This window comes from Arachis stenosperma, chromosome 9 (genome assembly GCF_014773155.1).
Source record: "Arachis stenosperma cultivar V10309 chromosome 9, arast.V10309.gnm1.PFL2, whole genome shotgun sequence".
NCBI lineage: Eukaryota > Viridiplantae > Streptophyta > Magnoliopsida > Fabales > Fabaceae > Arachis > Arachis stenosperma.
In genome coordinates, this window is record NC_080385.1 from 11036996 (window position 1) to 11109084 (window position 72089).

A 72089-nucleotide genomic window follows, 5' to 3' on the forward strand; every position below is an offset into this window, starting at 1 on the left:
AGAAAGTAGAGTTATGAAATAGTCGCTAATTTGTTAGGAAATAATATGTAGTCAATTAGTTGCAATACTATCGCAAAATGTCATCGCAAATTCCTTTTAAACTAGTAACAAATCTATAGGTATCTCACAAATATTTCAGTCACAATAGTCTTTAATTTGTCACCATCATCAACAGTGAGTATGTCGCTAATTTTTCTAGAATATCGGTTAGGATTCCAATTGTGTTGCTATACTAAAATAAACATCATACTATTTTTTTTTTAATTTTCGTAATTGAACTAAGATTATAATGCATACAAATAAAATTAGTTCATCAAAATTATACATGTTTAAAAAAAAAATCAAACCCAACATATTTATTAAAATAAAAGTCTAATGTAACATCTTCAACATAGACACTTCACAAATAAAATACCAAAACAAACTAAATCTAACAATATCGGTAACTATAAAAATCAATCCAAGTAATTATTTATCAACTAAGTAAGCTAACTTCTATAAAACCTGAAAATGAAACAAATTGCCCAATCAATTATCTATCAAACAAATAAACTACCTAAATAAGCTAAGCCTAACAAAATGCATTAACATAAGTCATCTAATCAATATTATTGCCAGCAAAATCACTCTAATGGTTCTTTTCTTGGAGAAATCCAGGAATCTTAAAAAGGAGAAATAGTAGATTACTCTGTATAGCTTTATTTATAACATTAGGCAACATTGCAGTTATAGCATTGGACAGTGCTTCTTTAATAGCTTTAGTGATGTCCGCTTGTAAAATCGGTTTGACTGTAAAAATATTTGTATCTTCTGGTAATGGCACATCTCTATGATCACGAATACCAATATCTAGATTGCGGTCTAACCCATGAACTTGTCCTTTTTTGTTGGTTTTTGCAACTTTTCTCCACATGTTAGGATCAACTTCAGGTTGATCTAATAAATCTTCTTCATATTTTTGTGATATTGCCTCTCCATATAAGTCCTATAACAAAAAAAATAAAGACATATTATTAAAAAAATTGAAAGTAAATTATATTACAAAATTAAAGACATTTACAATAATATTCTTGAATACTTCAGAAACATATTCTCCACTCTTTTTCTTATGAACATCATCATATATTTCAAAAAAAAATACACCACGCTTCAACTTAACTTTCTATAACAACATTTATTAAAATATAGTATCATAAATTATTTAAGATAGGCAATTTTTTTAATACCTTTTTTTCTCTTGTGTTTGTCAAAATTAATAGATCCTGCAGTGTATAGTTTATGAACAAATATAGCAGCCCTATTTTCTTTTATCAGCCATAGACTTTTTTTTTCACTTTGAATCTAATAAGTGATCACCTAAATCATTTCAAATATCAATTTTTATTATTTTAAATTCATAATCCTTAATATTAACAATACTAGTTGAGTTTGCCTTTTAAAAGCTCTTTCTCTTATTCTTTTTAAAATATGAGAATAACGGTCAATTTACATTAGTTATATCAGCACAAAATTTCACTGGCTAAATTAATTTATTCGTAATTTTTAGTAACTATATATGATAACTGATCATAAGCGTTAATCCATAAATTAAATTCACGTTTAATAAGATATATACTAATGCCTCCATTTGAGTGTGTGTAGTGGTTGGTTTTTTACTGTGTATTTTAATTTGGTAAGTTAGAAATTAATTTGTATATATATATAATAAAATTTAAATTTTTAATATTTATTTAAATAGATTAATAAATTAATTATGAAACTAACGCAATTTAATTTAAGTGTGTGTAATGTGAACCTTCAAAATAAAGTTGAGAAGGTAGACACGGGAAAGATGAGGGAACCAAAACAACTAAACAAGAGGTTCGGGCATTCTATGTTCCAAACTTCCAATCATAAAACCAGCCTCCACAGGCACACCATGTGTACCACATCACTCACAATAAGGCGTAAGCTAATAAAATACGAGTAATATCTTATATCTTTTAATATATAAGAAGCTTCTATGAACATTTCCAGCAAGAGATGAGGAAGCAAGTAATTTGTATGACACAACGAAAACTGATGAAATTAGAAAAATGAGTAAAATTTATTATTTTGGATCAGTACTTAATTCTTAATATTTAAAAATATAAATAAAAAATATATTTTTAAATTATTATATTAGAAAAATTAATTTAATAACTAAAAATGATAATAAAAAATAATAATGTTGCGAGTTCGAAAAAAATAATTATTTGCTAAGTTCTTTAAAGTTTAAACAGAAAATTACTTATTAGAAAAATTTCAACTTAAAAAAAATCAATTTTTCAACTAACATTAATTAATTTTTGAAACTACCCCTTTATTTTAAATTTTAATTCTTAAATTTCAATTCTAAATTTTAACTCTAAACATTAAATTATAAAAATTAAAAAATAATTTATAATAAAAAATAATTAATATTAATTAATTAAAAATTGGTTGATAAAAAAAGCTGCATGATTAGTTAAAAATATTCAAATACTTGTTAAAATCATAAAAAATGTTAAGAAAACAATATTTGAGATTTCAAAGTTTATATATGTTTTTTTTTTTTTGTATTATGAAGAAGGGGCTTGACAAAAACGTTTGATTATAAAGCCTCCATAGTTGATCCACGTTGAACATGACAAGCAATAGCAACAGTGTGCCTAAAAAGAAGGAGTGGTATATCCAAAACCAGTGGGCAAGTGAAATGGGGGGATCAAAGGCGCCCACAGTACTACACAAAACCACCGTACGGAACTCCCACAAAACCGGGAAACCACTTTCCATCTTTCATCTCAATCATCATCACCTCCTCTTCATCTACTACTATTCGGCTAATTTTTTTTGGTATGGAAAAAATATTGGTGTTTTTGTTGAAAATGGGAGTATTTGGTGTAATTACAGATGGGTGAATTTTTTGGGTGGGAAGCCAACACGTGGGGGGCGTGGTGGACACGTGGAGGGCGTGGTGGACACGTGGCAGCATTCTGGCCAACACGTGGGGGACGTGTTGGACACGTGGCAGCTTCTTAGCCAACACGTGGGGAGCGTGTTGAATGATTTCCATACTACCGTAATACACTTCAAATATCAATATTCAACCAAAACACCATCTCTCTTTCCATATTAAAAATAATTTCTGCTACTATTCATTTGAATCATTTCTACGTGCCCCCATCTCATTCTCCTTGATATTTTATTCAACACAAATTAAACTTAAATTTTACAATTATTATTATTATTATTATTCAATAGACAATATAATATGTTATATCATAAAAAAAATTAAAATTTAGAATTTGAAGGTTTATTTTTTTTACTTTTGTAACTAAAGGAACTGAAGTGAAAATTATTAATTTTAGTAATAAATCGACCTTAAAAGGCAATTGATCGGTGGATTATAAAATAAAACAAATATTATTTTATGCATTACTATGATAATTATATATATAATTATGAAATTAAATTATACAAATTGTCCCTCTTTATATTTTCTTAAATTTTAATTTTAATACAATAACATTATAAAACATTTTATTATCTAATGATATCAATTTTTGATAATTATTTATGTAATTAATTTAAAATATAGTTATTTTTACTAATATATTATTATATAAATAAACAAAATTGCATATATTTTTTAGATTATTTTGATCATTATTATTTTATTTTTATGATGATTATAAATTTTTTTATTGAAAATAAATTTAAAATAACATATAACTGGAAAATGATATTACAAATTAAGAAATAGCAATATCTGTTTTCATAATTACACAGTAATGTAAAATGTTACACAATATTAATGCATATTAATCTATATTTATATAAAATAAGTGGATTATAATTCAAATAACATAATTTTTTAAAAGGTTTTGAATTTTTAGTCTCACTCATAATTTTAATAAAATAAAAATCCAAAGTTCATTGTATTTATGGAAGCATAGCATGAGGGCATGACATCAGTTTTGATTAAAAATTTGATAAGAGTAGGACCGAACCCCAAAAACCAGGGATGTAGCAACAGCAAATCCAATCACCGAATCAAAAAACTACCATTTTCTTGGAAGCAAGCAAAGTGAAGAAGCATCATTCCACCACCAAAACCAACTGCGCCCTCTTTTCCCACTCTTCTCTCTTCCAAATCCACACGCCCCCCCTCTCACTATAAAACCCCCCACGCTCTCAACCCTCCATCTTCTCTCTCCTACAATTTTCTCTCTTCTCATTTCTCAAACACATACACCATGCGATTAAGCTGCAACGGTTGTCGTGTCCTTCGCAAGGGTTGCAACCTTGAATGCCCCATTAAACCCTGCCTCAATTGGATCAAATCGCCCGAATCACAGTCCAACGCCACCCTCTTCCTCGCCAAGTTCTACGGCCGCGCTGGCCTCCTCAACCTCCTCACCGCCGGCGACCCCAAGATCCGCCCAGGTAAAAAATAAAATTTCAAAACCTTTTCCACTTTCCTGAGAAAATGCAAGAAAATGATGGAATTCTTCTTGGCCTTTGTTTCTGATGTTCTTTTTCTCTTTTTTTTGTTCCAGCTATTTTTAAATCTTTGCTATACGAAGCTTGCGGCCGGATTGTGAACCCGGTTTTCGGTTCAACCGGGTTGCTATCGACGGGGAGCTGGCACTTGTGCGAAGCAGCTGTTGAAGCCGTTCTTAGCGGCGCGCCGATTAGACAACAGGATGCTTCAGATGGCGGTGGCCAGCTGATAAACCCGTCTGATATTCGCCACGTGGTGAAGAGGGGGAAATCTTGCAGCTCCGATCATGTCCTTAAGCCCCGGAAGAGCCAGTTCAAGAGGCGCGCTGAGAAGTCGAAGCCGGAGCCGGAGGTTGAGCTGGATCAGGGTGTAGCTGAGTTGGTGGTGGAGGCTTGCGTAGTGAATGAGTTAGATGACTCGGCGAGCCCTGACTCAGGGTCTGGGCTGAGTGAGCACGTAAGTGTTGTTGTTGGCGGCGGCGCAGAAGCTGATAGCGGCTCAATTGAGAGTGTCAATCCGGCTCGAGCCGATGACGGGGAGCTTGAGCTGGAGCTGACTTTGGGGTGTCAGTGGCTTTGATATTGACACGTATAGGGAGGGGGATGATTTCTTTGGCCAGTTCAATTTCTGTTTATCGTACAAGACAAGAGACATACTAGTTTTAGCCGCAGTTATAAAATATTTAATTAGATTTTAGTGGTAAATATATTAATATATGATATATGATATACTATGAGCTTAGGTTGGTGGTGATATATGTTTTTTGTTCACCCCAATTCACTTGCGACAAACTTGGGGTCTTTCAGATGTGTACATTGTGAAGAGAATTTATAGAATTAAATTTTCTCTTTTAGCAATTCAAAAATTGGTTCATATGATCATATTGTTGCAAATATGTGTTTTCAGTAAGCAACGGAACATTTTGGGTTTTGCAATATTGAATCTATAAACAATTATCATGACTAAACATTCAACCAGAAATCATGGAATATAGACTTGAAGTGGCGAATCAAATGCCCTTGACTCCTTGAGCCATCATTTCAGCAAACAAGTTGATGGCTTCCGGAATCAATTCATTTTCAAGACACCTATAAATCATTGAAGTTCATGTAAGGGAATCCTTGCCAAGCATGTTATTAAAGAGGTTACATGCCTTTAATACTTGCCCAGCACTAAGATAGCTAGCAATCATGAATGTGCATGCAATTGTGTTTTTGATGGATGATCTGTGAAACAAATTTTGAGCTTTTTCTAACTGGCCAGCATGAATGTAACCATTTATCATAGAATTAATTATTTATACTCTTCTATTTATTTTTAAAAAAAACACTACTTGTTAGTTGTTACTAACATATTACAATACACATTATAATATATGCATACTAAAACACTACTTGTTAGTTGCTACTAACATATTACAATACACATTATAATCTATGCATACTAAGTTATTGATATGTGAATTCTTTTAGTATCTAATATACTTAACGCATATTTAATCCATAATATATATTATATATGTTCATAGTTTGACCCAATTAGCAAACCTAAACCTAATAAAACAAAAATGTCTGCCAATAAAGATGGTATTCACGAACATACCTAATCTTTTTAAAGAGGTTGGATGCTGACAAAAGAGAGTCAGCTCTACTTACCTGAAAGCAAGTAACTGCCTCCCAAATCTCGCCTACAATCTCTATCTTCAATAAAAGATTACGTTCTAATCTACTAAAAACCTGTCTAAAACCCTTATAAACTTAAGCATCTGAATCTGAAGGCAAGCCCCAACCAGAGGGCAACGCCCTTGTGCTACCTTCGCCACACCAAACTCATGATCCCCACGGAAAAGGACCCTCGGAGAATCCCCAGCCAAGACAGATTCATTCAGAAATCCGTCACCCTGAGGAGGAAGAGCCCCCTTAGATAGCAGAGATACTAGGTCTAGTTTGTGGCTAGCAAGAACAGCTAGAACAACTCGAGTACGAGACAGAACAACAATGGGAAGCAGAGCAAAAACTGCGGAGAGAGGTAAGGCAACGAAGAGAGCTAGAAAAAAAACTCTTGAAGCTAGAAGCCGACCTTCGCAATCGAAATAACCGAACAGATCAGGAAGAAATTCCTCTAGACGGAGAAGACCCATTCATAGAAGAGATCATGCGGCCCAAAGTTTTCAGAAACTTTAAAACACCCGACATGGATCTCTATGATGGAATGACCAACCTAAGGCACCACCTCAGCAATTTTAAAAGTCGGATGTACCTAGTTGACGCATCTGACGCCACCCGCTGCAAAGCCTTCTCAACCACTCTGAGCAAAGTGGCCACGAAATGGTTTGATAACTTACCCCTCAGGTCGGTAACCTGCTTCGACGACATAGCAAAGAAGTTTCTAACCAGATTTTCCATTCAACAAGACAAGACAAAACACGTCCCGAACTTGCTAGGAGTCAAACAAGAGGTCGAAAAAACTCTTTGAGATTACATAAAAAAGATTCAATAAGGCATGCTTGAAAATCCAAAACCTGTCTATTGAAGCCGTAATCATGAGACTAGTCAATAGCCTCAAGGAGAGAACATTCTCCCAATCCATATTTAAGAGACACCCAACTTCTCTAAATGAAGTTCAAGAAAGGGCAGAGAAATACATCGACGTAGAGAAAATTCCCGACTTAGGGAACCTTTCCCACAACCAAGCCTGCCCTACCAATCCCGGAAAAAGGAAAAAGAGCCCAAAAAGAAGGAAGAGCAAAATACAAAGAAGTCTCAAAAGTACTACAATTATACTCCTCTTAGAGACTCTCTAGTAGATGTCTATAGAGAGATATGCCATATGAAGAAGCTCCCGCCTCCTCTTCCAATTAAACATAAGAAGGTGGAAAGTTAGACAAAATATTGTGAGTACCATAGGCTCTACGGACACTCCACTAACGAATATTATGACTTGAATAATGTCATTGAAAAACAGGTCAAAGAAGGCCGGTTAGATAGATACCTGACTGACAGATCGGACTACCTGAGGAAGAGAAGGAAGGAGGAAGAGGAAAGACGACAAGAACATCCACCTCAAGCCCTAGAACGTCACGTACACGTAATCAATGAGAGGTTTGCTGGAGGGGAAATGTCAAAGTCATCACGAAAATGGCATCTCAAAGAGGTATATCAAGTCGGGGAGAAAACCAGACTGCTTGACTTGTCCACTATCTCGTTCACTAAAGAAGACGCCCAAGGGATAATACCTGGGCATGATGACTCCGTGGTGATAACAATAGTCCTCACAAACGCTAACCTCCATAGAATCCTGATAGACTAGAGGAGCTCGACGGATATTCTATTCAAACCCGCCTTCGACAAGCTCGGGCTATCTATCTATTTCATACAGGGGGTAGAGTTGAACTATCAAAAGATAGAGAAGTTTGCTTATGCCCTTATCATCACATTTCGAAGATTCCAACCTTACTTCCAGACTCATACCATCAAAGTCCGCACTAATAAACCAATAAAACATACTTTACAAAAGACGGACTTAGCAGGACGGATGCTACAATGGGCTGTGGAACTGTCCGAGTTCGACCTAAAGTACAAAGCTCGGACACCAATTAAGTTGCAATACCTTACCAACTTTATGGCTGAATACATCGAAAGCCCAGGAGATCTAGCAACTTGGAGCCTATATGTAGATGGGTCATCAAACAAAGCTGAAAGTGGAGCAAGTGTCATTTTAGAAAGCGACCAAGGAACTCGGATAGAACTCTCCCTAAGGTTTGAGTTCCCTGCTTCTAACAACCAAGCAGAGTACGAGGCCTTACTTATTGACTTGAAGCTGGCCAAAGAAGTGGGAGCGGAAAGACTGATAGTGTTCAGTGATTCACAAGTAATAACTTCGCAAGTTATCCGCACTATCAAGCCAAAGACCCCTATGAAGAAATATTTGGATGAAGCCTGGGAACAACTGGCATACTTTTTGGAAGGAGAAGACATATAGCCCGGGAATCCAATGTTCGAGCTAATGCCCTCTCTAAATTAGCCAGCACTAAACTAGGAGGCAACAATAAAAGTCTCATTCAGGAGACACTGCAATCATCATCAATATCAAAAGAGGAGGAGGTATTAACCATACCCAATCAAAATTAGGATGGATGACTCCCATAATCAAATACCTCAAATTTGATATCCTCCCCAAGGATGAAAAGGAAGCCAGAAGGCTCGTAAAAGAGGCACAAAATTACACATTGGTCCACAATGTCTTATACGAAAGAGGGATCTCAACACTCCTCTTGAAATGTGTTCCGACCTCCAATACAAAGAAAGTCTTAGAGGACATACACAGTGGCATATGTGGAAATCACCTAAGAGCTTAGTCATTAGCCAGCTTCTTCTGACCAACCTTACAAAGGGAAGCGGCCAAGTTCGATAAGAAGTGCCCACCTTGTCATAAACATGCCAACTTTCACATTGTGCCACCTGAGGAGCTCATTAGTGTTACCTCACCATGGCCATTTGCAAAATGGGGTCTTGACCTACTCGGACCATTTCCACAAACACCAGGACAAGTCATAGTAGGGATTGCCTACTTTACTAAATGGATCGAGGCAGAACCTTTAGCAAGGATCATCGCCTAGAGAAGTCAAAAATTGTTGTACAAAAACATTATCACAAGGTTTGGAGTTCCTCACTCCATCACCACAGACAATAGGACTCAATTTACTGACTCAACCTTCAGGAACTTAGTGGCCGACCTTAAAATAAAACACTAGTTTACATCGGTGGAACACCCCCAAGCCAATGGACAGGCTGAAGATGCCAACAAATTCATACTGGCCGGGTTAAAACGCCGACTATAAGACGCAAAAGGGGATTGGGCTAACGAGCTCCCCCAAGTCTTATGGGCATATTGGACCACCCCACATTCTACAACAGGGGAGTCACCTTTTCGACTTGTCTACGGGATTGAGGCCATGATCCCCATAGAGGTAGCTGAAGAATCACCTAGGGTCATATTCTACAATGAAAGAGCTAACATCCAGGCACAGAAAGAAGAACTCGATCTTCTTCCTGAAGTATGAGAAAGAGCTCGGATTAAGGAGGAAGCCTTAAAACAAAGGACGACTCTAAGATACAACCAAAAGGTGATCAAGAGGAGCTTTGCCACCAACGACCTCATTCTGATCCGAAATGACATCGGGGTACAGAAATCGGGAGAAGAAAAGTTGGATGCTAATTGGAAGGTACCTTACAAAATAGTTGAGGTCTTAGGAAAAGATTATTACAAAGTGTCCGACCTCCAAAGGCGGGAGCTCCCGAGGTCGTTGCATGCATATAACCTCAGAAAGTACTATAACTAAGTAACAAATGTTATGCCTTGGTGCACTCTTTTTCCTGACTTTGAGGGTTTTTTAATGAGGCATTAACACGAGGGCTAAGAGTACCCAAGCACTTAGTACGAATTTATTAATTACTAATAAAAAAATTCCTATTTCTCTCTCCAAAAGTTTTCTATTTAGAACGCATTAATTTAAGCTCGACAAACTATAAAAATCATTGCCCGACCTAAAAATGGTCGATGAAGCAACGAGTTACAAGTTAATGTAAGAAGTTATGTAAACAAATCATACAAAGTGATCTCAGTGAGATCGGATAAGAAACGAGTTGTAAAAGTAACTTGATAAAGGCCGACTATTCAAAGTCGAAACTATGAAAGGAAACTCATAGTTTGACGAAGTTTCCAAAAGTTAAAAATCAGGCAAACTATATTCGACTAGAAAAACCTAGCACTATTCTAAAAGCAGAAGGGTTCTTTGAGATACAAGGAAAATAACTTGAAATACTATAAAAAGTTGTGAAAACAACTAATACAAAAGTAAAGTGTTTGAGAAGCTATCAACTATTACAAAAAATTAAAAGGTGTTGTAAGATCCACAAGCCAGATCCTCTCAAAACATTCAGAGCAGAAACAAACTAGGATTTTTCGCCAAAAAGCGGGCTAAGATCCTCGCCAGTTGTGACATCTTTTTTTTTAACAGAAGGAGGAGAAGGGAGTACATAAACCGACACTACTAGGATGTCGTAGGGGAGGCCTCCACAACGACGACCTCAGGTTGGACCTCGATGCTGTAAAAGTCGGCACGACATGGGGAACGGAAGCCTTTGGATCAAGAGGAGGCTCCTCATCTTCATCAGGGCCGGTACAATTTTTCCATTGACAACAATGTTGTCCTGACCCAGAGGGGAGAGGTCTAGGTCTTGGCAAGGACTTGGACTTGAGCTTTCAGATTCTCATATAGCACGTCCATTTCGACGACCACATTCTCATATAAGGCGGCGTACTCCTCTCAAGCTGTTCTCAACTCCTCCCTGAGGTCAATAAGCTCTTCGTAGGTCCGAGTGTATCTCTCCTCAGCCTTCTTCATCATCTCCTCTGACGTCAGTGTTGCAGCTTCAGCTTTTACTATTCGGGCTTGGGCTTTCTCCAGATCTAACCTCAGCTTGATGTTTTCCTCTTCCAGTTCCGTCTTCAAGCCACCGACTCTCTCCACCTGGGCCCGGGCAGAATCCAAAAAAGATTGGGTGACACAAATCAGAGTCTTTTTTAGCTCCTTGTCCCAGGCAGTACTCATCCCAGCCATACGGATACAATTACGCGCCATATGACTGAGGTGATTCTGAATAGCCACGTCGTCCATGGCTATCTGGCTGACGGGCAGAATATTCCTTTCGCTCCAAACAAACCCATCAAAGTCCTTATCATTGATACTAGGCTCCCCAGAGGTTTTCTATTTCTTTGGAGGAGGCCCTTGAGGTGACGGGGTATCCGAGCTCTCCAAAGCCGGGTAGGAAGGGATCAGGCGAACGGTTGGAGTCGGGATACCTTCTTCTGGGCAGTAGCACCAGAACCTGATTTCTGTGGGGAAGATCGAGGAGAGGTCCCCTCAACACCTTTCTCCTGAAGACTACGAGCTACCACAATCTTACGAGCCTTACGCAAATACTTCATAGAAGAAGTCTTAGGAGTCATACTCTCTGAAAAAAGAATACAAATTCACATTAACATGGTAAAAAATATATAACACGAAGATAACATGAAAAGCTAGAGGTCGAGAAAACTACCTAACTCGGACTGGAGCAGACCGGGGTCTCCTAAGTATCTCTTTGTGTCTAAGTGAGGAGCTCGGCCCCATCACTCTTGCAAAATATCCACAAAGGTTTTTTCAACCTCATCTAGGCTAGCTATAGTGTATTTGGTTACTACAGGATATTCTTGCTAGAAAAGAGGAAAGGAAGGTTCGTCCTTCTTGTCTAAGAAGAAAGGTCGGACACCCTCCACTGCTCAAATCTTAAAGAAGTGATTTTTAAAATCATGGAAGGATTCATCAAAAATGAAAAATACTTTTTTACCTTGGATGGCACGAAAGGAAAGCCAAGAGGACTTCCCTTATAGAGTCCCTGGTTTGGTCAAAACAAACAAGTACAAGAAATCTGAGTAGTAGATCGGACGTCGAGTTTCCGACAGAGAAGCTGAAAATTTTTCAGAAAGGCCCAAGAATTCGGGTAAAGTTGGGAAGGGGATGCATTGCAAGACCAGAGAATGTCCATTTCATAACCAGTAAAAGGAAGAGATATGCCTAGCCTAGTGAAAAAACAATCGTAGGCATAAAAGAAAGGACGTTTCGAGTTATCCAAAGGAGGGAAACAGACCCTCTCCTCAGGGTCGGACACTATCAACTCATAGTTTCTTTCATCCTCTCTACTCTAATAAATCTTATGATGTCTATGAAATACGTCACAATACTCCCTATCTACTACGGGAACACAGGATAGGACATTGGTATCTACCCAGGTTAAGAGATTAGAGGGAACCGTAGTCGACATGCTGAAAACAATAGAATGAGACATAAAGTCTATCCCTACAAATGCAAAGTAAAGAAGTCGTTACTAAAAAGAGCTTAGACATCGTCCCAAACAGGTCGGGTAAAAGCACACAAAGCTAGTCAACACGGTTAAGAAAAATACAAAAAATATATACCAAATGGTGTCTTCCCCTACAAGAGCGGCATAATGGCGACACCATCGGGGGCAATATGAGTACAAACAAACAGCAAAGCAGTTATATCAACAAGATTCAGAGAACCCAAAAATTCCCAAAATAGGAAAAGAAGGGTGTCAATCAACTATCAAAAGGAGAGTCTTTACACAACACACGCACTCAAGCATTTTTTACGCCAACCTCAATCGGTGAAAAGAAACAAAAAGACTCTCCGTCAAGAAAGTGACGTAACAACAATCAAAACAAACATAAAAAACCAACAAACAAAGCACATTTTTTAGAAAAACACTCAGTCAGTCTCATGAAAGGCAAAAACGCAAGAAACATTAGAAAAAGAAAAACACCAACCTTGAGGAAGGTTTGAATTGGAGAGGGACACGTCTAGCAGTAAAACATGGACGATCCTCTTCGAAGAATTCTTCCAAAAATGATGAGATTTCAGAAAGCTTGAGAAAAGAAGCCACAGAGTAAAATGAGTGAAGAAAAGAACCTCTTTTTCTTTTCTCACAATGATAGCAAATGAAAAGGATTTTCCCAGAAACGGAGAAAAGGAGAAGAAGAAAGGTCACGGTGCTTTTATAAGAAATAAAGGGTAACGGGCCTAATAACTTCCCTTTAAAGCGTGCGCACAATTCAAGAAACTGCCGCGCCAACTTAACCCCTTATTTAAAGGGAGGCAATGTTCAAATTTTCAAACACGTCGAGTGCCCAACTTCTGGGAAGAATGGGACACCCGACGTCTAAGTAGAAGCTACGAAATGTTTGAGCCCGACTTACAAAAAGCCTAGAACTTAAGCAGGAGCACTGTTCTTTCCTAGCCCAATTAGCAAAGGCAGGCCCAATAAAACAAAAAGGTCAATCAATAAAGATGGCCTCCACGAACATACCTGACCTCCTTAAAGAGGTCGGACGCCGACAAAAGGGGGCCAGCCCTACATGCCCAAAAGCAAGTAACTGCCTCCCAAAATGTTGCCTACAATTTCTATCTTCACTAAAAAAATAGATCCCAACAAACTCCCAAGATAAAGGGAACGATTATCCATCAGAAAAGATAAAACTACTCCAACAAAGATAGTTATCAACTCTATTATAAATATACTGACACTCCTTAAATATAATTTACGTTCTAATCTACTAAAAATATGCTTAAATCCCTTGCTAACTTAAGCATCAGAGTTCTTGTAGGTACCACCTCCAACCTTCTCACGAGGAACTCAGACAGGCGGCACCTCGGCATCGACAAGTCGGACGCTGCCACTCAAAAGGACCTATACCTCATATTCAGGCCCAAACCAACGTTTAAGGTAACCCTCGAAACAATATATAATAGAAAAATTTTAAGTGTATCTAGAACATCAATATTTCAGCAATTTTAACAATTAATTTTAATTAATATATATTATATATATTTTTTATAACTGAAATCAATTATTAAAACAATTGAAATACATATATTTCAAATACACTAAAAATTCTTTCTATATAATAATAATACTATTAGTTTTTTATAAAAAATTAAAACATTTAGGCTCCCATAAATCTATCACTGTATATATGTCATATTTCAATATCTTGTGTTGTTCTATTTACAGTAAGCGCTAAGCAAATTCTCAACAAGTATCCACAAAATGAATTTTCAAATCAACTTGTGTTTGATATAGGTGAAATAGCCTAATTCATTACCTGTACTGGGAGGCTCTTTTTTTTTCTTTGGCTCTTGTACTGGGAGGCTCATTTTGTCTATATAAGAAGAGAAATGGGTTCTGCCTATCAACCCATCTCATTGGCGCAGGAGCTGGTTTCGACCGGTCCATTTTGTAGGCCCCGGGTGAGACATGGCCCATTTTGCGGGCTTCGGCAGCAAAATGGTCCAATTTGCATCTGTCACTTCAACAACATCTTTTTTGTGGGCGTCTTGCATGAGTTGAAAGTGAATTTGGGCCAACTTTTCGGTCTTGTGTATTTACTATTTAGAGAATTAATCATGTTTTTAAAATCTACTCTACTTAATATATTAAAACTGGGTTTTTTTTCCCAACTACTAAAGGTGACATATCGATCTTTCATGTCTCGGTTTTTCTTTCAAAATGAATAAATTTTTTTCTATTCTAAATTATTTTATTGTAATTATATTATAATTAATACTAAATGAATAATATATAATTATACTAATTTAGCAACATATTTTCATTATAATTATATCAAATTAATATTTAATGTACTATTAAACTACTTATCAATTATCAATTAAAAATACTTTAAATAATTTTAATGATAATAATAATATCAATAATAGTAATAATAATAATAAAAAATCTTTGTTACCCGATTCACGTATATCAAATAATTTTTCTAAATTATTTTATAAAAAATATTTTTAATATAATTATTTTGTATTTAATATTTAATTAATAATATATAATTATACTAATTTAGAAACATATCTTCATTATAATTGTATCAAATCAAAATTTAATGCACTATTAAACTACTTATCAATTATCAATTAAAAATACTTTTATTCATTTTAATGATAATAATAATATCAATAATAGTAATACTAATAATAAAAAATCTTTGTTACCCGTGATATGATGAAATTAATATATAATTATACTAATTTAGGAACATATATTCATTATAATTGTATCAAATCAATATTTAATGCATTGTTAAAAAATTACCTTAATAATAGGTAATTTACATATTTATTTTTGTTTTACTAAAGTTTATATACAGTGTTTTCCTGTAGTACATGAATCTAAATTTGAGAGTCAATTCATAATTTTATATTTAGTGTTTTTTTTACTACTTTATAGAATAAGAATGTATTCTTCGTTTTTTTATTGAAGTTGATCCTTTTAAGGTACAATTTATAATTTTTTATAATATTTTTCATATACTCATTCTATTATATTATTCTTTTGATAATTTTTTATTTGTTGTTACTCTAAGTTATTCTTATTGTCTAATGTTCCAGTTCGATTGTCTTTTGCCACAATAATTTACAATGCATCATATCCATGAAATACCTCATCGAGTTGTCTTCACTGATTCGGGTTCCAACTACATGGATGTAAGCGTTCAAAGAAGAGGCAATAGTCTCTATTTTACCGAAGGATGGTTGGATCTACTCACCTATTATGACCAACCCAATGGAATGTGGTTAAAGTTAGATTTCTTAGGAGGAGCTCGATTTTTTATTGAGGAATTGCATCCACGGAACTTTATAGGGCAAGTTCAAGTTCCATCCCCTCCATGCTTTTTACGTCTGCCCGAAAATCTTCGAAGTGGAGCACATAATGAAATTGAATTCCCTTAGTTTCAGTTCAGTTTTATTTGCTAAATTCGTGACAAATTCAGATATGCAATTTCAACGATTGGTAATATATTTAAATTTTCTTAGTTTAAGCTGTTCATTATTAGAATAATTTTTTAACATATTTTTATTTTTTTCAGAAATTACCAGCTTTCTTTTGCATGCATGCAATTCCATTGAGGGGAATAAGAGTTAGTTTGGTTTCTCGGTGTGGCAATTCTATACCTTACTGCATTGCATGGATAGCGGATGATGAAACTTATCTAACAAGAGGATGGTCTGATTTTGCATGAATTCTAAATATTGAAACTTACGATATTATTTCAGTTGGTTGTCGTTACAAGAATGATTCTATACTATACGTGACTAAGGACTAGAATAGGTTCAATATTATTTAGGTAATTTGGTTTTACTATTAGTATTTGATTAAATTATAATTATAGAATTTTAAATTATTGCTTCAATTTATATATTACGATTATTTTTTGTGGATGTGCTATTTTTAAATAATTTAATAAAATGAAGTAGTGTCAGATATTATTAAGTTTATTTTTATCCTTTATTTCTTTATTTGTATTTTCATTATATTTGACAAAAAATGAACCTACACATATATTAAATCGTTGACCTAAAGACAATTTATTTGCCAATAAAAACATATTTTATTTATAATTGGAATAAAATATTTATTTGCAAATAATCGATGGATAAAATTGAAATTACACCCGTGTCATATAATTATAATTGATTAATTGGTATAAAATAAAATTATACCCGTGCTATGAGTAATAATCTAAATAATTATATCTTAACAAAATATAATTTGAAATAATTTATAAACAATTATCTTAACAAAAATAATTATTTAATATTTGATTTAAAAATTAATGCAAAAAATAATTATTAATAATAATATTATTAACTGGGTAAATAATATAATTTCAAATTATTATTTGATATATAAATAATATATGGAAATCTATTAAGTAAATGAATGATTTTGCACCTTAATAATTTGACAATTATTACTCAATTAACCAGTTAATTGAATTAGTAATAACAATTTTCAATTTCAAATTTTGTATATTAAGTAGTTATTAAAAATTGGGTAATAACGATTTACACGGAAAAATCATTGATAAATTCAATTAACCATATAGAAGATAATATACTAACAGTTTTAGTATATTATTTATGGCAAGCGAAATTATTTCCTCATATTTTCTATTAAAATTGAAATTAGTAATAGTTTAAAAAAATATTTATTAATAAAATTACTAATAGTCACATTTTTATACACAGGATATATGTTTTTTATATATTATTTAAAAAATATAATGAAACATGAATAATGAATGAGTATGTTATTTATTCGACTAGCTAATTAATGCAAAATCGAGTATCCTTTTTTATTCGATTGAGGTCATATTCTGTTTGGTGAAAGTTTCAATCACCTTAATTAAATTCTATCTTTGTGCCTTAACTTATACAGGTAGTAATATGTTACATATTATTTGGTATATCTAAGTAGTTATTTTCCATAGTGGAGATGTAAAAAATCATATTAAGGTTTATTGTCAAATAATTAGTGGATGAATAATAGTAGATTATATCATTTTGGGAAAGTATTTTTATTATAATTATATCAAATCAATATTTAATTATGATAAAATATCTTAATTATAATTATATCATAGAATTATAATAATTATGATATTTATGTTATATATTTTAATCATTTATGTACATAAATAAAATAGAAATCAATCAAATCAAATTATCACGGTAAATAATATGTTGTATATTATTACAGGAAATAATCCGTAGATAAAATTAAAATTACACCCATGTCATATAATTATAATTAATTAATTAGTATAAAATGAAATTATACCCGTATCATGAGTAATAATCTTGTTACGGTGGGTAACCGGAGATGGATTGAGCGGATGGCGTTGACTGGCCCAAACGTGTGAAGGAGGAAGTTTCCGTCTGAGTGTGCAGCTCGGGAGACTCCGTCCGACTTATGTTCACAAGTGAATGGGGGGTGGTACCTGCAAAGACACTCCGATGCCTAAGTTAGCAAGGGTGTGAGCAGGTCTAGAGAGTATTGGGCTTAGAGATACCTGAGGAGTGTCAGTGTACTTATAGTGGTGAGCCAATAACCACCGTTGGAGTAGTGCCGTATCTTTAGGATGTTAACCGTCCCATTATCTTAGGGAGGTTAAGATATGGCTTTATGAAGCGGTTAGAGAGATTTTAGGGGCGGTTACTCATTTGAATGAGTGCTTATCTGCCAGCTAATCTCATGTCCGACTTCTTCAGAGCAAGTCGTGGTGAACACCGACTTCTTATGTGAAGGTCGGTGCTTAGCAAGGCTTAATCTATTGGATTAGGCCTTTTAGTTGGACCTGGGCCCTTAACATTGGGCCAGGGTATGAACAAATCTAAATAATTATCTCTTAACAAAATATAATTTGAAATAATTTATAAACAATTACCTTAACAAAAATAATTACTTAATAATTGATTTAAAAATCAATGCAAAAAATAATTTTTAATAATAGTATTATTACCTGGGTAAATAATATAATTTCAAATTATTACTTGAAATATAAATAATATATGAAAATCTATTGAGTAAATTAATGATTTTGCACTTTAATAATTTGACAATTATTACTCAATTAACCAGTTAATTGAATTAGTAATAACAATTTTCAATTTCAAATTTTGTATATTAAGTCATTATTAAAAGCTGGGTAATAACGATTTACACGGGAAAATCATTGATAAATTCAATTAATCATAAAGAAGATAATATACTAACAGTTTTAGTATATTATTTATGGCAATGAAAATTATTTTCTCAAATTAAATTTTATATAATTATAGTAAGTCTCTATAATTAAAGTAATATAAAATTGCTTCATATATAACAATAATATTATACATATTTATATATCTCTTCTTTTATCTCTTTTTTAAAACATTAACATATAATTAATGTAGAAAATATATAATATTAAACTGTTTTGTTATGCATATATATAAATTTATATAATAACCCGTATAATTTATATCTATGGCATAATATATATGTCAAAAAAAGATTCCATAATTTTTAAAAATCACTGTTTTGTTATATAAAATTGAAATTAAAATTAAATAATTTTTATTTATATAATTTTTTTCTATTAGTATCCAGTATCTTCATTAAAAATTTATATTGTTTGTAATTAGTATATATATATATATATTTTTTGGTGACTAATTAGTATATATATATATATATATATATATATATATAAATAAGTCGTATAATTTTATTCTCTTGACAAACAATTTTATAATTACGGTAATCATATAATTTTATATACAAATATTGATACGGTGTTGTTTCATGTATATATTTTGCAGGTATCAAAGGATAGCATTAAATTGTTATTTAGTAAATTTAAATTATTTATTATTTATTACAAAACTTTTTGCATTATGATTCTTTATTAATTTATTTTTCATTTTGAGCTGATTTTGATATTTTCTTACTTTACAGTAAATTAACATATAAAACTTTGTTGGTAGATTTAAGTATTACTAGATTATTTATAGTCATATTGAGTATATATACCTGATTTATTAAAAAAAATAAATTAAATAACTAATTTATAGTTAATACAATTAACACTATATTAAAAAAGAAAAACAATACATACAAATTAATTTTTTATTAATTAAATTATTATAATTAAAATAAAATTTAACATAACGACTTAAAATTATAATTTTAATACGGATTAAACTTGTTTATTTGAATAAAAAGCACTTCTAATTCCATGTTTGGAAAGTGGTTACGTACTTACGTAGGTTTGGCGAACAGGGACCTGACTCAACTTAGTCTCAAACCTTATCTGATTTTTTTATTTTATTTATTTATTCTTTTGCTAAAAACAAGTAGCTAAAAGCCTAAAAATCATATATATCAAATTCGGTTCGACCGAAAATCTGATCACCTGATTAGACCGAGCCACCTTGCAGACTGTTCAAGTGAACTCGGTTCGACACATATGGTAGGGGTGCACAGACCCGGCCCGGCCCGGTCCCGAACACTTTAGGGACTAATTTGGTGTGATTTCATCGGGTCTAGGGTCGGGTACGGGTCTCAAAAATAGACCCGGTCATTATTTCGGGTCGGGTCCGGGCCATGGCTCGGGCCACCCGAAGTCGGCCCGGTGGCCCGGTCATCACACACAATTAATATTTTGTGTTATTAGTGATAGATCATGACTATTCTTAAGTGGAATTTAAGTATTGTAAACCTTAATATTTTGTGTTATTAGTCATTATAAGACTATAAATTAATGTTTTATGTTTAGAATGTATAAGACTTTAGACTAATACATAAGATTGTGTTATTTGTATTGATTTAAATATTTAGTATTATTAGACAATATTAGTATTGATTGTGGTTATGCTTTAATTTTGAACAAGGGTTGGTTCTTGTTATATTTTTCTAAGTGAATTTTACCATGTTAACTAATGGTTGGAGTCTTGTAAATTTAAATTTTTTTACATACTAGCTTACAAGAAGGTATCAACGTAATGTAATGTTAACGGCCCGGTTTTCACCCGATTTTCACCCGGTATAATTATGGCCCGAAAGTATCTTGGTTTCATCGGGTCTAGGGCCGGATTCGGGTCTAATAAATAGATCTGGTGAATATTTTGGGTCGGGTCTGGGTCACATCAAACCCGGCTTCACCCGGCCCATGTGCACCCCTAACGTATGGGTATAATAAACCGGTGATCCGGACGGTTTAAATTACCGGATCCGGGTCACTCTCTACAGTCTTTTTCCTTCTCCTCACCGTTATCCTCTTCTCTCCACCTCTTTCTCCTTACCGTCGCACTCACTGACGTCTCCGAGACTACGCCGGTCCGACTCTCCGGTCTCGCTCGCTCACTCACTGTGTCGCACTCAAGGTCGTCGTCGCGCGCTGTGTCGTCGCTGCGATCTCACTGTGTCGCCGTCGCCCTCCCTGCCATCGTCTTTGCCGGCGTCAGAAGAAAAGGGAACCAGTCAACCAGCGTCTGCGGTCGTCGTCATCTTCAGTTGGTCAGCTTCTTCCCTGTTCTTTCTTTTTTCAATTTCATTGAATCATTGCTGTAAATCATCAGGGCTGGTGGTTTGATATTATCAGGGCTGAATTCACTGATTTATTGTTACTGGTGGTTGAATTTGTTGCTCTGTTGCTGTTGCTGTTGCTGAAATAATAACTTCCTCAAATTTTTTGTTGCTGTATACCTGTATTGACTGATTTCATTTTTACATAGGTGCTATTGATTTGGTATAATTGGTTGAATTTAATTTTTAATTAGGGTTTTTTTGCTAGGATTTTAAAGATGCCTTCATCACAAACACCATGGGAAACACCACTTATCATTTTACAATGTATTATTAATATGATGGTAAAGACATGTATTTTAACTTTTGATTTTAATTTATTTTTTTATAATTTTATATTTTTATTTAATTAAGACGGGTCAATCGGGTGAATTGTCCGGTCGGTTCTGATAATTATGATAAAAACTACGGGTGTTCAAATTTAAAATGATCTAAATTAATCTGTTCATCAAATTCAATCCAAATAAAAAACAATTAAAATCACGCTAATTTGGATTTGATTGGATTCTATTTTTTACAAACTGCATGGATCAGATCGGATTTCTAATCTATTTAAAACTGATTCAATCCAATTCAATCCACACAATGCGCTATAATATTATTATTTTATTATTATATTTATATTTTTACTTATAATATATTCAATTTGTAATATATTTTTATATTATTCATATATTATTATTATTTAATAAATATTTTATGTTAAAAATGAGATTTATTTTATATTAATTAACCTATAATTTTATTCGATCCTTGTATTATTATTGGTTTTTTAAGATATTGTTAAGACTTATTATATTATTATTAGTTATTAAAAATTTGATGTTAGAGATTTGTTATATGTATTTAATTTTTTTTAATTTATAAAACCGTAAATCCAATTCAATCCAAACCGATTGAAATTGGATTAGATTGGATTGGATTTTCTTTAAAAAATTATCTAATCCAAACTGCACTACAAATAAAATTAATGTTTAGATCAAATGAGACCATAAGTCTCAACCAATCCAAACCGCAACTCAAACACCCTTACCAAAAACTGTGGTTTATCCTTTCTTCATTTGCCATTCTATATCCATCGTTGTCACTGTGTTTTCTCTAATCTCTACCTTCCCCACAAATGCACGCAACACCATCATATATATCTTTTTTTGAAACTCTGATATTGCATCACCTAAGCTTTTAATCCACAATTTCTGAGTTACCATCAACATACATAATTTAGGACAAACTTATCGTCTTTTTTAATTTTCTCCTTTTTTATATTTTTTTTTGCTAGTGTTAGGTAGCTTGTCAGAGCAAGTTTCTCTCGCAAAAAAAAAAAAAAATAGAGATGTCAAGAAGCTGTGTGCAAAGAATTGGAAGATGGATCCCTTGGGTTTCCAAGAGAGGTTTTTCTAGTTCACCTTCTTCTTCATGCATCCAAAAGAGCGGTTATGAGCAAGGTCTCAAATCGTTGAACCTTTATTCTGCAATTAACCAAGCTCTCCACATTGCTTTGGACACTGATCCACGGTATGTGTCATCATTGTTATTGTTACTATTGTTGTTTTTATTGTTATGATTGACTTTTTAGAGAAAGTACATGGAACTAACTTTTAGGTAGTCAGCATTATTCAATTCGAGTGTTTAGGTTTATAATTTAAGATTTAGGGTCAAAAGGATTATAATTTAGGGTGTAGAATTTAAGATAAACAAATTAATTTAAAAAAAAGTTGGCTGATGTTGGCTGAAAATAGTTAGTTATGTAGCATTACTCAAAAATGTCCTTCGATATTTTGCAATTTTTTTTTTTATGTGTATAATGTGCATTGAGTTGGGAGAGAGGGGAGTGGGAAGTAATAACATTGTGTTGTATTAACTGAAATCATATTGAGAATTGTTCCATTATATTGGAGAAGTGATTATTAGGTACTAATAGGCTAATCATATTGAATAGTTGAGATAACAAATAGTATTAGAAATTCTATGTTTCAACTCTCTTGTATAATAATACATTTATACATTATTTTGGGAATGAAATTTACTTATCTTAGTGTGTATTCAATGATGCTTAAGTTTTCCATAGAGAGAACTTTTTTATCAAGAACGTAGAAACTTTGTCCGCAACAACTTTGATTATAAGCTTTCTACGCTAATGTAAAGTGGTAGAGCGATAGTAAACAATCAAAACCAAGAAAAAGTAAGAGAGAATGAAGATGGTTTTTGAGCTTCAATTATTTAGACATTGGCTCTTACCTTTAGGTTTGACTAACTAAATCTAACCATTGCTAATATGAAGCTTTGTATTGTACTATCCTAGTATACATACATAAAGAACAAGTATTATTATTAACAAGAGAAGGATAATACTAATTATGGAGCATAATATATCCCTCATTATAAAGGATTAGGATATACAAGAATACACAAGCAGCAGCATAGAAATGGAGCGAATTTCTCCAATCTCAATGCATCTTTGGGAAAAGATACTCTTCTAAACATTTTATACTCCTTAAAGATGTGAGTGTTATGCTCTATCCAAATACCCTTACTAGTAGCAGAAATCACAAATTGCCATAAATTTTTTATTTTCTTCCTTCTCCCGAAACTGTTTAAACAAGAACTGATTTAAGTCTCTATGTTGTACCCAACACCCATCAAAGATGCTAAACAATGCATTCCATGAAAATGTAGCCTCTGGACAGTTTAAAAGCAAATATGATACTGATTAAGAATTCAATCCACTCATATCGCACATGTCTAGGAAATAACATGTGGCTTCCGACAGGCAATTGTTTTAAAAAAAATCATATGATTTTATTTCTTCTAGGATTAATTTGATCCCATTGTTGAATGAAATTGATATAAGTGTATGTATTTCTTGTACACCTTTAACTTCCTGTTTACATATTCTTAACTCTCACTGTGTGAAACGAAATTATTTTTTCGTATAGAATCAATATTATGTTCAACCTCATCTTCTCTTGCATTTGATTTCAGTTCTTATGTTTTCGGAGAAGATGTGAGTTTTGGTGGGGTCTTTCGTTGTACAACAGGATTAGCAGACAAATTTGGGAAGAAAAGGGTTTTCAATACTCCTTTATGTGAACAAGTATTTCTTTACTTCTTTGTTGCCTTTCCGTTTTCTCTCTTCTTGTTCTATTCCCATTCTCCCTCTAAATTTTTATGATTGGTTATGATTCTAAAATCTCACTAGACAGTTCTAGGAAGATGTGTTCAATTGAAGATCCAAAAATGATTCAGTGAACTTCTTTACTTCTTTCTTGCTACGTATGTTTCTAATTATTTGTAATTAGTATTCCTTTAGCATTGATTTAAAACAATTGTGCTGAAATGCTATTCATAGGGTATCGTTGGCTTTGGCATTGGTCTAGCAGCAATGGTGAGTCTCAGAGCTTAAAATGGTTTTACTTCCTAGTTTTTAACCAACGAATTTAGTTTTCCTTCTCCTTCTCTTTTTTGATGTAACAATTGTTTAAACTCCTTTTATATTTTACATGGCAGGGCAATCGAGCCATAGCAGAAATTCAGTTTGCAGATTACATTTTTCCTGCTTTTGATCAGGCATTCTCCCCTCTCACGGCTAGTTTTAGTCAAAGCTACATTCGATAGGTAGTTGATCAATTTTTGTTTCCAGATTGTCAACGAAGCTGCTAAATTCAGATACCGAAGTGGGAATCAATTTAATTGTGGTGGTAAATTTCTTTTCCTGCTTTAACGTTGGAAGTTCTGGCTTATTTTTATTTTCACCTGTTGCATGAAAATCGTTTTACTCACTCCTATAGGTTTAACGATTAGAGCCCCTTATGGAGCTGTGGGCCATGGTGGGCATTACCACTCTCAATCCCCTGAGGGTTTTTTCTGTCATGTTCCTGGTATCAAAGTACGGTGCTTTCATACATTCATTTTTTGCTGATTAAACTTTTCTTCATTTTTGTTTAAAGGCCCTCTTCATGTGTAAGATGATCATCGGTTTAGACCAAGTGATAGTGAACATGCATGCCTAAATCTAGTCATCAAATTAAGACAGCTAAAAATAATGGAATTAATAGAAAGCACCTGCATCTTACCTCCCAGATGAAGCGTGGCAGGATATCTCAAATTTTTTTGAAGTACCATTAATTTATTCAATGATATGCTTGGTGTTGTTTAGGCCTTGAGCATAAAACTGATTTCATTCAGGAGCATCTTAACCCCTGTGGTTGATAATATAAATCAGAGATGGTTTAAAATCCATTGACCAGTCACGAATGGTAATATGATTTATACTTGTTCCTTGTTTATGACATGTATTCTTACATCTTTGAAGCAAGGTTACAATGGAATTTCTGCTACCATCAATATGAAACCCGTAAAATCCATTATCACCGATTTTGAACCTAAGTTACATACCTATTGCATGCAGTTTACTTCCAAGAGTATACACAGATTTCATATAATTAATGATCTTATTGTAGAATACTGTTGTTTTATGGTTGGTATTTTTACAAAATGTCTCGAGTGTTTCTTTTAAAGGTGGTCATCCCTCGAAGTCCCCGAGAAGCAAAAGGGTTATTGCTGTCTTGCATTCGAGATCCAAATCCTATCGTATTTTTTGAACCGAAGGTTGTGTTTTATCATGAGAATTATGTCTTCAGCTTCTTTATGGCATTTGACTTGTGAAAATTAAATCATTTGAATCTTGGTTTCAGTGGCTATATCGTTTGGCTGTCGAAGAAGTACCAGAGGATGATTACATGTTGCCACTATCCGAGGCAGAGGTACAACACAAGTCGCATTAAATTCATGAAATGAAGTTAGAAGTTTGTCATAACAACAGAATGATAATTCTGTGAAACATTTAGTCTGATAAATTTTTTTAACATATACTCAGGTGGTTCGGCAGGGAAGTGATATTACACTTGTTGGATGGGGAGCTCAATTATCTGTAATGGAACAAGCCTGTCTAGATGCTGAAAAAGTAAGTTGCATTGGCGCAAAAATAGGTTACAACATACATTCTGCATCACACAATAATTCTCCATGGTTTACAGTATGTTGGGCAAGTTGTTGTTGAAGAATTATATTTGGTTTTTGGAATCAATCTTTTTTTTCCAGAAAGGGAAAACAAATTGAATTTGGGGTTGGGATATTTTATCATACGCTTGGTTGAGTTACATGTGGAAGGAAACATTTTTTTTTTTAGAATTCTAATGTCAGAGGGAAGCTGATTCTGTTTCCATGATTGACAAAAGAAATAACAGAGACTAGAATTGGAAACCGCGGTCAAATAGTACAGACATGAAACTAATATATCACATCTATTTTATGTCAAAAATGCTATGTTCACACCAAAAATCAGTTACCAAATTAGCCATTATGTATTTGTGTATAAATACAGGTGTAGTTTAACTAGTGTATTTTGTATTTTAATATATATTCTATAAAAATAGTTCAAATAGTTCATTTAGTGGCTGATTTTTTGTCTAGACCTAGTATGGTTGATTTTATATGTGCTAGTATATCAATTGGCAGTACTTTTTTTATTTATTATGTGTAATAGTAATAAAAATGGAATTACCCAATATGACAAGTTGTTTATAACTTAATTAAGAAGCTTACAGATGCAGAACAATATGCCATGCAAGTGCTACATAACTTATTTAGTTTTAAATAAAGAATATTGTTGGTATTTAATTCATATATAATAGGAAAAAATAGGCAACAAAATGATAAGCACATCTTTTCATGTCGTGTCAATGTACATATGTCTAAGTGAAACTGTAGTTGAGCAGTATGTCAATTTGGGTTGTTGGTATTTAATTTTCATATATAAAACTATTTAGAGCATCCCATTTGTAGATTCTTCTTTTTATTTTCCAGTGGAAAATTTGGTAGTTGAAACTCTCTTAAATTACTTACCGTTGGGGAAAAAATAATCATAATATGAGAAAAATACTGAAAATCACAATTTGCTTGTCTATCATAAAATATAATCATAATATGAGAAAAATACTGAAAATCACAATTTGCTTGTCTATGATAAAATATTACTTGTTTCTTAAAATTTTCAAGTAATTGTGACATTTTACAGGAAGGAATTTCTTGTGAACTGATAGATCTAAAGACATTAATACCTTGGGATAAGGAGACAGTGGAGACCTCAGTTAACAAGACAGGAAGGCTACTTGTGAGTAAATTAATTTCAACGGTCAAAAAACGGGTGTATCCGGATTTATAAACGTGTCCAAATACATTGATTAATTATATTTAGATGCATTGATTTATAACTTTATCAAAAAAAGTCAAAATGACCATCAATGTGGAATGGAGGGAGTGTCTTACATGATGCTTTCAATGGGATGTATAGATTAGTCATGAAGCTCCGGTAACCGGAGGTTTTGGTGCTGAAATCTCGGCTTCTATTGTTGAACGCTGCTTCTCGAGGGTATGCTTCAGCCAAATTATTGTTGTAGAGTATATGAAATTGCATTCATACTTAACCATATTCAACAGTATCGGTACGAATTTCTAACCGTCTCTTTCGTTATTTGTGGTATAGTTAGAAGCCCCTGTAGCGAGAATCTGCGGTCTAGACACCCCTTTTCCTTTGGTGTTTGAGCCCTTCTACATGCCAACCAAGAATAAGGTAACTTGTCTGTTCGCCTTAATTTTCTTTACAATCATAATAGGTGTACACAAAAAATCAGTTATCAATATATAATACATATTGAAATATAAAATACAAATTAAAAATGAGTTAAACAAATATGTATTTATATACAAATACATGAGGACTGATTTAATAGTTGATTTTTGGTGTACACATAATATTTTTATTTTCCTTATAGGGTAAATTACACTAAGCATCCTTGAGATTCCGTAACAAGTTCTGCCACTTATTTTATGCAGATATTGGATGCTATTAAATCAACCGTTGGCTACTGAAGAGCTTAATCACAATCTTTCAACCATCTATGTGATTTTGAATTCACATGATCATCATAATGATCATGTTTGGGACGAGATGGATTAGTATAATGCATTGCAGACCATGGAATCTGCAGATTAAATTAATCATGCCTTCTCCAAATGTAAAACATTTTTAAAAAATAATAATAATAAAGGAGAGAATGAATGAAACTTGAAAATAACCATACATTCGCATATTAGGCCCATCCTTGTAATTCTATATATAATAGGAATATGTCACATGAAATATCTAAATGAGAATGTAAGAATGAGTTGATAGTCAAAATCGTCCCTGAAAGATACTTCGATCTCTATATCAGTTTTCGAAAGATAAAGTTAATCAAAATCGTTACCGAAAGATGACGGACATGACCATGTTCGTCTTTCTGTCATCTCCTTTACTGAGCTGGCAAACGTTGGATGACGTGTTTTGTTAATTGCCTGGGTGGACGACGCCTACGTGTACGCTGGGGTTGTTGACAAGGTAAGTACGTTAAAACAATTCAAATCAGTCCCTTGGATGATGAACCCTAATCCTAAATTCGTTGATAAATAAGTCGCGGTCAAGAATTATATGGCCCCATAGTTGGGTAGAACTTGGAATTGTTGGGTCGTCGGGAGGATGGAGACGGAAAATGGAGGTCGTAGTGGTGGTGTGTTTTTTCGGTCGCACGACAGTAACGGTTCCAGTGCTTCAATGCGAATGAGGAGGAAGACTCATGAGGAATAATGTTTCTGCGGGTTGAAGGCTGTGATAAAAAAAATCTGGGGCAGCAGAGAACCCAGATAGATTATTCTATGCATTTCCAAGATACCGGGTGAGTGGTGTTGAAAAAGTTGAAGGTTTTTCATCTTGTTCTGTGTTATTGGATGTTTTTCATTGTTTTTGTCTCTGATTTATCAATTTGCAGAAGGGCAGTCACTGTAATTACTTTAAGTGAGTTGATGATAATGACTATCAAGCAGTGGTTGAAGGTGGTGTAAAGGAAGATTCTAGAACTGAATTGCAGGTTAAAAGTGATTATGATGAATGGAGGGTGAAGGTGGCATGAAAATTAGGTAGTTTGGAAGCTGAAGTTAGATCTTTGAAATTGCTAATAATTTTTATATTTGTGATAGTTGTAATTAATGTGATCCTTTGTTGTTTGATATGTACTTCCAAGTAAACACAATTCTGTTGAAATGTAATGTTGTATCGAGTTGGATGGATTGAATGAGAATAGATGTTTGATTAGTGCTATTTAAGATTAACTCCAAACTCTCAATTACTGCATTCTAGAATATTGCAAATTAATCAATATCACTGTTGCTATAAGATTAAGCCATAAACAGGATAAGTAATCAAAGTAAGTAGTCATAACATTGTGCTGCCATTCAAGACTAATTGTCTCATTGTCTGAAAGATAAGTACCACAACAAATTCATAAGGTATCCAATCCTAAAAATGAAGGCTACACCAAAAGAAAATGACAGATACAACTTTCAGATTACACATAACCACAATGTTTAATATGGTACTTCATTTGTCCTATACAAAAAAACTAAAGCAGCCCTATACATTGCTTTCTAATCAATGTTGTTTATCATTCTTCCTTGAGTGCTTGAAGTTTGGAGTAGGCAAAAAAGTCATAAAGTTGGCCAACTTCTTAGCAATTGCAGAACTTGTCCCTTTGATGGTCTCAACCGAGATAGTCACTGGTGCAGTTGTAGTAGGTTTATGGGAGGATCTAGCTCTTACTTTCACTTTAATCACCTGTAATTTAGGTGGCCTAGCTACAACTTCATCCTACATAAGCCAATACCAAAAGCAATTGTTAGTTTATAAAATAAAGGTGATATTTTTCTTACGCTTGAGCAGTCATTATACAACCTGTTGTGTAGCTTGGGTTGGTGGAATGCTTTCAGATTGGCTGATGTCAATCTCTGTAGGGAGTGGGATGGGTGCTAGAAGTGAAGGCAATGGTGCTATTACTTCTGGAACATTATCGTGTTCTATAGGGACAGCATTCACTTCAGGATCAGCTGCATCTGCAGCAGGAGCAATAACTGCCAGTTGCAGCTGCATCTGCCTAGCATTTTTCTCAGCATCCAAGGCTTTCTTCTTTGCACAGTCTCTTTTGTTGTGGCCAACCTCACCACAGTACGTGCATTTGATTGGGTTGTACTTTCTTTTCATCTATGTCTTTAACCCAGTTGGCTATTCATCCTTCTTTCTTCTTCTTTTTTTTGTCGGTCTTCCAGGTTTTGGTTTAAATGGGGTGGGACTGGAGCAGGATGTGGCGTTTTTTCTCATAGATCCTGTCCTTTTACCGGATTGACATTGAAACAGTAAGTCCTCCTATATGCTTCCATCTTCAACCAATCATGACAATACTCTTCAGTCCTTTTGTCATTCTTATCTTATATGACTGATATTGCATGCATACACAGCATACCTTTTCAAACAAATTAAATTGTTAATTAAAATGTGTAACATGACTGAATATAACTTATCTAAGTGTTGAAATTGTTACTTGTGAGTTGCCAAAACTTATAAGTGCATGTGCGCTTTTCCAGGTCAACAACCATATTGGTTGGCCAGCCATGCACTTCGTACAACTCTTCTTTTTCATCACCATACCACTGAGGAGCCCAATGACTAGACAAGGATGTCATTGCTTCAAGTCTACTTTGCTGAACAAGGGGCAGAATTCCTTGATAGTTCTATAACTTCTTCCTATTGTCAATCATGCTCTTTATGATGATCCTTCTCACTTCCTCAATTAAGGTCAGGATGGGCTTGCTCCTTTCGTGCTTGGTTTTGGCATTAAACGATTCACATGCGTTGTTGCATATGTTATCCACCTTCGGAACCTCACTGAAATGCGCCTTAGTCCATGCATCTTTCGGCCACTTGTCAAGATACTCCCAAGCTTTCTTATTTATCAACTTAACTCTGTTCATATTTCTATTAAACTCATTTGTTGTCCTCGACCTTGCACATTCCCACACCAAATATTTTAACTCACAGCTTGACCACTGCTTTGAGAAATTGTGCCACAAATGCCACACGCAGAATCGATGATGGACCCTTGGAAACACCTCCTAAATAGCAGGGATTAAACCCTGCAGAGAAGACAACACACAAAAAGATACTTAATCAAGTTAGTCCCTTAAATAATTTCATTAAATTAAAACAGTCCCTCAAACACTTTTCATTAAATTAAATCGATACTTAGAACGTATTATCGTATATCAATATCATCCTTACCTTCTGCATATCCGAGATGAAGCACCATTTGTTATCCCTGTAGTCTCCCAAATCCTTGTGCATTAGCTCCAGGAACCACTGCCAATTATCTTTATTTTTCACATTGACAATAGCATAAGCAATTACAAAGATGTGATTGTTAGCATCTTATCCACATGCTGTGAGGATTTGACCCCATGCAATGTCTTCAGAAACGCTCCATCCAATCCTATCAAAGGTCTACAACCTGCCTTAAACCCCCTCTTACAATCATCAAGACAGACATAGAATCGTTCAAACAGGGGTGGACTCTCGGACATGGGGATGACACCAACTTGTATTGTGGATCCGGGGTTGCTAGTCAGTAGTTCATTAGCATAGTCCCACAACAACCCATACTATGCTATTTCATCACCCTCTACAACTTTTCTAGCAGCTTTCAAGGCTTTAGTAATACATGTGCTATTCAAATACATATTACACTTTCTTACAAACCAGTCATAAATCTCTCGGTGCTTCATAGTGGAATGTTTCCTAAGTTTAGGTACTAATTTACTAAGTGTCCATGTTTGGGTGGCAGCTCTATTCTTCTTCCTTCTTGGACAGGTGTGACTATCAACTAGAGTTTTAATTTGCCAAGATCCGTTTTGTTTGTTACATGCACAATATACAACCCATGGACAATCTTCAGTCTAACAAACAGCTCTAACTCTAACTTTATCATTCTTTACGAATGAAATATTTCTACCCCACTAAATTGTGTAATCCCTTGTGGCTTGCATAAATTCATCCTTTGACTAAAATATCATACTAACCTCAAATTTCAAAAGCCCAAACTTAGTTTTCTCATTAAATTGAGAGTATACCGTTGGTGATTCTTCATCAGAGTCCAACTGTTTACCAGAATCTTCTGAATGCCATGAGTCAGCATCTGAGTCACCTTCAAGGTCATCATCATCCTCATTTAAATCTGCCAAGAAAAAGTTCAACACATAAGCTAACCTAATCAGTTGCCAAATAAATTAATTAACCAATAACCCTAAGGAAGTAAACATACCAGAGTCAGAGCTTTGTTCATCTTCAGAACCCTAGCTCTTTTCATTGTCGTACTTCTTTTCATAGTTCTCTTTCTGTTTCTTGTTGTCGTTCAACCTCCCGCTCGAGCTGCTCCAATCGGCCGTGATGTCCATGTATCAACCCTAATATTTTCGTCGGATGTGGAGGTCCTTTATCCTCGGGTGGGTGGACTTCTGAGTTAATCTGTCACGAATGGGGGTTTGCTGACGTTCTTTCCCCGTGGGGGGGGGGGGGGGGGAGGGGGAGGGACAATTGTTCTTTCCTGTGGTGGAGGCAATGTAAGTGTTAGGTCGTCGTTGTGAGGCTCTGGTTCCAACTCGAATGCCGTATGGCCGTCTTCAAATTGACTGTCCGTCATATGTAGGTGTAAACTTCCAGGTCTCCGACAACAGCACCAATATTCCGAGGGGTTACCTAAAACTGGGTTGTATTTGGGTCTGACATGAGGTTCAGACTCCTTCTCAGGCAGTATCCGACTTGTGCTGGTGTCGAAGTGCCGTCGTTCGAGTTCTCGTGAGGAGATAGGAGTGGTATCTACAAGAGACTCACATGCTTAAGTTAAAAAAGAATTTAGGCAGGTTTTTAGGAGATTGGGTTCTAAGTATACCAGAGAGTGTCAATGTATTTATAGTAGAGTATATAATCACATTTTAGAGTAGTTTCACTTTTATTGGTGGCTAACTGTTCCCTTTTTCTAAGGAGTTTGTTGAGATCTTCCTTCTAAATAAGTGGGATATATCTTGGGGGAGTAGTTACTGATTCGAATAAGTATGGTTGAACTGTCTTTGTGGCGGTCGATCTCTATGAGGTTAAGTAGTAGTGGAGGAGGCCACCTTAATTAGGTGGACTTTTATTCTTTTTAGGTCTGATTTTATAATTTTAGGTTGGAGTATGAACAATACCTATATATAAAAAATATAATTGAGATATAATACATAAAAATATAATTTCTTATATTATTAAATAAATTAAGAAATATAATATTTTATTTAAATAAAAAAGTTTGATAAATTTTTTTGAATAAACAAAATAAAAATCAATTAAAAGAATGTTCGTAATAATTACTATATCATTTTTAAGTAGACTGAATTTAATCTGTCAAACTTTCAGCAATTGATAATTAAAGTTTAAAAATTTTTTAGGGATAAAATTGCGGTATAAAATTTTAATTGCCCTGTTAGATAGTTGTTAGAAACTCTAGTATAACTCCCTAACATGAGTTAAATTGAATAAATTAAAATTTCAATTATTAAATTAAGGTTTGAGTCAAATTTTAGAGATCAATTTAATCTTTAACTCAAATAGAATATAGCAAAAAGTGTCTAATAGTAATCTTAGCAGCAAGACAAATTATTCAGTAATTTAATTAGAAACATATAGTTTTTTTTATAGCTCTTAAACTTATAAATCAAGAACTTATTCGTTACGAATATAAATTAATAAATTGTTAAACCCTAACAATTATTTAAACGGACGAAAGAGTTTTTTTAATTTCCTTCCAGGAAACAAAATGGGCCTTTAGACGCAGAGGCGAAGAATCTGAGCCCAACAAAATGAAAAGCTAGAAGGAAAAGAAGAAACCCCAGTACCGACGACGAAGACAAGAAGTGAAGCAGCATCAGTGAGAACAGAGGAAGCAAGCAGAAAGGAAAGAAGAATGGGAAGAAAGAAGGGGTACGTGGAGTTCGATGAGTCGCCGCCGGACGACTTCGACCCGGAGAATCCGTACAAGGATCCGGTGGCTTTCTTGGAGATGAGGGAGCACATTGTCAGAGAGAAGTGGATCCAGATCGAGAAGGCTAAGATCATCAGGGAGAAGCTGCGATGGTGCTACCGCATCGAAGGCGTTAACCACCTTCAGAAATGCCGCCACCTCGTTCAGCAGTACCTTGATTCCACCCGCGGCATTGGTTGGGGCAAGGACGGTCGCCACCCTTCTCTCCACGGTACCCTTTCCCTTCCCCCTTCTACCTTTCTCTTTGTTTAGGTCATTGATTATAGGGTCCTGAATTAAAAATTACGTTAAGACTTGCTCGTTATTAGTGATTTCTCATTATCAATATGCACGGGGTTTTGCCAATTATTGAATGCGATGAACGTAATTTGGGTTTGGGGTATTGGAATTCGTGCAAGAGAAACTTGCTTTGAGGAATAGGATATTTGACACTCATGGAAGATAATTTGGGCTTCTCTTGTTTAATAAACAAGGGGTTTTATGAATAGTTAAGTGGTGCGTGTGTAATATATGCCTAGTTGTGCCTTTTTGTTGCTCACTTTTGAGCTTGTGTCTCTTGATTATTTCATTTCTCATGCTTGTTTGATTTCTATATTCGAATTCGGTCCTCTTTTTATTGTTGTTTGTAAAGGTTTCATTTTCATGATGGAGGAAAGACCGGATAGTAAGGGACTGGATTAATTCCAATATTCTTTGGTTAATGGATAACCAATCCAATTTTATCTGATTCTGCTTATCTGCTGAAATAAATTTGGAAAAGAAAAGGCACTTAACAAATATTTTTTTCATGGTCAATGGAATAGAGTTATCAAGTAGGTGTATGCGATTTATCTCAAGTTGTGATTGTTTGTAGCTGATGGATGAAATGGTATGTTTTGGGTATTTTGTATCCCATATTTGATGGATGGTACATAGTATTATATTCTGATAAATATGGAAATGAAAAAGAAATGAATACGCTTATTTTCAACTAACATAATGTAGAAGAATCAAATTAAAACTCACCCTATAATGTTATAGCTGGAAAGATCTGGAACAATATGCTTTGTGGTTAATCCTTTCAGTTACAATTAATTGTCTTCTACTCTTCCCTTTGGTGCTTTTTGTGATGATTCCTTTTGCTTTGTTTTATTTTCTGAACTAGGTCCAAAACCTGAGGCTGTTGAGTCTGAATGACTAGACTGTCCTGTGGATAAATAAAAGGTAATTTCAAACTTCATTTCTGTTTCTCTTATTTACTTTTCTATATATGTAAAAATATTATTAGGCAAATCATAGAGAAGGAAATAATTGTTCCAATGACGGAAAATGCCAATGCTGAGTAGAAATCCCTTTATGTTGTTACTAGTCAGTTATGTTTCCGACTTTTAAAGAATTTGATTTGCTTATTTGAAGTTTGGGATGCTCAGTAACAGCTTGTGATTGAGCACATCCCAAACTTTGGTTGAGAGAGTAACTACACATCATTTACGATTTGATGTGCACAAGAATATAAAGATCAACTTTCATAAGGGGCTATGGTTTGATTGTTGTCATCATAGACCTCTCAATTTAGATTCTCTAATTTCTAAAATTTATTTAAGAGAAATTTGATACAGGTGACTGGTGTGACAGTAGTAAGGTGGATTTCTGTTGAGTTAAGTTGTGAGAAATTATATATTTATAGCTTAAAATGAATTGGTGTTGATAGTAAGGAAAACATTATATTGAGCATCCACTAAGTTTGGATTTTTGCCCCACTGCAATTTCATAAACTTGATAATGACAAATAATTGGTGTTATTTGGTATATTTGGTGGGGAACGTTTGATTGCTTAATTTGATAGGTTTTTATAATTAGAAAGAAGTATAAGCACACGTTATTTTGTTCTTTCACATATTTTTCAATGTGGTTGAGAAGTCAGAAAGTTGAAACTTCTGCATAATGAAGCCTCTTTGACCAAATAAAGGATCTTAAACATAGTTCTTTTGGAATTTGTTGCCTTAATTGTATTTATTTCAAAAGGCACTAGCAATATTTGCATGTCCTTTAACTATAGGTTATGAACTCAGATATCATTGTAGTCTCATTTCCAAAGAATCTATCATTTATAACATGATTTTGCGGATGTGAACAAAAACTGATTTTTGGTTCTTTTGCAGGGAGATTGATTACGAAACTGATCATATTGCTGAAATCAAATACAAGGAGAAGTGCCTATGTTGGAGTTCTTGTGTTCTTTTTTCCTTACAACTCTATTTTGGCCTGGCTTGGGCTATTTTCCCTTGGCTTTAGTAGGCTCTTTGCTTCTTAGCATGCAAAAATGTAAACAAATTTGGTACATCAGATTATAAAATAAATTTCTCTAGTTTCTTCTTGTGTGATCTCAGGGTGCATTAATAATAATACGATTTCTGTGTGTTCTATGTATGGTATGGTCCATTCCTAATACTCAACAAAGACTTCAATGTGACTTTTTACTCCTTAGTTTTTCCCTTGAGTTGTTTCATGCGTATATTGAACACCATGACATTTCTCTTCTGCAATGATGCTAATGGTGGTGCTGTTGCATGTGAATTCAAAATGTAAAGGAAACTGTTTCTAAGAGGTATATAACCAATTATGCACTTTGAATTGAAATCAATGAAAGACTGAATTAAGCCGTTACTCTGAAATTTTGTTATCGACTATTGAGCCAAGTAGAGGAAATAACATTAAAGAAAGATAAATAATTTCTAGATTCCAAGGAGGTTAAGTTAATGTGAGCCTCGTTCAACATTACCATTGTATACATATCATAAATAACATTAGAAACGATTGTGAAGGAACTTCTCTTAAATCTGTTCTCACATTAATCATTAAAACTAAATATTACTTTATTTGTTTCTAATAATTTCAATGGCAACATCATTAAGATTGACAGTATCAATGCTGTAAAGAATATAAATAAATTCAACAATACAGCAGCAGCAAATGTTTATTTTCCTCTTGAAATAATACAAGGTTGAGTGAGTGAAGAAGCTAAACAATAAGATCATGTCTCTTTCTGAAAGATCTCTTCTCTTGGGTAAGCAAAAGGATGATGTTCTCTTTTCCCTTAATTGGCATAACTCGAAAACCTGAAAACATGCATGATCAAGAAGAAAGTAAGTAGGACTTGTTTGATATAAAGAATGGAAGAGACAAACCTGTGAAACATGCTGCTTTGAAAATATTCTACGAAAGAAAACATGATCTGCAACTGCAAAGGAGAAAAGGTAACAAAAGAAAAGAAGTGAAAATTGGAGCTCCCTTCAATCCAATGGATGAGCTAAGCAGGCGGATTGAGTTGCTCTCATGTCATGCATCTGGCGAAACTTAACATCTTAAAATAAGAACATTAAGGGTAGCCGAATGCATGAGATGACAGCTCTTTGCCTCTCCTTGGCCCTTCGTATTGGATTGAAAGGAGCTCCTTCTTCTTAACCGCATTCACTACTAGACGTTTGCTCCTCCTTCTTGATCTTTGAATAGTGGAGCATATCTATATATATATGAAGAGCAAAATGGCCATTCCTTGCTTCTTAAACAATAAACAAATACTCCTATGGATAAAAGGTTCTACTTGGATTCTCGACATTGGTGCACGCTTCACACTGTTCACTTTTTGCAGCAGAAACTTTGTTCCTTCACGATGCAACAAAAATAACAATACAAGTAAAGTAACAATTAGATCTTTGATCCTTCAAAATGTTGACCTTAGACTAAGGCACAGTTTTGATAAATAATTTAATTAAGTTATTTTTGAAAAAATAGCTTAAACAATAAATGTTTATATTAAAAATAACTTATAAATAAGTTATTTTGTGTTTAGTTTTTTAGTTCTAAAAGTACTTATTTTAAAAGAAAAGTGATAAAAAAATTTTATTATGAAAAAAGTCATTTTTTTTAACTTCTCCTTAAACATTAAAATAATTTTTTAAAAAGTTACAATTTTGTTTTGAAAATTGTACCCAGTTCAAATAATATATATATAGGGGGTTACAATGTTTAGAGATAGAGCAAGTACCCAAAGGATTCCCACGAGACGACTGATCCAAAAAGATAAAGAGAGTTGAACAAAACTTTTTCTTTTGCCTCTTTGAACTTGGCAATACAAAATGACAAGCAAACAGTTAAGCAAACATGCTATACCATTTCTCTATTTGACATATATTTATAACTTTGCTTAAATTTGATAGATGAAGGACAAAAAGAGCTTCATGCATTCGAACAAGAAAACTTCAATGTCCAAAATTGGTTGTACCTGTTGGACAAGAAAACTCGTTTTGATATAATCCTAAAGTCATGCCTCTTGTGACATGACGATATGTAGTTGAGTTCCAATGAATAGGCTCAGCAGCCTTTGAATTCTTGTATTTGTCCATCACCATTAATATCGGATTCCCTTTCAGATCAATGTTGTCGCCTTCTTGTTTTTTTCCTACTACTTTGCTTCATATTTCAGTTACATCCTATGATTTACTACCATTCAAGAGAGCCGGTGAAATATGTGATGGATAATCCACATTGATTGTACCAATTAAATAACAACAAATATATTAGGAGCAGGAGCTTCGCATCAAAATTTATTATTTTTTTTAGTCTAATAATTTAATAATATATTTTATTTTATATTTTTAAAAGGTATTCTACTGTATAGATTAGAGTAGTATAGAAAGAGAAAATATTTTTTTAATTATTTTTTATTATTTTATTATTATTCAAAATGTGGGTCCTATTTTTATTAATCTCTCTTTCATTCTATTAAAGAAAAAATCTGTAAACTTATATCTTTACCATATAATTTACCTACTTTTAAATATTGATGATTAATTGATGGTCAAAAATAATAAATTATGATGACCTTCTAGTATTTCTTAACAAATTTAATCAAATGTTTTTTGTTTAGTGAAAATTTACGTGTAATTTATCTTTATGTGAAGTTGATATTTAAAAATCATTAAATAATTTAATCATTTAACAATTTTAAATATCAACTTTATATGAAAACAGTTATATATGAATCTTCACTTTTTTTTAGCTATTTTTGTTAGATTTATTAGATTCAACGCTGATGATGAAATATAATCGTGATCTAATTAGATGATATTATATTAGACTATCAATAAAATATATATGATTGGTTTCTACCATAATATATTTAGCTGTTATGAATATAAATTGTGTGCATAAAATATGAGAAATTAGTTTTAGGAAAATAATGTGAACGATATATTTATACCTTTGTAATTGATTTAGTTTTCTTAGTTAGATGAGAACATGAGATTATATCAACATATATGGTTGCTTTAGATTATATTTAGTTGTGATATATCAATACAAGTTGTGCGAATGCAACATAGTAAATATTTTATGAAATGTGAATGATGTGTTATATATTTTTACATGATTTTTAACAAACCCTCTTGTAAATAAGATGTTAGTTATTTTTTATGATATATTTAATAGTTATTAAAAAAATTAAATTAAATCATTATAATTAACATTATAGGTTTCCTTAACTTAAGTTTAAAAAATCAAATCATTCAACTATAATAAAATTATTTTTGCAAATTATAAGAGTTTTTAATTAAAACACACCCAATTTTATAATTAACCAATATCATCACATTACTTGCATCAGTGACTTGTAAATCTTCGTCAATTCTATAGTTATGTCTTGATTCAAGGCTTAGACTTCAAAGTCTATTTCCTTAATCATTTTAACTTTAAAATTTATATTTGTTATGGTTCTTGGTTTGTCTTTTGAGAGAATAACCAACTTGGGTTTCTTTATGGTTGATATTTTTATTCAAAACAACGTTGCACACATGATGCAACAAAACCACGTTGAACACGTTTCCATGATTTTTTTTCCCGTTCATTTTGGTTTTTCTTTTCAATTTTTTTAACCTTTCTTTTCAACATTTTTTTTGTTTAGCTAGAACATATTCAGAAATTGGATGGTTCATGGTTCAAAAAATTGGAAAAAATTGAAAATTGGTCTTCTTTAAAAACTCTTATAATTTTAATATAGGACATAAATAAAAAATTTATAATTAATAGATATACAATATATAAAATTAATTTTTTTAATATTTTTAAATATATATATATATAAAAGTTATAATTTATTGATATAGAATTATAGATTATGTTCTTATTATTTGGACCAGTTTGTGAGCTCAAGCCAGCTCATAAGCTTTCGTTGAGCTAAGCTTAAACTTACGAAATATGCTTAATTATTAATGAGTCAAGTCGTGAGTTAAGCTTAATTTTTGTGAAGCGAATTTGAGTTTGGTCTAACTCGACTCACTTCTACCCTACTATCTACTACTCTAATGATAGATGTCTTTCTAATGATAGATGTCTCTGGAGTAAAGTTTCCTAGGATAATTCCTCAATGGTGTGTTTTTGGTTTTTTGGGCTTTTAGTCCCTTTGTATACTAAAAAAAATTATTTGTCATCATATTATCTTAACAAAACTAATTCTAACTCAATAGTTGTATAAACTAAATATATTTAATATATGATCTTAGATAGAGATAGCAACATATATCCTATTTCATGGATATCCAACTTAACCCAACTCAGTCAGGTATGGTTGTCAACTCGACTTGTTGTGGGTAGAATTGAGTGCGGATCAGGTAGGAGTGTGGGTTGAGTCTTAACTCTACTCAAGCAACCCGCACCCTATATATATATATATATATATATATATATATAATGTTATATAAAAATATGTACTAAGTGAATGTTGAACCAATGACTTCTACTTTGATGTAAAAAGATTAATTACTGAGCCAAGGTTAGCATTTGGTAATTTAATGCTTTTGTTTATATAAAAGCTAATTGTATTCATTCATACATAAATACCCAATTATAACGCAACCCTAATCTCTTTACTCATATCACCCCTATCCAACGGCTAGCCCTAATCTCTCCTCTCAATCTCTTTGCGTCTCTCCGCTGAAAATTTGTGCTCCCTTCTTCGGCTACTCCCCTCGTCGGTGCTCCATGCTCGTGCTCGCATTCAGTACCGTGGTCGCCGTGCTTGCGTGCTCCATTCAGCGTCGTGTTCTGTGGTCACTATGCTCGCATGCTCTATTTAGTGCCATGCTCGACATGCTCCGTCGTCGCCATGGTTTGAAACTGTCACAGAAGCTGCCCTCCCCCCTTTAGTTGAAGTACTCGGCACTACTTTGAATCAATTCAAAGGGTAAGCCAAATTCACTTCCAAATGTCCATCAAGCCTTTGAAACTAGTTCAAATAATCGCTAAAGTCTTCGTTCCTACTGAATTATGTTGTGTTGCTTATTGTTATTGCTTGAGTTTCTTTTTGTATTTTTCCTTGATTATTTACGGATACATGAAATTCTGTTCTGTTATGATTGTGATTATTATTATTGCTTATGCTGATTAGGTGATTTTTATCTGCACAAAGTGTATTTGAACGTGTTACGTTAATATTTGATGCAACTAATAGCTTTTTAGTGTTTGGTTTGATTTGCATTGATATATGTTTATTATGAGGAAATTCACTTCCAAATGAAAAGTACTAACATGGATGTGATGGCAAAAGATGTGATTACAAAAGAACAAAAGTAAGAACCCCCGGTGAAAGTAATAACTAATTTTGTCCCAAATAAATCTACTTCGATTGAAAATAGCAACAAATCTAGTTTGAAGAGTGTTTATTGGTAACACTTTAGTCGATATCAAGAGGAAAAAGAATGAAAGGCAAAATGCAACCATTGCAAATCTGTTCTTGGAGTAAATCCAAGAAATGAGCTACAAATTTGAAGAATCATGTGCTCCATTACTGTAAGCAAACTAAATTATCAATTTAAGCAATCAACAATTGCTGACTCGTTGTCTAAACATGCAAGGAATGGTGCAAATACTTTGATATTTGATTCATCTTACACAAGGAAGTGTATTGTCAAGGCCATTTGTATCCACGAGTACCCTTTATCATTTGTGGAACATATTGGAGTGAAGAAAGTATATATATCAATGCAACCAATCTTTAAGGTTCCTAGTGAAACACAATTAAGAAGGACATTCTTGAAATGTGTAAGGTGGATAAGCTAGACATGTCTAAGATAATGGACAAAAATGATAGTCGAGTAGTAATTACTACCAACATGTGGACTTCCAACCAAGAAAAAGGATACATAGTTGTTACGGTACACTGCATTGATAGTTCATGGATTTTGCAAATATGCATATTGTGGTAATGCTCTAAAATATATTTCTAATAATTGATATGACTTTTAATATTTGTAACGATAATAATTAATATATTTTTTAACAATTTTAAGTTTTACTTGTGTTCTTGCCCATCATATGACTGAAGCGCTCTCTAATGCATTAATGAAAATTTTGTTGGGTGAAACATAGATAGAAAATTGTCAATTATTACATTAGATAATTATTCTATTAATGATGAGTTGTTGGAGAGTTTAGATTTAAAATAGAGTATATACCCATTTTGGTCCTCAAAGAATTTCAGACTGGACACTTTAGTCCCTAACTAAAATTAATTACTCGATTGGTCCTTAACAATTAATTCCGTCAGTCACTTAGGTCCTTTACTCCGTTAACTCTAACGAAGGACAAAATAGTCCCTGACAACTCTAACAGGGGACAAAATGATTCCTGACAACTCTAACAAGGGACAAAATGATCCTGGACCCCTTTATTCGAAAACGACACTGTTCTTCCCTAATTTTTATCATATCTCGCATAACCCTAACATTCATACTCTCGTTCTTCACCTTCATAGTCTTCTTTTCCATTTTTTCCTTCCTCCTCTTTAGCTCCAAGATTAAGCCATAGTGTAATTGTCACACGTGTCGCACCTACCTCAATATGTCATGGACCACACACTTCCTAAATCTTTGTGACTGGTACATCCACCTCCTCTGCACTTCACCCTCCAAAAGCATCCACTTCCACGTCTTCGATAAAATCACCTCCAACCACGACACGTCCACGACATTCTCAAGACCAAGTTCCACAACTACTCCAAGGGCATGTATTTCTCCACTCTCTGGCAAGCAATATAGATTGTTGGACATTAGGACATCATGAGAAGATTCTCCTTCGACATCATATGCAAATTCTCATTTGAAATAGACACCGAGTGCTTCATTCCTTATTTTCCAAAGTCCAAGTTGGCAAACAGTTTCAACCTCGCATCCAAGCTATCAGTATAACGAGCAATGTCGCCATTGCCGCTCATTTGGAAACTGAAGCGATTATTGAACATTGGTTCGGAGAAGAAGCTGAAGGAAGCGATCGGAGTAGTGGACAATGTGGTCATAGAGATGATAGGGTGGAGGAAGGAAATAGCAACGATGACAACGAGTCTTAACAAATCAAACTTACTGTCTAGATTCATTGGATCTATTGAAGACGATAACTAATTGAGAGACATAGGCATTATTTTCCTGAGTATGAATTGGTTGAGAACAAGTTGATGATTTTTTTCTTGTGAACATTAAATTTATAGAGTGTGTATTGTGTAATTTGAAGTTACAGTGTTAAACTGCTAGTGTTATGCGAGATATGATGAAAATTGGGAGAGAACAGTGTTGTTTCCGAATATAGGAGATCAGGGACCATTTTGTCTCCCGTTAGAGTTGTCAGGGATTATTTTGTCCTCCATTAGAGTTAATGGAGTAAAGGACCTAAGTGACTGACGGAATTAATTATTAGGGACCAATCGAGTAATTAATTTTAGTTGGGGACTAAAGTGTCCAGTCTGAAATTCTTTGAGGACCAAAATAGGTATATACTCTTTAAAATATTTGTTGTTAGGGGATTCCATGTTACATATACATTATTGTACTCATATCTTGAACTTAATTGTGAAAAATGGTTTAAATTTGGTTAAAGAAAGTGTGAAAAAATTTGTGGTAGTGTGGTGTATTGGATTTCAACTCGTAAAAGACATGAAACCTTTGAAAGTTGGTGTAGTAAGTCAAATATTCCATTTATGAAAAAATTAATTTTTGATTGTCCAACTAGATGGAACTCCACTTATGTGATGTGTGCATAGTTGTATAGAAATATATTTCCTCGATTAAGACAAAAAAATCCTAATTATAAAAGTTTGCCAAGTAATGAGGAACGAAAACTTGAGCAAAAAAATTTGTGATAAATTAAAATTATTTTATAATATAATGCAAACAATTATTTTAACAAATTATGTGATATAAATGTTTCCTTGAAAAAATGGTCTGCTTCTTTGATTCCACTAATTAGTAATATAATGTGTAGTATGAGGATAAATTTTGAAAAGTATTGGGAAGAAATTTATGGCATGATGGGTATTGCTGTCATTCTAAATCTTAGGTATAAACTTGCTAGTCTTGAGTATAAATTTTTAATGTTGTATCAAAATCAAGATGAATGCTCAAGTAATATTGAAAGGATCAAATAGATATGCTATAACTTGCTTCATGAGTACTAACAGAATGCATTTAATTCAAGTAATATCTTTGAGAATTCTACACAAGGGCTACAGATGAATGCAAAGCAAGATGATTATGCTGCTTATCAGTTGTATATCAAACAAAAGAGGAGGAAAATGGATTTATTTGTGCAAACTGAATTTGATCATTATATAGAGGAATATGTTCATCATTTGAGTGTCGAATCTGATATTTTAGCTTGGTGAAAAGTGAATGGGGATATGTTTCCAACCCTTCAAAGAATTGCGAGAGATATATTTGTCACCCCTGTGACTACTGTTGCTTCTAAATCTTCTTTTAGCACAAGTGGTCGGGTAATTGCTCCTCATCGTGGTAGTCTTCATGAAGATACCGTGGAAGCTCTTATGTGTAATCAAAACTGGTTATGACTATTATATCGTCAAAGAGATTATTTATGGTTCAACTTTTGCATTTATTTACGTTAATACTAAATTTATATATAGATTGATTAATAAATAAATTTATTATATTTTATTTTTAGGTAAAAAATCTGATTATCAAACTGCAAATGATGATGATGATAATGATGAAATTATAGACTAGTGATGGTGTTGTTGCAGCAAATGAAATGTTCATAGATTTATAATGATTTTATTTGTGTTTGTGTAATTAATTTAAGTAAAGATTTTTTTTGTAGAATTGAATATTTGATGGTTATGTTATTTGTAGGATGATTGTATTGTTTATGTTGAATTTTTAATTTGCATGCTCATTAGATTATATAATAATATTACATCTTTTTGCTAACTTGTGGGTAGGATCTGGTATCTGCAGGTTGAGAACAGATAGGGATAGGATTGACATGTTCTCAACTCGCGAGTAGGATTAGAATTGAGTCCAAATCACACCCTATCCTACTCATTGCCACGCCTAACTTAGATCAGCTCGTAATGATAATGCATGATGAGATTGTGGGGTGGATAAGAGATGTTGTTGGTGTTTTTATATCAAGAGAGATCATTTTTTCCTTTTATGCATTAATGGTAATATCAATGTGTGATTACTGATTAATAAGGAAAACATATGAATATAAGTATCATTAATCAAGATTTTGAGAATCGGATTGAATCGACTAGTTTAACCAGGTTACTTGGGAGCTGATTATCAGACTGGTTTAATTCAAATAAAAAATTGGTTGATAACGAATTAGTCAAAAAAAATGGTTAAAGAATTGGTTAACCAATTTAAAATAATAAAATACAAAAAATTACTTCTTGTAAAAAAGTATATATTTTATTAGAGTAAATAATTATTTTTTATCATAAAATATTTAGAAGCTGACAAAACCAATCACAAAAAAATTAAATTAATGTGATACCCATAAAATATTAGTTTCGCTTGACAAAAATATTTTATTGTTAATTTTTTTATTTACTCTATTAAAACATCACTTTAAATTCCTAAATCACTTGTCTATTATCATCAACCTCTTAAAACCCTATTTTTTTAACCAAAACCTAACCTTATGCTGGCAAATCTCATATGCAACCTCCGTCACCGCCTTACCATTGTCAGTGTTGTAACCACTGTCATCTGCTGCCTCTTCTTCCCTCCCTTCTTGCACTCTTGCACATCCAGATCTTTTTCATCTTCTAGATTTGCTCTGCCTTAGTTTGTCTTACTCGCGTCGTTCCATCACCTTTGTCTTCTCCGCGCTCCTAGGTTGCATATCTTCTAGAAGATTCTCATCCTCAATTGAAATTGCACTGTTCACACATCTCACAAACAACATCAACGTTTCACTACACTCATCAATAGCTTAAAGAAAGAGAAGAGCACAATGCAAGTGGTAAGAATATTCTTTTTTATTATTATTATTATTCTGCATTCCTAGATTCATTTTTTTCTCTCTTTACTTTTTATTTTTCGTTGAAGCCTCCAACTCTCGATGTCGTTGACGTGCACTCGGTGAACTCACGTTCGTCAAATTCACACGGAATTTGAGCTCTCCAGAAATTTAAGCAAACATTGAAGTACTTCTCCAATCTTACTAATCTCCTTGTTATTTCCATTGTTTTAGTTACTAAAAGAGGCAGAGATACTGGAGTTAAAAGCCTTCCAACCTTTCAGTGACAAAATTGTTAAGACATAGTTGCATTTGATGAATCCATGGATGGTAACTGCCGATGATTCAAATTGAGTCTCCGATGAATGTGGCCCTTAATTTCTACTATTGTTGTTGCCCAAACTTGATTAAAATATTGATAAATTGATGATTATTATTAGCGTAGAATTTTATTTGATTTTACTTTAAAAAAAAGTAACAAAAAGGTGAAAAGAAATGGTGGTAGTGATGGTGATGATAGTGGTGGTGATTATTAGCAAATTCTCAAAGAGAAAGATCATAATTATGGTGTTAAAGGTGGTGATAGAAGAAGGTGAAGAGATAGTAGTTTAATTTTCTGAGTTTTAAAGATTGATGATGATTGTAGGGGTAATTTAGGTATTTAATATGTTTTTTAACAGAGTCAACAAAGGATTAATGATTGGATACTTTTGTCAAACAGAACTAATCTTTTATGGATATAGTTTCAATTTAGTTTTTCTGTTGTTAGTTTTGTCGGCACCCAAATTTTTATGGACGAAAATGTTATTTATTCTATTTTACTATATCCAATTCAACTTCAGTTAAACTTCTAACTTTATCCCACCACAAGAAAATCGTTGAGTACTGTTGGATTTACTGGCGCCAATAATTCGTTTACCATCGAATTTATTGTCAGAATGCATGTGACAGTATAAACGGTGCGGAAAAATATTGACCGGTGGATTATTTCGTCCGACACTAATTACCGGTAGATTTTGCAATTAATACGACAAAAATAAGCGGTTGGTTACCGTTGGATATTTTTCGACGGCATTTTCGGGGCCATATTATATTTTGTGGCGCCCATTTACCATCAGGTTATTCGGTCGGTGAATCCAACGGTATGTAATTTTATTTTTTGCACAATTAGTTCACAATTAATAGTCAAATTAAATTATTTTTACAAAATTAGTGCAGAAATTCTAAATACTAAATATCAACTAATGATTTTATTAAATATCAAGGGTTTGAATGCAATAAAAAATTAAAGAAATAAAATACAATGAAATAGATATCAAATAAATTAAATTCCTAAACCCTACGGATCCTGATAATCATCGTCACGTCTTTTTCTTGCTGAGATGGCGGACTAGGTGTTGATGTCGGTCTCAATAACTTTTGATCCGAAGCTCTGATCACCGCACTGTTTCTGGCCACATATTCGCAGTGACGAGCTCTACAAATCTGAGTATGTTATAAGGTAAGGAAACTACATTTTCAGTTTCTATTTCCACCTTTCGAATTCAAAATTTGTATAGTTTGAGTGTTGAGATTTTTGGTTAATTTAATGTTTTAGGATCAAATTGACTTGTGGAGTTAGTGGGCTTTTGTGTAATTGGAGTAAATACAAGGTAAGGATCATCAACCCTAGTCAATCTCTTGCTTATATGTATTTGGGTATTAAATTATTATATTTGAATGTGGAAATGTGGATTAGGTAGTAAATATATGTAAATTGGAGCTTGATTGTAAATATTAGAGACTTCGTGGAACCTTGGGTGGCATTGCTTTGGAGATTTTGGATCTTTGGGGCTGAGTTTTGTGACCTTCAGTGGTGTCTTTAGGTTATACGTGGAGACCAGCCAAGATATGGTTTTAATTTCTCGTATTTAATATATAATATCTTGTAAAAACTTAGGCTAGATGACCATAAGATAGGTTAGAATGATATAGTTTGTAAATGCTTAGTATTTTTTATGATAGTTGTGGATATAGATTGAGTATTTGGTGGTGATTATTGTTTATGATGGAACTAGAATGCCAATTGATGATTGAATGATGATGGACAAGTTGATAATGATGAATATGCATAGATGATGGATTGTTGATGATCTTGTTGGTTAATTGAGGAATCTAGGTGTGAGATTATGTAATATTGAGGTATGAATATTTATGGTGGGTTGAGAATTTTATGTATTGATGATGATATGCAATAACATTGAGTATTAATGATTGTAATAAGTATGAATGCAAAATGTTGTGAATGAACTTATTCAAAATGAAATGTGATTGGATGTAGGAGAGTGTGGGGCTGTGTGGTTGTGAAATAGTATGTGTTAGTGCAGGATATGGCTGTGTGAATATGATTAATGAGTTATGTTTTGTGAAAATAGAGGTTTGGAAGATTTTGTGAAAAACTTATTTTAGACTGAACTTTGGCGAGTCATAACTAGACTTCCATACCCCCAAATTGTTTTAAAAATTGGGTCCATGAAGTTTACGCCGTTCGAAGAACGGACAAAAAATATTTTAAAACAAAAAAGTTATGTGTGTCAAAAGTTCAGAGTGCGAAATTGAAATTCTGCAGCATTCAGTATTTTTGCTTTCTGCATAGCTTGCGTACGCGATCATTGCACGTGACGCGACCAAACTCTTCGGGTCAGGTATCTTACGTACGTGAGCAGTGGTTTTGAGGGGTTGCGTACGCGACCATCTGCACGTGACGCGACCAACCCTTTCGGGTTGGATGTCTTGCGTACGCAAGCAGAGTGCTTGCGTACGCAAGCATGATAAAATGAGCCCTTGCATACGCGAGCAAGATGCTACGTACGCGACAACCCTGTTTTTAGCAAATGAACTTTTGTGTTTTAAAACTTAATTTGATGTTTCAAAACCTAATTTTGAACCTTTATTTTTACTCTTTTAGCCCCTAAACCTTAGCTGTATGCTTAGTGACAAGGTGAAGTTAGGAAGGAAAGTAACTTGGGGGTGAAGTAAGGTTGAAAAATGATGATTTAAATATGAAAAATGCAGAGAATAGAAGTATATATAATGCCATGGCTATAAGGAATGATTGTAAAGGGATTATGATAATGAATTTTGAGAATAAATGGACATAATGATGATATTAATGTGTTGGATGCGGGGAAGGCAGTAGGGCGCTAATCCTTTGATCTTTTTCCCCCGCATTCTTTGTGATTTGTTTTGTGGGATATGAGGAAAGTGGCAGGCTCTAATCCCCTGACATATTTCTTCACATTCTTTCTCTCTCTGTCTGTAAGTTGGTAGGACACTAATCCCTTGACCGGTATGGCATGGCCTCACTAGGGGAAGGTGGTAGGGCACTAATCTCCCGATTTATTTTCCCCTAGTGTATGCCTCCAGGAGAAGGTGGTAGGGCACTAATCCCCTGATTTTATGCCTCCTGGAGATACGCAGTTGAGAGACAGTATCCGAGTTAGCTACCGGGCGTGTCGGTTCTGGCAGTTAACCGGCGCGTAAGCTCACAGCCAGTAGAAAAGGCATGCATCATATCCATTTGTATGTTTTGTTTGAGTGTGCATTGTTCTAGCTTGCTTAATTGCTTATTCATGTTAATTGCTAATTGTCTACTTGTTATATATGTTATTTTTGTATGTGCTTGACTTGTCTGTTTTGCTTGTCTGTGTACTGGAGTTGGAGGATTGGAGGAAAGGTGGAGGATTTGAGGGTTATAGTACGATTTGGGTTAAGTTTAGAACCATAAAGGACCACCCTGTTTATGGTTTCAGTTTTAAAGCTTTAAGTTTTATAATTTGAGTGTCGGCGTTCTAGGATTGTCTCTGACATTCCCAGGACCTTACATCTTATGTACGTGGCACTTTTACTATACTGAGAACCCCCGGTTCTCATCCCATACGATATTTGTGTTTTTTAGATGCAGGTCGAGAGGCACCTCGCTAGGCGTTTGGAGTTCTGTAGTGAAGTGGATTTTGGAGCTCTATTTTGATAGTTTATATATGATCATATGTATAGAACTCTCCTGATAACTTGTTTTATTTTGCACCTCTTAAAGGTTTATGGAGAACCAGGATTTATTATACATGTATTTCAGGTTTTGGGGTTAAGTATATATGTATGTAAATACTTTCCGGCCAGCCTTAACTTCGTAAGCTGAGTTAGGAGCTTGTTATTTTGTACTATTGACCCTCCGTTCTTACCTTCTGTATATTTATGCTTATGAACTCTATCTTTCTTCGTAGCAAGTTACGTTGTTTCTGAACGTTGCGCTTTTAAATTTTGCGATTTTATTTTACCTATCTTTCAAGGTTCCTCGTATATTATATTCTTTCAATTTATTATAAGTATATATTTTATTTTAGAGGTTGTAGCACCTCGCCACCTCTATTTTACATCCTAGGTGTAAAGCTCTGTATGGTAGGGTGTTACAAGAAGTCCCTCGGGTATTAGTGGAAACCCTCTCTCTACCATGACCACGAGACCGACTCGTGACACTTCTGCTACCTGTCATCATGTCTACAAAGAGAATACCAATTAACATTAATCAGCATATATACAACACAAATCCTTCAACATTTATATTATTTCAAAAAAAATTTGACATAGCTTCCCCTAAAATTGGACATATATCCACATTTGCAGTTCTCACAAATCCAACCAACCATATGTAACGTTAAATCGTTAATCATTATACATTTATTTGAAAATATAGGGAATTAAGTTAAATTTTGCCAAGATTTAAAAAATGAGTGTTAATTATTGCGTTAAAATAAATTATTTCTTCAATAACTATACATATGGATTAAAATAATCCTACAAATAATGCACTTACATTGACATAGTAAATCAATACGACCTAATACTTTAAATCTAACCTATCTTAATAATTTAAATTCTCTAGCTAAAACTAAAAATTAAATCTAACTCGAGGATAATACTAATTATCAACTAAAACACAAATTAAACATAGAAACATATAATCGAGCACTTGGCCTGCAAAAGTATCAAACAACAATAAATAACACAACCAAATATTCTTTCAACATCAATTTACACAAATCAGCAGCGCATTGCAGAAATTCATAAGAAAATCAATCGATCCAGTGCAAACAAATTCAAATTCAAATTCAAGAAACATAACAACATGTTGAACTATATATAAACTAAGAGCAATTCTAATCAGAAAAATCATAATCCTAGTCTAAATCATCTAACTAACAGGAAATAATGATAACCAATTCTACTTACTAACTAGAAATTAACATATAACTAAATTCTAAATTAACTTAAACAGAGAAAAGAGTGATTATGGAACCTGAGTTTCGAACAGAGGAAGAAGAATTTAGGAGAGGGAGATGCAGTGGCAGCGACAGTCGCTGCTGGTGGAGCGCCGTAGCGGTGCTGGACGGTGAGACGAACAGAAAGGGGGAGAAGAAGTCGCGGCTAACGTTGGGTTGCGAATGAGAGAGAATAAAAGAAGGGCTGGTTTCGATGAGGGGGAGAGGAGGCTGCAGAGGCGTTGTCGGCGGCAAGGAGAGGAGAGGGTTAGAGAGAGTATGGGAGAAGAGAGGTTAGAGAGAGAGGAAAATTCGAAATAAAGGGGGAGATGGTTCGCACTTCAAATTTTATAAGGCTTGTTATCGTCGAATTTACTAGCATTGCGAATCACCAAAATGTAGCATTCTACTAATTGAGTTTACGAGCGGCAAAATCCGCCGGTAAATCCCACGCTACATTTCGCGTTTATTTTTTCTATTTTTCATTCAATTATACCGACAAATTTACTGTTGAAAATGAAAATCTGCCGGTAATGATTTGACCTAACGAATTTGATACCTGAATCATCAATAAATCCGTCGATAAAGCCAATACTAATGTATGATACTAAATCCGACGATAGATTCAACAGTATTCATCGTTTTTTTTTAGTGTCAGATTTAATGATTAATTAGTTCAATTTTCAGATTTTGTGAACCTTGACATTAATCAGCTAATGGCACGCATAGATGGTAACGTAATATTAATTGGCACCCTAATTATACATTTTCTCGACTCAAATGTTTTACACTTTCATCGATATAATGCCCCAAAAATAAAATCATGGCGATATAAATACTAGCCCCGACATTGGTATGTGATGTAGAAGCCGGAAAAAGAAAAGAAAAAGAAAAAAGATATAACATGCTTTCAGAGTTTCAGTATACACCACACATGGAGAATGGAGAAGTTTCTGTCATCAGAAAGCAAAGGTAACAAATTATCAAAGCTAATTACATTTTAAACGACGACACTAAAATACAAGTAACATAATGTATAGGACCCATCAACACATCAAACGTGGTGTTGCTCGTAGCCACATATACATCTATACTACATACCAAAGTTGTTAATTTCTGAATTTCAAATAATATATAAATTTTAATTTTGATGTACCGTCAATATAAAATAATTTTAATTTATCCATATATTTAATTATGTAATGTTGTATTGATAAAAATAACTAATTTTTATATTAACTGTAAAAATATATAATTATCTAAAAAAATAAATATAATTGCATAACTGTGTAAAATATTTTAGATTGTCGATCATTAACATTAAATTCTTTTTGTTCGAATTATTGGGATTAATTAGGTTGGAGTGAAAATTAGTATTACAATGAGCCTACTCATTTGGATGGGTGAGATTATAACAGAGGTCCTATTATATTGTAATATGTCCGTATTAGCGATTTATCCTTTTGGTTCATATGAAAAATTTCCGCGTGGTTTTATGATGCCAAATATAAGTAATATTTGTTTCATCATATTTTTCATATAGAAAAATTTTGCATCTCTAAATATAGTTTTAAGAGAAATATTAGATAAACAATTTTTTTTTTAAATTTAACCAAATTTTCTTTATTTTTATACGTATTTTCTTATTTCTTTAATTAATTTTATTATGTCAATAAATTATCAGACAAATTTAGTTAAACATAATTACTAAAATTATTCAGATACTTAGCATCACCGATAATTTAATTATTTGATTTATTTCTAACTTTGAACCATTCATAATTTCATATAGGGAAATAGGGTGGTTCCCCTATATATAGGGAAATTTGAACCGAAACATAAACGACAAAATTGAGAGGACCCACCAATCAAAACAACATAAAGTTTACTTACATAAGTTTGTTGCGCTCTGCAATTTTCATTATTGAAAGCATGTTAGCAATGGATTTGCGTTGCAGAGAAGCGAACTAGGTTTAAGTTTTTTGAACACTTTATTTTTTTATTTGGCAACGTTTTTATCTTTTAAATATAAAAATATTTTTTTTAATTCACATTTATAAAAAATTAAAAATTTTAATTTTTTTTTATCTTTTTATGTTGGACTAAAATTTATATTTTATGTATCAATTATGTCTTTTATTATTCATATATTTATTATTTTTTTATAATATTTTTTTAATAATCTCTTATATATATTATTATTTTTTATAAAATTTCTATTTTTTATATGAATTTTTTTTATTGTTATTGTTATTTTTTTTGTATAGAATATTTTTTTACTTTATATTATGATTCTATTAATCTTATTAAAGTATTAAAGAATATTAAGAGTACTAAAAAAATATTAAAATTTATTTAAATATTTAAAATAAAATTATAAGATAATATAAAATAATTATTTAAATTCATGTTCTTTTCTATAATTTTTTATCTAAAAGTAATTTTGAATAATGTAATCCAAATAATATTTAGTTTATTATCATCTATTTTGAATAAAAATTACCAAACATAAACGAAGTTAATACTAACTCACTCTTGATAAAATCAATTTTATATAAATTTTTATTTTCAAACGGTAATCCAAACACACATATAATCTTTGCTATTTCTTATAGTGTGTTAATTCTGGAATTACCAAGTAAAAAGTAAGAAACTCTTGATCGATGTTGGAAATTCTCCACCGTGATTTCACGTAAAGCTTAATATATTTTAACCCAGACCATGAATAACCTTTCTTTTTAGTAAACTGGATTATTAAATAAACCCTAAAATAAGCTATATGTGTATGCAACTATGCATGTGAGTTATATGGTGAAGAATTTTCTTTTTTTCAGAATGGCTCTAACTACAATAATACCTAAACTCTAAGTTTTAATTTTATCTTTAAATTCCCCCTAGCATCCTTGATATTATATGCATGCCTTCATTGTTTCACCCTCCGATCCCATGCAATTCAGTTCCCAGACATTTCTTAGAAATTAAAATTGAGATTCTTGAATTATTAGTTCATTAGTTCAAAATTGTGATGCATTTATACATACACCAGATTTTCTTCTAAGTTTTCCCCTTTTTATTATATTCCTGTGCATATAGAAATCATAACCTAAATTCCATCAGAGATAATGTAACTATGATGCCTTGAGAATAAACACATGATATATATCAATTATCAAGCATTATATATTGTTATTTCATTCATACATTTTTTTTTACTTATATATATATTATCCTCATAAAAATAATATTGTTCTATTAATATGTTAATGTATTTTAGCGAAAAAAATCTAGTACATATATCAAGTTTAATCACCCAATATTCTAATGAGCATAAATTAACGCACAAAATAAAGTCATTTATATGTCATAGTATATCTAGTTTTAGAAATAGCAAAACTAAAGATAATTTTAGTTATTGTCTTTCAAGCATTAATGTTAAGTTTTTTTTTCTTTAATTTCTTAAAATATTTTATTAACAAAACATGTGTATTATAACTTTTGATATTTATTAGTATTTTAACTATAACTTAATTAAATTAGAAAACATTGCTAGGTATGACTAGCTCCCCTCCTCCTCTTTAGGGTGTTCATTGATTGAATTCAATCTGCATATCTGCGGTATTTATCTGAATTCAATACAAAAATTACAGATATAGATCCGATCTGCAAGATTATTAGATCGGATTGGATCCGATTCGCATATTAATAGGATTAGATTGTAAATTTTATGTAGGTATCCGTATATTCGATAAGTATATCTGCAAATCTGCAAAAATATATAAGTAAATAAATAAATTTTCTTTTTATATTTTATTTCAACTAATGATTGTTATATATGTTGTATTATTTTAATTTTATTATTTAAAAAAATATGTCTAATATTATTATAAGAGTAGATATATTTAAAATAGTAGAAAAAAGGGATTGTATTGATATTTTTTTAATAAAAATAAACTTTTAAAAATATTTTTGTGTTTTGCAAATATATTCGATATTTAATCCGCAAATATACAAATCGGATCGTGTCCAAACTTAAAAATTAAACTGCAAATATTATATCTGATTTAATCATTTTAATACAAATTGAATTAAAATTTTGGTTATTTCCAATCTTTTATGTTCACTCCTATCTCTCTCCTTCTCTTCTCTAAAAAAGAAATAGAAAGCATTCTTTTGATGGTCTCGCTGTCACCACTCCAACTCTCCTAATATATTTTCATTTTCTTTCTCACTTTTTTTTTTATCTTTCTTCTTTCTATTTTTTTCTCTTTCTCTAATCTCTAATCTTTCTCCTCTTCTTCTCCTTTCTTGGTCACTTCTTCTCTTTTTTGTTTTTGTTTTTCTTTTTTTTTCCCTCTCTTAATGTCTATGGCCTAGTTTTATAATTGGATTTCAGTTTTTAATAATCCAATCCTTTTATGGTGTTTATCTTTTTCTTGTGGTGTTTTTAATTTTTTATAGTAGTTTAATTTATAGTATGTTCGAGCAGACTTCTCTAAATATGGAAGAGAACGAAAGACGCTTTGAGAAAAAAAAAATTATTCCTGAAAATATTTTTAAATTTAGAAAATATATAAATCTATTAAAAAAAGCTACAAAGAATTATTCTACAGAATTATAACACATTTATGTAGATTTAACAATAAAAGAAATTTTATTTTATTTTTAATTTCACTTATTAATAAAATGTCTTCTCTTAATTGGTAGTTTAATATAAAGATGTTTATCTTCTTTTTTTTTAATTTAGAACTACTATTTTTTATACTATTTATAAGTGTTGTTTGGCTATATATATTTATAAATGAAAATGTTTGTTCTATCAAAATAAAAATTTACAACTTAATTTTTTTCAAATATTTAATACCTATGCATCCAAAAATTATATTCTAAATCTCTAATTGAATCCTTTTAAAAATATTATATTTGTGCGTTTGATTTTAATTTAAACATCATTGTATATTTTTATATTAGATTCCTGCCTCTTTAATTTTCAGCTCTGTGACCGATTTCATACACTATATATGGCTATGTTTGTTTGAAGGAAAAATAGAAAAAAAGAAAAAAATAATTATTTTTTATTATTTAATTGAAAAGAGAAATTAGAAAAAAAATAAAAAAAATTAGTAGGAGTTACCAATTTTTTTCTTTAATATTAAAAAGAAAAAAAATTATTTTTTCTCTACTTTTAATATTATTCTTTCAATTTTTTTAATATATTTTATAATATAAGAATAAAATTACTTTTTTATAACATTTTTTTTTATTTTTCTTTCATTCAAACACATCTAAAAAAATAAAAATTTATTCAATTTGTTTTTTTATTTTCTTTCTCTTTATTTTTTTCTTTCCAACCAAACATAATCTATATTAACATATATTTTCTACTTTAAAATAAAAAATGAATTCACAGTTTATCCAACGTTTAGTGGGTGTATATATATATATATATGCTCCCTCGGTATACAAAACAAAAGAAAGATATAAAACACTTCTTCTGCCCCTAAATTTAACGTGATTAACAAATTAAAGTCCTCAAACTATTCATAAATCATAATGGCTACCATTAGTACTAGACCTGCATGAGAAATTAAAAAGAAAAAAAATACCCCAAGCAAGAGAAATAATTTAGCCTGACCCTAGAATAACCAAATTCAAATTAAAGTATGACTACTCAGATAAATATGTATTTATATAAAAATAATAGTTAATAAAAATCATTAAATAATTTAAAATATTTGTTAATATTTTTATTTTGAAAAAATTTAGAAGACCAGCATTTTTTTTTTAAATTTGGCCAATACTTAACAGAAAAAGAATAATAAGTAATCTCACATCATTGAATGAAATCTCACACACTATTAAAAATTTTAATGATAATTATTTAATAATTACAAATCATAAAACTTATTGGCTCTACTCCTTAATTATTATGTTTAAGTAGTAGTAATGGCTCCTTCAACAAAGGATGATGATGATGAAGATGTCCTCTTCACAAAACGACCCTTCATTCTTGGTCTCTTCTCAGCATTGAGCTTCCTCACTTCATACCTTATCTTCTTTGCAAACAAACGCGTTCTTCTCTTTTCTCGGTACCTTGATACTCTTGCTTCTCTCCCCCCATCATCAACTCCCCCTATTTGATGCCATCTCATGTTTCTTACTTCCTCCCCATCACACCATGCAACATTATTATCCACGCCACCACTTGAACCCTGAAAATTTCACAAAATCAACAATGATATATAGTTACATATACTATTGTCATGCTTCATGAATTCAAAACCTTAGTCATCATGTATAGAGTTATTTCTTAATATCAAAATATGTAATTTGATGACCGACAAAAAATCATTTATTCCAAAAATTTGAGCGATGAGAAGTTAAAGCACGAATTATTGTAAATAAGTATATGTGATGGTGTCTACTTCTGTAAAGACATCTTCACATGAAAATAATATTCTAAAGTATTAAATAATTCAATTAAACATATTCGATCAAACATATTAAATTATACACGGTTCACAATATTATTTTGTCACGAAAATAACTAACATATATGATATCTAATTATGAATTTATTTATTCAAAAAATTTAAATTATTACATACCTAATCACTACTAATTACTAATGCAACTATATACATAAGTTATTAGCGAGTTGAAGAAATGAATTACCATGTAATGGGGCCAACAATCATCAAAGTTGAAGTTAGGTGGATTTCCTGTAGTCCATGGAGATCCTTGACTTGCCCAAGCAGAAATAACCTCTTCATAATTTAGCCTCAAAAACTTCTCTTTCTTTATTATTTCCACTTTATTATTATTTTCCTCCTCTTCTTGATCATGTTCTACTACTGCCATCATCATTGATTGATCTGACGTGTCAATATTCCAATCAAGAATGGACTCCAGATTACAATCATCATCATCATTAGTAACTTGTAATTCATCCTTAACCTTAATCATGGTTGAATCATCCTCAATATGGAGCAAGTTTTCTACATCAGCAAGATCAGAGAAATTCTCCAATCCAAACGTGCACGGTACTTCACCTTCTCCTTCTTCTTCACCATCATCATTCTTCATCTTCTTCATCTTCTTCTTTTTCTTCTTCATTATTTCATTATTGTGCACACTACAAAGCACAGAATCATCATCAAAAGGGTGAAACACCGGCACGCGGCACAGAATCTGCTCCTCACTCTCATAAATATCTTCGCTTCCAAGATCTGGCACAACAGGATCCAGAAACACGGAACCCTGGTAGTTATTGAAAACCGCTTCTTCTTCTTTCTCAGCATCTTGTTGCTGCTGCATCAAGAAAGTGCTCTTGTTGTGATGACGCGGGGTTCTTGCCTTGCGCGTGAAGCCACTATGCCATGCAGTTGTTGTTATCTTGGCGGAGGAAGATGAAGTTTGGAGCCTAACCCTTTCATGGCGGCTGGCTAACTGGTTGGCCGAGTGAACCAAGTTATCGCAGCCATGGCAGAGGAAAGCATCATCTGCCGCACAGAACCACCTTGCTCTTACTCTTAGGCAGCTATCACACGCTCTTGCTGTTTTTGCTCCCAATGCACCACTACTTGAACCTTTCATTTTTTTCAAGTACTAATTCTTCGCCGATCCAAATTTCATTATTACTTCGCACACTATTCTAATAAGCAAGTTTTTCTTTCTTCTTTTAAAAGAAAGAGTTCAACACCACACTAACGAAGCTTATTACAACAATGAAATAAAAAAACATTCAATAGGGAAGTAGCATTCTTAGGCATACTAGTATACTACTTCTTGGGAGAATTGAGTTTCTTTGAGTACATTAAATAAAAAAAAAAGACTAAAATTAATTTTTGGGAAAAGTGAAAATGATGCCCAAATGATTCGATTAAAGTTTTAGTGGGGTTAGTATTTTCTTGTGCGTAGTGACTATATATATAATTATATATATTGTTCTTTTTATATGCAAGCTAAGGGTCATTTGTTGCGCTATAGCGTTAGTGAGAAAAAAAAAATTGCCCTTAAGTTTTTTGAATGCTGGTTGTCTTTTTTGTGTTTAGTAATTTTTTTATCTTAAACGGTTTACTTGAAGTAAAAAAAATAAAATAAAATAAAAAGTGTATTTTGATTTTTTTGTTCTAATAGTTTTTTTCATAAAAATTTTTAGATTTGTTTCAGTTTCCTATTACATGAATATTTCAATTTTTTTTTATAATTTTTAGTACTTTTTCATATTTTAATTTTTTATTATTTTTTTATTGAATTTTTTATTGTTAGGTGGAGTTTTGGGACCTACTAATTTTTTCCATGAAGGTGCTGATTGGCTAAGATTTGATGTTAATCTCAAAATCTGAATTCTCATTGGATAACTCCTTTGTTATGGGATTTCAAATGGACCCCAGATATATACAGTGACTACTGACTAATAGTGTGAGAAAGACTCTTTTGTTTTGTTGTCAATGTGATTCAATAATTCTTGGTAGAGCTTTATTTAAAGAAGAAGAAGGTGAAATTTCATTGCGGTCCTCCCCTGAGGTTTCTTTCACTTATTCTCACGTGGTTGCATTCAGTTCTACTCTTTCTCTCAGCTTCTTTTTTGTCATATTGCATTTCCTACCATAATTTTTGTCAATTTGATGCAGGCCAGCGCTTGAATAATAATGTATGATTCTGGTTGACTAATAATTTAATTTTGGCTCACAGCTCAGAATTTTTTATATAAAAAAGAATTGGTAATAAAACCATACTATAAATAGTTCATTTAATAATACACAGTTTGATAAATATTTGATTAATTCAATTAAAAAAATTATAATTGTTATGTTAAACATATTTTTTTCTCACACTAAATTTAAATTTAACCTGAGACAACTGAAAAGATGACGATGAATTTTACTATTCTATAATCAATCAATTTCGATGAATAATAATTAAAGACATATACTCTAACGAAAATGTTAGAAACATCTTCTATAAAAATATTTATGTTAAAGTATAATTTATTTGTTTAACTATATTTTAAATAAAGATATAACACATTTATAGCATACTAAAATTAAATTGTATAATTTACTATCTTAAAGTAAAAAAATATTTTTATATAAAGATAATTATTAAATTTTCATTGAAGTATTCACTTATAAATTATGGCTATGGTTTTTATTATTTTGAGCGTGTGAAATTTGGTAATGTTTCGTATGTTTGGAAATTCACCTTGTTTTGTGTGCTTATTAATTTTTTTTTAATGTTACATTTTTTAATTTTTTTATGGTATTTTTCAGGTAGATTAAAGGTTAATTTATTGTAGATTAAAATTTTATTTAAAAATTTATTATTAGCCAATGAATTGTTATATATATAAAACATAATTTAATTTCTTGACACTTATTTAAACAGACGAGTGAATTAATTATTAACTTAAATGCTTAATACAAATTGGTTGTTTTTTTAATGTTTCATTAGTGGCTCAACTTTTCTGAGCACTAAAATTCACCAATACTACGTGTTGGCCAATCACTGGTTTTCTTTTTAATTGTTGTTTTGTTTGTTAAACCGTATATTTATTAATAAATTTAATACTGGTTAAGATTTGTTTAATTTTTTTATAATAATTACTTTCGCTATTTGAAATTTCTTTCATTACGTTAATGACTTAGGAAGTAGTAGGGAAGGAGAAGGCCGAGAAGCAAGAAAGAGATGGAGGCTAGGAGCAATGAAGCTAAACAGACCACGAGTTTTCTTTTTTCTTTTTTAGTCCAAATGATGTTGTTTTGGTTTAAAATGGGTAAAAATCAAATTTGCAAACTCTGGAGTAAATTTGCGTGAGTCTATCTAAAAACAAATTTGAGGTCAAGTCAATTTGAATCTACTACCTAAAATCATAAATTCAAAAGATTATATGAGTTAATTTGAGAGTTTGACAATTAGTTAAAGTTAAAAACGGTAGATTTTGCAGAAAAAAAAAAGATTAATTATACTTTGTTGTTAATTTTGGCCTCTAGTGTTAGAATTCTAATTATATCACTGTGTATAAGAAATATTTATAATTTTTCTGGATTTGATTTTCTATTATAGTTATTTTAGAATTACTTTTAAAAGTTTGTACAGATGCGATTCAACCATCTTAATCAAAGTGAATTTAATAACTAATGTAATATTAAATATGTATGAGGCAGTTGAATTGACCAAATCGGACTAAATTTAATAAAAACATATAGAAAATTAATTTAGTTAGTTAACATTAGTCAAATTTGTGTTTAAGTTTATAGTTTAGAATTTAGAATTAAATGTTTATGATTTAGAGTATAAAATTTAAGATAAATAAAATAATTAAAAAAATTTACTGACGTTGACTGAAAAAATTAATTACATACCTAACATTACTTATTCAATAATCATAGCAATAGTAATATATAAACATAGATATGAAAAGTAATAAATATTTACCTATTGTAGATGTATAGATGAGTCCAATAACGGTTTATCACAAATTTTTCTTCGATTTTTTTTCGGTCCTATAGATTTTCTAATTATCAAAACCACAAAATGAATTGATGGCCGTAGTATAGACTATAGATGATTCCAAAAAAGGTTGCTGCTACCTGAGTTTGTGTTTTTTCACAAAACATAGCCTCTTTCAGCTCAATTCCACAACTCACCTTTCAATAGATTCTATGTTATCCTCTCATGGACTCATGTAAATTAATAGTGGCTCTTAGCAAAACGGGAGACGCACGCTCACATAATACACAACAAAATTTGTATTCTACTTTATACATTAACTCATATAATCTTTTAGCTAAAATTAAAATATTGAGGTATCTTAGTAGAGTTGTTACATAGTACTATATTACGAAAACCTACAAAAGTAACACTTTACAATTTATATAACGTAAACCTTCACAATTAAGTTTGAAGTATAGGTTTAAAAAAGTAAACATGACTTTTACTTAATCAATCTATCCCTTTCTATTTATGTTTCGCAAAAAAAAAAATAAACATAAATAATTTAAGAATTTTAATAATTATTTGAACAAATAATAATGTTATCCCTCTTTAGTTTGATGGTGAAAATTTGCATAAAATTGTTTTTATAAAGTTAATAGTTGAAAAAAATAAATAATTTAATAAAAGAAAAATATAGATAACTAATAATATTTTTGAATAATGTGTGAATAATGTGAATTAATAGGGTTAAAAGAATAAATTTAATGAGTAGCATTAAATTAGAGTGTAATGTACTTATATTTGATTGGTAATTATTCATGTTGATCAAGATAATCATTATTTACCTAATATTTTTCTTTAATAAAATATATCAAATTATCTAATAGTTCTCAACTACTAAAATAATTATATGCGAGTTTTCGACCCTCGTTAAGCACAAAAAGACTTGGTTTAGTGGTTGAATCTCCCATCTGTACATATGTGCTTGTAGAGGTGCTCAAGACCTAGTCTGGCCCGAAAATCTAGCCCGAATTTAATTATAGAATTAATTTGATTCAATTTCGTTGTGATCCTATCAGTTCCAAAATTTCAATAATTGGCCCAGCTAATTTATCAAATTGGATTCGGACCAGAATTCAAGTCACTCGATTTTCCGTTAAATCCATATAAATAAAAAATACAATTTATGACAAGATTATTAATGGTACATCCACTTTATGATGTCTTTATTCCTTTTTTATTAATTAATGTAATTTATATAATAATTTTGAGAGATTAATTTTTACATATTTTACTAATGTTACTAATGTTACTAACGTATCTACACAACAAGGATCAAGTTCACAATTTTATTAGTTGGTATTAGACTATAAATTATTATTATGTTAATCTTATGTTGGTTGTTAGCTTTGTTTTAATTGTCTTTTGAAATTTAAATGTTTATTGTGCAAGTGACTTGATTATTATTATGAGACTTTAAAGTATTGTTATTAGACTTTAAATTATTATTGTTATGTGAATGTTGTAATGTTATGGTGCAATTGTTTTAAAAAATTTAGACATTTAAAAAATGTAGGATTCAAACTTTTGGTGATGTTGTGATGTATTACAAAAAAGTATATATGTCTTTTAAATTAATTTTATTATTATGTTATATTAATTATAAGGATGTTGTTTTATTTTTAATTAAACTTATTAAATTAGAAAATATACCAAAAAATCATAAAATTAAAATTTATGGACAAATTTAATTTAAGTATGGATATCAATTTTTCGACAACAAATAATATTTTTCTTATATAAATAAGTGTCATCATAAATTTTTAGTATAAAATTTATCAAGATTTGACTTCATCCAATCTAGATTCGGTTTAAGTGTGGTCCAAAAATAGTGTGATTTTATCAGATCTAAAACTGAATAAAGATTTTAAAAATAAATACAATCATTATTTAAAATTTGATCCGAAACAAAATAAATCCGACTTCACCTGGTCCCACCTACACCCCCTGTGCTTTTGTATGTTGAAAATCGTAAGTTGCCGTGACTTAGCAGTGTTTGGTTAGTGTCTTTCAAGACACAAAAATAAAAACACAAAAACACAGACATAGACACAAAATACATAATTGTTTTTATTATGTTTGGTGATAATGTACAAGACACATTGATATAAATCAAATGTCATATTTACTTCTGTGTTGTATTTACTGCAACACCACTACCAACATTGCTTTCCAACATCACTACCATTAATTTTTCAACTTCAATCCAAATAACTATGAACCATCATCAAAATCTTTAATCCAATAATCAAATCAATAATTTATATATATATATAAAATTGAAACAAAAATCAGACTAGAAAAAAATTTTGAACATAATATATCTGGTGAAAAAAATAATGGACAACAAAAAAAAACATAGGAAGCAAGCACAATCTAAAAAACAGATATGACGGCAGCGAAGACAGATCTATATACAGGGAGAGGCGATAGAGGCATCGACGTCGGTGCAAGCCAACGAGAAAGAGAGGTGGGTGAAGATATATTTGAAGGCAAGAAAAGGCCACAGAGACGTCGGCACAAGCGATGGAGAAGAGAGGCGGGTCAAGGTAGATTTAAAGGCGGCACGACAACAGGGATGACGACGGTGATGACGGAGAGCGAGAGGGAGGCGACACGACGATGGCGACGACAACAACATTGAGAGAGAGATAGGGCAACAGCAGCAGAGGAAGGAAGAGAAAAGGCAGAAGAGAGGAGGAGAGGCGGATAAAGAAGGGAGACAATGGCAACGCCGGTAGTGGTGGCGACAATAATTATAGAAGAAGAAGGCAAAGGTAGAATGGAGGTAGGAAGATGGAATGAACCGGAGAAGAAGAGAGAGAGTTATGAAGATTAGTGTAAAGGATAAAATTGAAATTTAAAAAATAATTAGGGATAAAATTAAAAAATTTTATGTTTTACGGATTGTATCTCAGTGTCACAGATTGAAGGAGATACACTAAATATATGTCTTTTATATATATGTGTGTAATTGTATCTATTAAAATTTTGGTCTCAATAGACACAAACATGAACTAAACAGGACCTAACTTTTTATATTAGGCTTTACTATTTTTTATAATATAATAAATTAGATTTAAATTCTCTCAATTTTAAATTTTATTTTAGAAAATAAAATATAATTTTTTATTATTTATTTTAAAGATAAGACTAAAAAAATATAAAAAATAAATTATTTAAAAATAAAAAATTATACTTTATCTTCTAAAATAAAAATTTAAATTTTAGAGGATTCAAATTCTAATAAATTAATAACTACTGCTGCCGGTACCTCCTAATAACTAATTGGCACCTTTTTTATACTCAATTATTGGTCATTTTATTATTATATGTCAATGTCCCAGATCCACCCGTTTCACTTTATGAATTTCTATAATAAAAGTCTACTCATTTAAGAGAAGTTTATTAGGATAAAATGAACTAATCTATGTATTTTTTATTTAAATAAATAATTTTAATTAAAAATAAAAAATTGAAGTAAAATCATCAACTATAGCCTAAATTTGAGACTTGAGATATTTGGATTACAAATTGATATATTTAAGTTGGATTACTAAAAAATTGTTAAAAACAATTTAAAAATTAGAAAAAAGAGAAAATTTAAAAATGTGCAACTCGTTTATTTGTTAGGCCAACCAAAAAATTCACAGGTTAATCGAGCAACCTTGTTAAACGTATTAAGGTGATTAAACAGTCTCATTCAATGATTTCATTAGTTTTAATAGTTTAATATATTAAATAACAAATATAAGGAGTATAATGAATTAATCTCGTATTGAAAAAAAAAATTTATAAAATAAGAGATACATATTATATGACATTTTAAAATTTTTAGTTAAATATAATATTTTTTATTTTATTTTATTTTACTTGATTTCTCACCAATTATCAAAAATAAAAAATATTTCTCATAGTGACCCAATATAATGGTATAGTTTAAACATAGAATAAAACCCAAAACAGCTCCTGACAATTACCTCAAAAGATAACGAGGTTCTTAACAAAAAAAAATCTCAACCCAATCCCTGACAATTACTTTAAAATGACAACGAGGCCCCTGTGCCAAAAAAAGTTAATGTTGTATTTTTTTGGCACAGGGGCTAATCAGTCCAAAAAAAATATCAGGGACTGGATTAGATTTTTTTTTTTAGGGGTCTCGTTGTCCTTTCGAAGTAATTGTCAGGAACCGGATGGGATATTCACTCTTTAACATATTGTTTTAAGAAAGAATAGATTAAAAGCTTTACTAAAAGCCAAGTCTTTTCCGATTTTTCTTTACTTAAAAGTCAAGATGTTATTATTTATTGAGAAGAAACAAATTAAAAAAAAAAAGTTAATCATTAAGACAAACCATAAGACAAAGTTATTTAAAAGTTATTATTAATACCTAAATTATGGTTGAAAGATTATAATCTTTTTCTTCTGATCTAATTTTTTCATTTATCGTTAGATTTACACTATTAATTATCCCCTTCTCCACAAGGACTTTGCCCACAAGGTCCATTTCAAGAACTAGCTGGAGAGATTTGAGGCATGTATCCAGTTCGCCTCCTCCCTTAGAATTTCTTCCCTATCAACAAGTACATCCACATGTGTTTCATCCAAGGTTACAACATTTTGGCGAGCCAGCACAATAGTTGGTATAGGTTGCAGCAATGAAGGCAAATTAGTGACAACGGTTGTTGCTGGCGGCGCATCCTCTTTGTATGCCTTCAACACCGACACGTGAAAAATCGGGTGCAATGAGCACGATTCCGGAAACTCCAAGCAATCACTACCTTACTAACCTTCTTCTTGATTCTAAAAGGCCCATAGAACCTATTACTGAGCTTGTGAAAATCGTACATATGTAAGGATTGCTGCCAAAACAACTTCACTCGGAGGAGGACCCAATCACCCACCACAAACTCTTTGGGTCGACGGTGCTTGTCTGCCTGCCTCCACATCTTCTCGTGGGCTTACCCGAAGTGAAATCTAAGTTTGCAGTGCAGCACCTCCCGCGTATGAAGAAATTCATCAACCTCCCAAACTTCAGATGCACCAGGGAGATACTTGGGCTGTGAAGCCATAGAGTACCTGTGGAGTGTCTTATGGGGTGACATTCCCAATATAAAGTGATAGGTTCCGTTATAGCAGAACTCAACCCAGTAAAGAAAGGAGCTCCACAGTTTCCGGTGGGAATGGGTGAAGACTTGGAGGTATTGCTCTAAGATGCGATTAACAGCCTCAGTCTGGCCATTCGACTGCAGGTGGTAAGTCGTACTGTAGAAGAGGTGAGTTCCACTAAAGGTGAGCGAATTCTTCTAAAAATGGCTCAGAAAAAGGGGATCCCGGTCACTTACAATCGACACCGAAAATCTATGTAATTTTACCATCGTTCCAATGAAAGTTCTTATGGCGTCCTTTATTGTAAAGCCAGGTTTCAGGGATGTAAAATGTTTCACCTTACTAAATCGATACACCACCACAAGTATGGCCGTGTAACCTGCTGACTTTGGAAGTTGGACAATGAAATCCATGGTGATGTCAAATCATGGATGAGCTAGGATTATTGGCAGGGGTTGTAACAACCCTTGTGATTTTGTTGGCACATACTTAATCAATTGACAATTTGGACATTGATCAACAAAATGTTGCACGTTTGACCTCATTCCTGGCCAAAAGAAGTTCTCATCCAATAGCTTGTAAGTCTTCAGTATGCCGCCATGTCCAGCTTTTTTGGTGTGGAGTGAAATTCTTGCAATAACATTTCACACAATTCTTGAAAATCAAGTATAAACAACCTTCCTTGATAAAGCATAATTCCATCCTTCATTATGTAATCTGAACTCAACTTTTCCTACCGGTAGGGATAGCAATGGATATCCATGGGAGTGGGACTCTCCCCTCACTCTCCATCCCTGTTTTGCCTTCTGTCACCGCCTCATTCCCGTTACGAGTGCCCATTTATTTTCCCCTGCGGGAAATGGGGATACCCATGGGTATCCGTGGATATTAAATCTAAAAAATAAAAAAACTTCAACCATAAAAAATTTTTATACAATTCAACTAAATGTATCAAATCAAACTTAATTCAAACACATTCAACATTACCAAACCCAATTCAATATTATTCAACTAAATCTCTAACATACAAACTAAAATAAAATGAAATAGAAAAGTGTCCAACAAAAGAAAATAACAAATCTTGATTGACGATTATAGCTTGGTGATAGTACTCTCTTCTTGTAATGATACAAATTTGGGTAATTAATTGGTGCAAATTTAGATATTATGCACATCACTAATTTGTTTCTAAATAAAACTTAAAAAAAATTAAACATATACTTAGCGGGTCTCCATTTTCTTTCCCATCACGGGTAGCTGTGGGTTTAGGTTCTTTTTCCATCCTTACCTGCTAGTATTGATCAAACAATTCCTTGGTAACAGGATCTTACTACAGCACTTCCCTTAGTGTAGTCCACAACAATGATTGCACAGTGGACAAATCCCTCAATTCAACACTGACTCCTTCTTCAAGCATCCGAGACAATGCATCTGCCACCTGATTCAATTTACCAGGTTTATACTCTGTCTCAAACTCATAGATCAATAATTTAGAAAGATAGTGTTGTTGTTCTGGTGTCAAAGTTACTTGTGTCATGAGCTCTTTCAACCCTTGATGATCAGTCTTAATTAGGAACCGCCGTCCTAACAGATAGTGCCGCCATTTGGCCATGACTTGAGTGATAGCATAGAGCTCTCTCACATAGACCGATGCTACTCAAAATCTCTAATTAAGTTTCTTACTAAACTAGGTGACATGGTGCCCATTTTGAGAAAGAACCGCGCCTACTCCTGTATTAAAAGCATCCGTCTCCACTGTAAAAGGTTGGAAGAAGTGGGAAGAGCCAAAATAAGGATTCTTACCATAGCTGATTTTAATTCCTCAAATGTCTCATCTGCTTCTCGGTCCTAGTGAAAATTTTTCTTCTTAAGTAGTTCAATTAGGGTGCTGCCAACCTCACATAGTATGGAACAAATTTCTGATAATATCCCGTAAAATCTAAAAAATCGCGTAATTGCTTGAGGGTGGTTGGTTTAGGCCACACTTGTATGGCCACTATCATTTTTGGATCAACCTTCACCCCTTGAGTGCACACAACATGGCCTAAGTATCCCACTTGAGTCTGGCCAAAAATGCATTTAGAATTTTTGCAAAAAACTGATGTTGAGATAGAGTACTAAGTATTGTAGATAAGTGATTGAGGTGTTATTCTCATGACTTGCTATAGACCAAGACGTCATTAAAAAAATATAGCAATAAATTTTTATAGGTAGGGATGGAAAATGTGATTCATCGTCGCTTGGAATGTGGAGGGTGCATTAGTGAGCCCAAACGGCATCACTACAAACTGATAGTGCCCTTCATGGGTTCAGAATGCAGTCATAAGAATAACGTCCTCATTCATGCGAATCTGGTGATAGCCAGACCGTAAATCGATCTTAGAAAAATACTCAACTCCAAATAATTCATCCAAAATCTCTTCTATGGTCGGAATCGAAAATTTGTCCTTGATGGTAATCGCATTTAGTGCACGATAATCCATACAAAACCTCCAACTTTCGTCTTTCTTTTTCACTAATAATACGGGGCTAGAGAAAAACACTCCTACTCTCTCGTATAATACTCGAGTCTAGCATCTCTTCTACCAACCTAGCCATTCCTTCTTTTTGAAAATGTGGGTACTTGTGCGGCTGCACACACACTAGTTTGGCACCCGACATAAGCGTAATATGATGATCAATTTTCCGTAGTGGGCCAGTGTGGTAGGCTCTTCAAAAACCCGTGTTGAGTTAAGAAATTAACTAAAATAATTAGTGATGACAAACATTATTTTTGGCAAAATAAATAATTAGAGTGGTTAAATTAATAAGTTCACATTGCTAATTATTTATGCTATGTTGCAGGTCACACTTCATTCTTGGCAGCCCAAGTTGAATGAATAACAAAACAAAGCTAATGGGCTGAATGGAAAGTGTGAATAAAGGCTAGCCCAAGTCATTCATATCAAACAAAGAAGCATAGCAAGACACCGGGCCAAAAAGGAGAAGAACCCGATCCAAGCTTGAAATTATTTTCAATTTCCCACCATCTTGCTCCAACCAAGGCAACGTTCCTCTCCTCTCAAATCAGGTCATATCAAGACTTCAGAAAAGTAAGAAAGAGAAAGAGCTTCTTCCATAAGCCTTTAACCAAAGAAGCAAGAGAGAGAGAATTGAAGCTTGAAGCACAGAAGCTAAAACTGAAATCCCAAGCTAAATCAAGCTTAAGAAAGGTAAATCATATCATCTTGCATGCATCAGATCTTCATCCTTTCTTCCCTACTCTCTGCTCTATCCGAAAATGGCTCTGAAGGGAAAGTTGCTATCTGCCCTATTCTGCTGTGTATCTACGGTCTTAATCAAAACTTGGGGACCAAGTTGGTGTTCAAGGGTTCAGATTTGGTTGACTATTGGAAAACAGTTTTGCTTACTCATTCATGGCTTTCGGTCAAGTTGGAAAAGTCAGAATGAAAGGTTCTACTTTGATGATTAAGAAGAAAAAGTGAATCTGTGGTTGGTGAAGCTCAAGGCTCAAGATGTTGACCTTGGAAGAAGAACCCAGCAACATGCAAAGAGATAAAGAGAAGCTTGTTGTTCATTCTGAGTAAGGAGAGAAAACCAGTGAACCTGAGGTGTTTGTTCTGAGAGAGCACTTTGAAGAAGTTCAACTAACTGGACAGTGTAACCTAATCAAAGGTGCATTTCGCCAGTATGAAGAACTGAATCAGAGGCTTGCTAATCTGGTTTTCGCATAGCATAGAGGCTGTTGATGAAGTCAATCTCCTTCATATTTTTCTGATTGTAATGTACTTTTCTAAGCTTATCTTTCTGTAATTTCTTGAGAGAAAAGGCAAAGTGAGAAAGCTTAAGAAAAAGCCATGAGTGAAAAGGCTGAGAGATACACTTGAGAGAAAAGCCTAGAGTTATTTTCAGATTTCTTTAGGTTAGTCAAGTGTCTTGTATTTTGAACCTGATTGGTATCCCTTTCTTAGTTGGGTTAGCACTAAGAGCAGATAGTTAGGTGTTAGCATATCCAATGTCAAGTTAGGTTAGAACTTGAGTGTGAAATTGGTGTATGTAATACTGTTAACTATAGTGAAATTCTTCCACATTTGTGGAGGAGACTGGATGTAGGTTGCATAGCACAAAGCAACCGAACCAGGATATATGCTGGTGTTAGCTTTTTCTTCTCTGTCATGTTCTGTTTTCTGATATTCATGAGACAAAAATAAATTGTCTCATAAATTTCCGCTGCTGAGTTCAAACAGAATCAGATTGGTAACTTTGATTAAAAGGAGTCATAACTGCAACTGTAAAAGGAAGGCATAGATTCAACCCCCCTTCTCTAAGCCTACCACAACCTTCAATTGGTATCAGAGCTTGGGTCTCAAGAATCAAGCTTAACCGCTTGGAGCAAAGATCCAATGGCGAACAACTTGGGCACAACCACAGTTGCCTACACCCTCACTGAAGGTCAGTCAAACAACCGACCACCTTTCTTCAACGGGAAGAACTATTCCTACTGGAAAGAAAGGATAAGGATCTTCATCCAATCCATTGACTACAACCTATGGAAGATCGTGGTGAGCGGTCCAAAGATCCCAACAAAAACAAGTGCTGATGGAGTGGTGACTCCAAAAGAAGAAGCTGAATGGAATGAAGACGATAAGAAGAAGATAGAGCTGAATGCTAAAGCAATCAACCTTCTTCACTGTGCTATCAGCTTTGAAGAATACCGGAAGGTGTCTAGATGCAAGACAGCCAAAGAAATCTGGGAAAAACTCCAGGTTACACACGAAGGCACTAAACAAGTCAAAGAAACGAGGATTGATATGCTGCGAAAAGAGTACGAGATGTTTAGCATGAAGGATGGAGA

At 32.7% G+C, this 72089-nt stretch overlaps 4 protein-coding genes across 5 annotated transcripts; 3 read left to right on the forward strand and 1 right to left on the reverse strand.

The window, feature by feature from the left end:
* The first annotated feature begins 3978 nt into the window (after window positions 1-3978).
* LOC130947331 (LOB domain-containing protein 41-like) lies at window positions 3979-5379 on the forward strand. The gene is made up of 2 exons (XM_057875998.1): window positions 3979-4446; window positions 4560-5379. Exons 1-2 carry the CDS (start codon window positions 4257-4259, stop codon window positions 5081-5083), a joined length of 714 nt encoding a protein of 237 aa, XP_057731981.1. The 5' UTR covers window positions 3979-4256; the 3' UTR covers window positions 5084-5379.
* A 15296-nt stretch (window positions 5380-20675) lies between these two features.
* Window positions 20676-28288, forward strand: LOC130951224 (2-oxoisovalerate dehydrogenase subunit beta 1, mitochondrial-like). 2 transcript variants are annotated; one of them, XM_057879859.1, is made up of 14 exons: window positions 20676-20979; window positions 22334-22563; window positions 24031-24142; window positions 24398-24433; window positions 24556-24615; window positions 24689-24746; window positions 24837-24934; window positions 25567-25656; window positions 25743-25811; window positions 25925-26011; window positions 27125-27220; window positions 27401-27478; window positions 27593-27679; window positions 27943-28288. In XM_057879859.1, the coding sequence occupies exons 2-14, from the start codon at window positions 22382-22384 to the stop codon at window positions 27976-27978; spliced, it is 1089 nt and encodes a 362-aa protein (XP_057735842.1). In that variant the 5' UTR covers window positions 20676-20979; window positions 22334-22381; the 3' UTR covers window positions 27979-28288. The 2 variants fall into 2 exon arrangements, with proteins under 2 accessions (XP_057735842.1, XP_057735841.1); XM_057879858.1 differs by having other exon boundaries at window positions 20688-20979; window positions 22328-22563.
* A 5534-nt stretch (window positions 28289-33822) lies between these two features.
* On the forward strand, window positions 33823-36406 carry LOC130947436 (NADH dehydrogenase [ubiquinone] 1 beta subcomplex subunit 10-B). The gene is made up of 3 exons (XM_057876136.1): window positions 33823-34254; window positions 35188-35246; window positions 36185-36406. Exons 1-2 carry the CDS (start codon window positions 33966-33968, stop codon window positions 35217-35219), a joined length of 321 nt encoding a protein of 106 aa, XP_057732119.1. The 5' UTR covers window positions 33823-33965; the 3' UTR covers window positions 35220-35246; window positions 36185-36406.
* Window positions 36407-57461: 21055 nt separating this feature from the next.
* Window positions 57462-59534, reverse strand: LOC130947859 (zinc finger protein CONSTANS-LIKE 16-like). The gene is made up of 2 exons (XM_057876577.1): window positions 58301-59534; window positions 57462-57837 (listed from the first exon to the last, which is right to left on the reverse strand). Exons 1-2 carry the CDS (start codon window positions 59219-59221, stop codon window positions 57559-57561), a joined length of 1200 nt encoding a protein of 399 aa, XP_057732560.1. The 5' UTR covers window positions 59222-59534; the 3' UTR covers window positions 57462-57558.
* Between the last annotated feature and the right edge of the window lie 12555 nt (window positions 59535-72089).

Coding starts and splice junctions, on each gene's coding strand:
- LOC130947436 (XM_057876136.1), top strand. CDS start 33,966: ATGGGAAGAAAGAAGGGGTACGTGGAGTTCGATGAGTCGCCGCCGGAC. Junction 34,255..35,187: donor TCGCCACCCTTCTCTCCACG/GTACCCTTTCCC, acceptor TTTCTGAACTAG/GTCCAAAACCTGAGGCTGTT.
- LOC130951224 (XM_057879859.1), top strand. CDS start 22,382: ATGTCAAGAAGCTGTGTGCAAAGAATTGGAAGATGGATCCCTTGGGTT. Junction 24,143..24,397: donor ATACTCCTTTATGTGAACAA/GTATTTCTTTAC, acceptor TGCTATTCATAG/GGTATCGTTGGCTTTGGCAT. Junction 24,616..24,688: donor TTTTTCCTGCTTTTGATCAG/GCATTCTCCCCT, acceptor TTTTGTTTCCAG/ATTGTCAACGAAGCTGCTAA.
- LOC130947331 (XM_057875998.1), top strand. CDS start 4,257: ATGCGATTAAGCTGCAACGGTTGTCGTGTCCTTCGCAAGGGTTGCAAC. Junction 4,447..4,559: donor CGACCCCAAGATCCGCCCAG/GTAAAAAATAAA, acceptor TTTTTGTTCCAG/CTATTTTTAAATCTTTGCTA.
- LOC130947859 (XM_057876577.1), bottom strand. CDS start 59,221: ATGAAAGGTTCAAGTAGTGGTGCATTGGGAGCAAAAACAGCAAGAGCG. Junction 57,838..58,300: donor ATTGTTGGCCCCATTACATG/GTAATTCATTTC, acceptor TGAAATTTTCAG/GGTTCAAGTGGTGGCGTGGA.